We start from the raw sequence: 70,057 nt of genomic DNA on the forward strand, positions 1-70,057 counted from the left end.
AGCAATCAAAGCAACATAAAACATCATTTTCTCCTTCCTGAGTCATTTCAGGGTGAACAAAACCTTCACTTTGCTCTCTGCGTTCACTTTATGCTGTTTCTGTTTGCTTTTTATCAGGAGAAATAGACAACAGTTAATGACCAATCAATAGTGAGTGTGTAATTCACAGCCAATCAGGAGAGAGACAGAACCAGGCTGACAGAAAGAGCTTTGAGCCAAATTGAAATGTTCAGAGGAAATTGGTTGTTTCCTCGAGACAAGTGGAGAAAAGAAAACACAGGAAAATGACAGAACCTGCGTGTGTGTGTGTGTGTGTGTGGTGTGGGTGTGGATGTGTGTGTGTGGGTGTGGATGTGTGTGTGGGTGTGGATGTGTAGTAATTATCTCAGCAGTCAAGTTTGATAGATGATTGAGGTTCTATCTGCAGCCCGAAGCCCTGAACGCACCTCAGCACTATTAATCTGACATCAGTACACTGTGTTGTGTGTGCGTCAGAGTCTGCATGTAGCAGGTCATGTTGGAAGTGTGTGTGTGTGTGTGTGTGTGTGTGTGTAGGAGTACCACAGTTCAAAGAAAGTTTTAGTATCAAACTGACTTCACTTAGAGAGTGAGTCAGTATAGAATTCCATGATGGATTGACTGACTGACTGACTGACTGACTGACTGACAGACTGACTGACTGACAGACTGACTGACTGACGGACTGACAGACTGACTGACTGACGGACTGACGGACTGACAGACTGACGGGGGTTTAACAGCAGTGTGAAGAGTATTTTCCACACTCAAGTTAGGACCACACACTCTCCCAGTTGTGTTGAGGACAAACAGGAAGGACTGGATGCCAACAGGGCTCCAGTCTTGGTTGTTTGCTGTGAGGAAAACCTGCAGGGTGATCACTTGTGTGCGACTTGAGCGTGAATGTTTGTGTCTGAGCTGTGTGAATCACGACTGTCTGCAGAGAGGAAGAGCAGAAAACATCCGAACCGGAGTCTGAGCTGTTGCACGACTTCTCGATTTGAAACTCATGATAATTGCTCTAAAATTAATTTCTGCTTATTATGTCCATTTTTGTAAGGCTTCTCTCCAAAGTTAAGGCCTTTTTCTTCCAGGCCGTCCCCTTTAAAGCACATTCAAGTTCCGATCACACTGTGGGTCCGTGTTTCACAGAGTGAAGCCTGAACTGTTGAAAACTTTGCCGTATTGTAAAGAACAATGAGGTTCCTGTGGGAAGAAGCTCATTATACAGCAATCGGTCTCAGTGAATCAAAGTGCTCCTTTTGCAAGTCTTATTTGGTGTGAAAAGACTTTAAAGGCCCTAAATGTGTCAGATAATAATTATAATTAAATAGTCAGGCTTCGTCACCTACACCGAGTTTCATTTTGCTCGAATTTCCTTGAATGCAACACCTCTGCTCTCTTTGTCTCTAATGAGTAGTTTCAGTCTCTTGTTGTAATAAAAGGTTTGTGAGACAGAAAATGAAACCTTCTATTCTCCTGCTGTCACACTGTACTGCTGTGTGTGTGTGTGTGTGTGTGTGTGTGTGTGACAGACAGATATTACCATATCAATAGTTCTCTCCTCCTTCCACCCACGTCTTCACTGTCTTTCTGTTGGGACGTAATTGTGGCTGATTATCAGTCGAGTACTGTTATCAGCACACACACACACACACACACACACACACACACACACACAGACTGGGAACAAAACAGATCAGCTGCAGTGATGACGAACAGACTGAAATATGGAAATGAATTTCAGAAACAGGAAACTGAAGTTCATCTCCTCCTGCAGCTGAAGTCGACTTTGAAACTCTGAGTTTAAAATCTCTGATGTTCCAATGAGTTGAGTGTTAAAAATCAAACAAATGTTGATTATCTGCTTCCGTGCCAGGAGTTTATCACACCTGACATGTTTGCACTTTGTGGTGCCTTTTCTGCTGTCACTCTGTGTGGGATGTTGGCGTCGACCAATCAGAGTTAGTGAAAACAGGTCGTTATGTGCGAGGAGTAGGAGGAGAACTGCAGCGACACACTGAGCGAGCATGTGTTTCCAAAGGTGAGCCGAAAAGTCAGCAGCGACAGAGAAATCTCACGTCCACTGTTTGTTTGCCATTTAGTCGGAGTCTGATCTGCGTTGAGCTCAGCGTGCACCTGCCCAGGTGGACAGCCTTCCATTAGCACGTGTGTGTTTTTCTTCTGCTTCATCGTATGTTGAACTTTGTTGGATTTTCCAGTTTCAGTTCTTTTCATGTTCGGTCGTGTGTTTGTTGAGAAATGCTGACTTTTCTGCTCTCTGGCCTTCAGCCTCCACTTTGAAGTGTTCTGGTGCGAAGCTTCATCATCTGCTCACTGATGCTGACGTGGAGTCTGTGTTTGCTCCTGAGCTGGAGCTGCCACTGGACCCTGTTCCCTTAACGCCATCACGTGGTCCTTGGACATGAGCTGCCTCCACCACCAAGTCTTCGAGGTGGAGGCTGCGTCCATGTGTTAAAGAACCGTGTGACACGCTGTTCAAAGAGATGGACTGTGGTGGCGTCTCTGCACGTGAAACATGCAAAGATTTTCCCCTTGAACAACGTCATGACAACCGAGGTGGGACTTTAGTCAAGCGCGTGATGGCGAGACTCAAACAAATCGAGTCGCGTCTGAAATCCTGATGATCCGCATTTCAGTTAAAAGTCGGCAGGGACATTTACAAGAGCTGGTGCAGCCCCAGCAGGAGGTGCACAGGAGCTGCTGATGTTGACCTCGAACACTGTGGACAGGAAGTGGACGCTGCTGAAGTCACAAAGTGCCGAATAAAAAGAGAGATTTGTGACATAAAGAGAAGGAAGTACGACAGTCAAAGGTGTTTTGATTTATTTTTCACCCTCTGAGTGTTTCTTTGCTCTCGTCTAGTGTTAAAAACTTAATTAATCAGCTGCAAATTCGATTAATTAAAGACTTTTTATAGACGCTGATGTTTTTATTACTTCAGTTACTCTGCTGTTGAAACAGATTCTCTGTATGTAGTGTGAACATGTTCACAACGTGAGCCCTGGAGGGGACAATCAGCCAATCAGAGAGTTTTGTGTGAGCGGACAAACATGGCGGACGTGTGCAGCTGAAGAGATGAGGAGGAGGTTTCTTAAGTGTGGAGACGCATACGGAGTCTCACGCATTGAGCCAAAGTTAACTCAAACAGAGCGGCTCAACTTTTACCAATTTGCTGCTCTAGCGCCCCCTGGCTGTGATGCTCAGGCTGCAGTGAGCTTCAGATAACTTAACAGGTGAAATGGATCCCTGGAGGCTCCAACCTTCTGCGTTGTAATGAGGTCTGCACCCTCAGTCTGCACTCAGTCACATCCCCACTGGACGGCTGCATCAAACGTCAAACTCATTTACTTCTTCTGCGGTTTTGAAATAAAATCCTGTTAGCGAGTTAAACACAACCTTGTTTCTTAATTTGCTCTGTGAAAAGACATACGAGTGCTTAAAGCTCAGGATTGTTCCTGCTGCTGGAAGTTTGCTTTTGCATACAAATAAACTTGTTAAGTGGCAAACAAAAATGGGATTAAACAACACCCTGCTGGGATTCAACCAGACTGTGTGCCATCGCGGCTCTGACAGGAAGAAGAAGCTTTAAAGTGGATCAAGCAGCATTTTGCTGAGAAAAAACATAAATGCAAAAAGAAAGAATCCAACCTCTCAAAGCCAGAGCACACGGTGATAAAAAGATGTCGACGTCACCCACAGAGCTGCTCACCCCACAGACACACACCCACCGCTGGGCTCACACACATCACAATCCATCTGCCTGCGAATCCCAAGAAAATAAGAGCATCAAAGGGCTTTTATTTTGAAACAGATCAATATTTTCCTCATTGGGTTGGGCACGGAGCCTGAACCTCCTGAGCTTAATCTGCATTTTGTTGACATTGAAAACTCCTTCCACTCCGAGATCTCAAAGCGATGTGTTTATGGTAGCACAGCAAAAGGTGAAAACACAGCCGCTCTTCAATTATGAATGAAGAGTTAAATCAACAGGTTAACAACAAACTGTGAACAGGCTGCAGCTGCGTGGCTGCTGCGTTTCACCCCACCGTGACACAAAGAGCCGAAATATAAAGATGAATTAGACCAGACGAAGCCTGATGGCGGCCAACTGTGCCGAAGACGCTTCCTCAAGAGCCAGTCGGATACCTGCTGCATCTCCGGACCAGAAGGTTGTGGAGGATCAGAAAAGAGGCTGAACTTTATGTGATCTGTGTCACTGTGAAAATCTCCAACAGTTTCTTTCATTTCCACAATTCTGCTAAATGAATTCCGTGTCATCGTGCGTTAGAGCTGGTCGAAATCATCAGTTTGATACTGAGGTGTGACAGCAACGCGCCGATCTGAGTGTTAATTACCTGAACTGTGACGGCTGTGCTGCAGTCTGTTTGGACTCATTTCACTCCAGATTTTTGGCTAAATTAAATTTCAAGTGGTTTGATGTTGCAGTACCGACTGCTGGCACAGCAGTCAACCCAAACGTGCATCACGTCGCACTTCAAACGCGAGTTCGGCGTGTTGATGGCGTGCCTGACATCAGCTGCCTGTTTCATGGTGACGACCCTGAAAACCCTGATACAAAAGCACCATTGATCCTCTGCGTGCAAAGCACTCCTTTATGACCACACAGCATGGAACTATTTGATTTCTTTTCATACATTTTGCAAGAGACTTGAGGAGTAAGAATAAAACAGAGGGAAGAAAAGTAAGACCCTCCCTTCAGCAGGAATCACAATCACAAAAACCCTCCCCTTTAATCTGTTTGCGACTGATAGCAGAGTGTGTGTGTGTGTGTGTGTGTGTGTGTGTGTGTGTGTGTGTGTGTGTGTGTGTGCGAGTGTGTGTGTGTGAGTGTGTGTGTGGAGGTTGGAGCTGATAAGGACAGAAGATACTCTTTAATGGAACAAGATGACGCATAAGATAACATTGTGTCTGTGTGTGTCTGTGTGTGTGTGTATGTGTGTGTGTGTGTGTGTGTCAGACAGAGTGAAGCTGAGGACCCTTACTGACCCTGACTTGAACCTGCAGCTCAGCAGGGTTTGGTGGTGCTGCCGCCTCACAGTCAGAGGGTTCCAGGTTCAAATCCTGGTCTGAGTCCTTCTGTGTGTTTGCATGTTCTCCCTGTGCCTGCGTGGGTTCCCACCAGGTTCTCTGGCTTCCTCCCTCTTCTCACCTGTAGTCAGCTGGGATCAGCTCCAGCCCCCCATCCCGTGACCCTGATGGATAAGTGGGATGGAAAGTGGATGGATTGATGTCCCTGCCAAACGAGTTCACACAAAGCTAATAATTAAATTAATTGTGTTTCTCAGTTTACAGGAGTTTCCCGTGGACGTCCTGTCGCAGGCGGCTCTTAATACAAACTCAACGCTTCCCGTTTCCGTTTCAAAAGGCCTCCAGCATTTCAGTGGATCCAGACTCCTCCGGTCCCACGCTGTCCAGGTGTAGCCGCCGCCACCTTGTGGCACGTGTATGTTATTACAGTTTTGGTGAGACGTTCACACACATACACCCTCTGTGACTGAATTAGCACAGTAACACTTTAGATACGCAATCAATCAAATTGAAAACAACATTATTATTATTATTTAAAAATATATAATACACAATATTTTTGAACGCACTTATAATAATGCAGTGATGTCATGTAAATAGTGTTTAAAATTAAGCCATTTGATTGGCTATATGGAAACAAGCTCCCCGTGTACACAGAAAGCTAGCAGCGTTACAAAGCCAGGGGGCGCCATCATGAAACTAACAGGTATGAAACTATAAATTTTTGGATGTCGAATCCCAGAGCGTGTGAGAGGAGCAGGTTCTGTAGCGGCTGGACTCAGGTCTGGTCTCACTGTCTCAGAGAGCGTCATCTGTGTACGCTGACTGGTGCTGCCTCTTTCCTTTACACCCTTTACTTTCTTCTGTTTGTTAGTGACTTCTTCACATTAAATGTCTTTCATTTGCTTCGCTCTGTGGACGGTCTAATGAAGACCTGATGAAGCCCACCTCTGCATGCCTCTCTACACTTCCTTTAAGTAATGTTTTCACACCTCCTACTCTCGTCCTACGCTCGCTCCTTCCTTCAAAGAGAGAGCCGAGAGGGTAATGGAGGTCACCTCGGGAAGTGACTCGTCTTTTCACCACTATGCTCTTCGTCTTTTCTTATTTCTCTTCTCACTCTGTCGCCAGCCTCTCTCGACCCTCTTCAGCTTTCTCTCTCTCGTACTCCTCCTTCTTCTTCTTTTGTCTCTTAATTTGCTTCTGTGAATTTTTTTAACAGTAATGGATTTTATTTTATGTCTTCATCTTCTTCACTCTGTTCATCTTTTCTGTTTGTTCTTCTATTTATTCCCTCCCCTTTCGTCTATTTTCATACCAGCCTCCTCCTCCTCCTCCTCCTCCTCCTGAACAGGGTCGGTGCAGCACAGGGTTTTACAGAGACTATACATTATACATACGGAGAGGAGATCAAAGTGTTACTGTACATCGACACACTACAGTCAGAGAGGGAAGATGAAGGCAGCAGAGTCACAGAGTCAAATCCTGCCTGGAGTCTTTAGCTATGAACCTCATATTAAGACAAAACCATCATCGTGTTCTGATCACCTTCATCTGAACGAGGTCGCAACAAATCACTGAGCGACATGTCGACTGGCCCACGAGAGTATCGCCCGACAGGAGACCAGTTCATCTGCTCCACGGGGAAAATGTTTGTCTCCAGGGCTATCGAGACCTGATCCAGGACTGACAGATTGTCACCAGTTCCTGTAACTTGGAAGAACCAACAACTGCTTACTTCTGGGTTTAGGACAAGATCAGGGTTTAGATTAGATCAGGGTTTAGCTTAGATCAGGGTTTAGATTAGATCAGGGTTTAGGTTAGATCAGGGTTTAGATTAGAATAAGAAGATCAGTTACATTTGTGAAGCGAGCCTCATCACCAAAAGTAAAGGTTTAAGTGGGTGGTGCTCGTCCTCCCTGAGGGACATCTGCTGTCTCCCGTCTCCCAGTTCTCTGTCCCACCAACCGCACCAACATGAGGAGGAGCAGGAGGACCAAGAGAACCAGGAGGAAGGCTGCTGTGCATCCAGTCATTGCAGTCTGTGAGCCTCCTCATTTCCAGAGCTCACTGTTCTTAATTTATGCAAGAAAATGACCACACTGACTAATTTAATAAATGAACATCTGCGTGTCAGTGCAGCGTTTTGTTCATCAGTGAAACATTTCATGTTTGGGTCCTGTGAGGTAAACGCTTCATGTGTTTCCTCCTTCTCAGTCCTTCCTGTCTTTGTTTGTTTGATGGTGACACCTCGTTACTGTTGGAAAAGATGTGAAACATAAACTACTTATTTCTACCTAATAGCACATTTTCGTTTCATATTTTCTTTTGTGTTTCAGGTGTTTTCCTCCCTGCAGCGTTGCATCTCACTGCAGGTGCAAACTGCTATTTTAAATAAGGACCAGAAGAATAAAACGCTTTGTCATTGTGGTGTTTGTTATTAGAGAGCAGAAACTGTGAGTTCCTATTAGAGCGTCCAGCCGTGCAGAACCGCCGCAAAAAGAATTTAAAAATGTCACATCGCTCACAAAGAAACCACAAACGCAGAGTGTGTGTGTGTGTGTGTGTGTGTGTGTGTGTGTGTGTGTGTGTGTGTGTGTTCCAGACAAACCTCACAGCAGACTGTAATGACGACTTGAACATAACGAAATAAAGAGTAACATCAAAATAAATATTGTTTTGGCATTTTTAAACTCCCACAGATAAACTGCTGTCTTTTCAAAGGTCAGGAGTGTTTGTGTCTTCACTTTCTGTACGTTCAGTGTCACCATACACTATATGGACAAAAGTATTGGGACGTACCTCATTATTATCGCATTCAGGTGTAGCATGGACCTGTTCCTCAGGGTTTGGGCTCGGCCCCTGACTTCCAGTGAAGGGAAATCTTAATGCTTCAGCACACCAAGACATTTTGGACAATGCTATGCTTCCAACTTTGTGGCAACAGTTTGTTGAAGGCCCTTTTCTATTCCAGCATGACTGTGCCCCAGTGCACAAAGCAAAGCTCCATAAAGACATGGTTGGATGAGTTTGGTGTGGAAGAACTTGACTGGCCCACACAGAGCCCTGACCTCAACCCCATCCAACACCTTTGGGATGAACTGGAACGGAGATTGTGAGCCAGGCCTTTTGGTCCAACATCAGTGTGTGACCTCACAAATGCTCTACTGCATGAATGGGCACAAATTCCCACAGAAACACTCCAACATGTTGTGGAAAGCCTTCACAGAAGAGTGGAAGCTGTTAGAGCTGCAAAGCTGTCTGTGTGTTTACAATGAGACGTCATTAAAGTCCCTGTTGGTGTGATGGTGACGGGTGTCCCAACACTTTTGTCCATATGTTGTGTGTTTTATGTTTCTTTGAAAACTTCCATCATCTGTGCCTTTTTGAGGCTCCAGCTGTAAGAACATCCTCTGGCTTTCTGAATGACTGACGACTGCATGTGGCTGCTTTCCTCTAATTGTCACCATTTCTTCCAGGTCTTGTTGTCAGGGGGTCAGACAGTGATGCAAGAAGTCAGTCGTTGTGGTTTGGTTGCCGACTTGGTGGCTTATCAACCCTTTGAGCAGTTGGAGCTGCAGCAGATGTGATGAACAGCTCATGGAGGACATTAAGGTGCTTTAAAACTCTCAACACCCGACTGCTGCAGTTTTAACATCACTGCTGTGTCTGTGACTCATAACTCACTGACATAATGCACACATTTTTAGATACAGCATGACCTACAGCTCCAGAATCCAGAGAATAGTCAAGTTTTTAAGTTTTCTTTAGGATCAAAGTAATCCAGCATCACTCAAGTTGTAGCCAACAGCTGAGCTCAGAGCCTCCGCGGCAGCATTTCACATCCAGGTAGAAAATGAAAGAATAACTTAAACTGAAACCTGAAAGAGTAACTTACAGGTTAGAAGTGTTGTTTCACTGCCCTCCCTGGCTGAGAGTTTCAGCAACATATGGCTGAAATCAATGTCACATGTGCCATTATTATTATTATTATTAACTGACTTTTGAGAGAAAAATTACTGTTTTTGTCAAAGGAGTCTGGTGGATGTGGAGAGACTTTACATACCTCATACAAGCATACTTTAGAAATTCTGAAGTCTCTCTCTTCAAATGTTTTAATGTCATGTTTCACATCAGACAAACCTCACACGTGTGGCACAACAACAAACTTTGTTTCCTTTTCAAGGAAGACCGCCTTGAATCTGGGGTTACGATGCGTAACCAGCATTTTGCAAACAGTGACAGCTTGATGTGATAACACTGAACCTTCGTCCAGCTCTCGTGTGAGCTGCTCAGAGGTGGTGACTGTAAACTGTGAGCAGTTTGTGTGATTTGTAAGTATTTTCCTTTGTGTCGGTTTGTCTTGAAGATGGAGCCTCGTCAGTCGGGGATCAAACTGCGACGTCTCGGCTCGTGTCACCTTCACATGAAGAGAAATCCAGATTTATACACAAAGACGGCAAACAACAGACGGGCTGACAAATGCACACAAAGATAAGTAAATAAAAATAAATACACAGAAAAATAAACAGTGACAGCGAGACTGATGAGCGCAGACAGACAGCCTCTCTGCTTTCTGTCTCCATTCCCGTCTTCCTGTCAGTCGTCCTCCCAATCCTCACGTTCACAATGGGATGTTTAAATCGCTCCTTCCTCTCAGCACCACCGATCTGTCACAGGTGAGGTTTACCACAACAGACAACACAGTTTAGTGTGTGTGTGTGTGTGTGTGTGTGTGTGTGAGGGGGGTTCAGACGATCGATCAGTAAAATCGATCAGAAAACCTTTCCAGGCAGCTGTGACAGTAGAGATCATCACAGGAAAACAAAAAGATGGTGTCGCTCTGTCTCACATTCCTTCCTTCATGTGTGATTTTTGGTGCTTTGTGTTAAAGGTGTACTTTTATCTTTTGTCTCAGTGACTGACTGATGCACAAGTCAAAGGGACAAACCACAACACAATGCAAAATGTGAATACGGAGGTTTTTCGTTTTTACTTTTTACAGCAGTTTTCAAAATGAACCAGAACGCTGACCAAGTCTTAAATACCCCGCGACTGTCACAGGAAACAGAAACACAAATTGCGTTGTTTCTTGGGGATTTTTTTCTTTTGCATTCTAATGAGGTGGACTTGACCCGTAGCTCCTCTTAGCCTTGTTATTCAAAATGCATGAAATTCTAATCAATCAGCGGTAATCAAAATCCACCTACAAGATGTAACTAACAGAAGAGAAACCTGAGCACTTTGGACAGATTGTCTGTTACTGCCTGAAGATCATTGCAGTCATTCACAAAGAAAATGATGTTTTATGGGCACAGTTATGTGCTGTGAGTCGCACGTTTCTGCTGGGATTCATCACTTCACTGGCTGCTCCTGAAAAAAGAAAACCTGCCTGCTGGTAATGTGGAAAACTCTGGCTTTGTGAGTTAATGAATAGCACCTGAACGCACCATTAGTTTTGGTCGTTGTGAGGCTAGTTTCAGGAGCACATGATGTCTGTGTATAGGATCCAAAATGGCTCCCTTAGAGCCATTTTCCCCTCCAATCAGGCGACTTGGTTTTAAATAAGCTGAGTCGGTTTGATTCATGCTTTCACTCCGCCCCCCCACCCCCACAACCACCACCCACACCCACCCACCCCCACTATAAATTTCTGCCTTGAAAGGTAACGAATGAAGGAGAGGAGGAAGAGGAGAGAAATCGTTTTTTTTTCCTCCCTCCAGGAAAGAAACTAAAAAGTGGAGATGAAAGGAAGAGAAGGGAAGCAGGAAGAGGAGTTTTTCCTCAGGCCAAGAGAAATCAATCAAGCCAACACACCTGTCTGTCTCTCAGTCCCACCGAGGTGAGGAAATAAGGGAAACAACTGAACTGAATTATTTAAATGTAGCTGCTGATGAAAAGTAAGCTTGAATAACACACACACATGCACATGCACGTGCGCACACACACACACACGCGCACACACACATGCACACACATTAACAGCTGTGTGTGTTGCTCAAAGCATCTTTTCCTCTCTTTCTTCATCCCCTCCATCCTTCCTCTCTAATCACAGCCTGGCAGACTGTGTGTGTGTGTGTGTGTGTGTGTGTGTGTGTGTGTGTGCGTGTGTGTCTGTGCGTCTATGTGTGGAGGCGTGAAGCGTTGAGAAAAACCTTAGGAAATAAATTCAAACCAGAAAGGGAGGGGAAAAAAACAAATCTGGAGAGAATGAGGAGTGTGTGACGGGAGACAGGAAAGATGGAGGGGTGGAAAAGAGAGAGAGAGAGAGAGTGAGTTTTTAGTGGCCTGAAGGCAGGAAAAACAGCTGCTGCCAATAGTAAAAACACACACACATATATACACACACACACGCCGAAGGCCGGACGAGAACAATCAGCATGTGTGTTTATTTGAGCGCAGATGTTCATAATTTGATCTAATTATGTGTCTTCAGTCTATTCATCCTTCAGTGTGGAGAGGGGCTGCTTGGTGGTGCGTTCAGGAACAGTACAAATCAAACCAAACCAACACTATTTTTCTATTTCGCCTCCATGTGGAGTTGCAGTCATGGCTTTGGGTTTTAGGTCAGTTGTTTCCTGATTTATTTTGAAAGTTTCACCCTCGTGAGTCAATTTCTGCTTTACACTTCCTGTCTTTTTGCCCGTCCTTGTGATTGCATTGATTAGTTGTACCTGTTGGTTTTCCCTCCCAGGTGTGTTTGCTCATTAGTGCTCCCTCTTCACCTTGTGGTACGACATTCCTTGTGTCTCCAGCTTCTTCCCAGTGTTTGTTCCAGAAGTGTTTGGGACCTTTTGTTTTCCTGGACTTTTGCCTGCTCCCCGTTTGCCTGCCTCACCATCACGTAAGCCCCACTTTCATGATATTTTAGAGAATTATTGCACCGCAGCTCCTCCTGCTCAGCCCACCTGACTTTTCCTGAGGTGCCATCAGCAGGCTGACGTTTGTAGTTTCAGTGAAATGTCTCAACAGCTGTTGGACGGGTTGCTACAACAGAATGTTTGTGTTTTTATTGTGAGCACTTTAGCCCACTAAGGTTAGCATTTAGCTCCAAGCACAGCTGTATTTTGTTCAATGTGTTTTTTCCTAGGATGTCAACCAGTTAGCTAATATCGGCTAAAAAGAGCCAAGATTTCATTGATTGTTCAGCTTACTGTGGAATCAGATATTAGACCCTGGCACACGCAGCCAGCATCCAATCACATGCCAGACTTTTGCCCGCAGGCTGGATGTGATTGGCTGACAGCTCATTATGCACTTGACTGGGACTCAGTCAGCGGAACGGATTGGTTTGCTGAAGGGAAATGAAAATGTGATTGGCTCAAGTTAAGGGTGAAATACAAATGAGGCCGTTTGGTCTAAAAGAGTCACAGAAGGATTTCCTTTCGGGGCTGTTTAGATTTGCTTTGTGCTGCTTTGAGTTGAACAATGAAACACCAACAACAAACTTTTTTTTTTCGTTTATTGCATCTTTGTTGTCAGGTCAAACTCCACTTGTCTGCCAATTATGTTCAGGTCGCTCAGATAGCAGCTGCTCCACGTTCACAGGAAGAACGGAGGAGGAGGAGGAGGAGGAGGAAGAAGCTCTTTGAGTGTCACAGTTCAGCCAGAGGCAGAGTGAACCACATAAATGTCCAATAATCAGTGCTCACATCTGTTTACACCACAGCACATTCTGATTTAGGTGTTGTTTGAGCTAAATGAAAGTCAGCCACAGTGGAACAGAAGTGCTGCTTGAGTTTGGTTCAGAGAAACAAGTCATTAACAGGAAGAAAACCGCGGGGGAGCGTAATCATTTTAACAGGCTGATTAGAGGAAATTGAGTCAGCGTATTGTTTGATTTCATCAGCGGGTAACGAGCACTGGGGTTTTCAGTTTGTGTGTTTAGAAATGTGGAAATAGTATTTAGCCATCAAAACAGCTGAATTAATTGAAATGCATTTCATGTTGCTTATTTTTTAGGATTATTTCAACCTCACGGTACACTCACAACATGAGAAGGTTGACTCTGCTGTTTGATGTGAGGCTACAGCAGGTTAGCTTAGCATAAAGACCTGAAGGCAGGAGGACACGGCTAACCATCACCACCGGCCTGATCTGGTCTGGTGTCCTGGGTTTGTCTGACGCAGCCTGCACCCCCCGAATGTGAGACAGAGTCAAGGAGGTCTGACGTAACCTGCTCACCTTCGCTATCTCGGTCGTCCCAGCAGGAAATCAATCATTTCTTGTGTAAGTAAATGAGATTCCGCATGAAGACGGTCCACCAGCCTCACGGCTAAAATGAAAAGTCAATAAAGTGTCTTGTAGGAGCCCTGTTCACCTCCAGAGGAGTTTAATTCCTCTCCTCCAAACAAAATATTGAGCTCCTTCACACTCATACATTTACCGTCTTGTTTATCAGCAGCTCTCTTGGCAGCCCATTCGATAAAAGTCACTTCTGGCTTTTAGCGTCAGCCCAGAGAAATTTATAAAACCAGAAGAGACCTGGGAGACGATAAAAGTGACAGTTTTAGAGAAGCTCTGAGTGGAGGTAAATTCTGACGGATGAATGCGGACAGGAGGGAGGTGACAGACAGGAATCCGTCATCATGGAGATACGTGGCAGGATGAAGGTGTGAAACGACGACAGTTAGGGAAGGACATCATCCTTCATTCTTCTAGCTTCCCTTCCTTTGTGCATCCGTTTAGCTTCCTTGCCTCCTGCTTCCTTCTCCTCCTCCTCCTCCTCAACTCGACTGTTTAAGTTTTGTTTTTATGAGAGTGATTCTGCTGAGTTCACTTCCTGCCTGTACGGCAGCCTTCATTAAGAGGTGGATAAATTACTGGTGGACTTAATGACATGACATCAACCTGAGAAATAATTAGAGCCAATGAAGCCAGTGAGAGTCAGTTAAGTGTAGCGTGACTTCATTTCTGTGCTAATTAGCAACTGTTAGCATGCTGACTTTGTTCTTATTGCCTGCTCCTTTCCCTCCACTCGTTTTCATCCCTGCTTCCTCCTCCCTCTTACTGCCTACCTCCTCCTTCATTTCCTCCCCTGGCTCCTCCTTTCCTATCTCTTGTTTTTCTCCTTCTCTTCCTTGTTTTCTTCCTCACCTCCTTCTGATGTGACAGGAAAGCAGAGTTTAGTTTCTCCACTGAATGCACGACTCTTTTATCTTCTTTTTCTTCCTTTTTCTTGTCATTTTGTCCTTCTCTCTGCAGACTTGCTTTCATCCTCATCCATCCGCTTCTGTGTGTGTGTGTACGTGTGTGTGTGTGTGTGTGTGTGTGTGTGTGTGTGTGTGCGCGCGCGTGTGTGTGTGTGTGTGTGTGTGTGTGTATAACGACACAGTTTTCATGTTCACCTTGACTTCAGTCAAACTGAATTATTCTGTGTGTGACAGAAAGCTCACAGCTCCGTTTCTTGACTTTCTTTCTCTTCCTCCTCTTCCTCTCCTTTCTTCTCCCCTCTTCACTTGTCCTCCCCCCTTTTTTCTTCAGCTCTCCTGTTGCATCCTCACCTCCTTTACTCCTTCTCTCTTCCTTTCTCCTCCTCCTCTCTCTTCCTCTCTTCTCTTCTCGTTGTCAGATGCTGCAGTGATTAGACAGATGCTTTAACAAACGATAGAAGGCCAGCGAAGTGTCTCATTTGATTGGTCTGCAGGGTTGCAGGTTCGAATCCCACCAGGCGCAACACGTGTTGAATCTCTGGACTTTTGACTGCACGATGGAAACTAAAACGGCAGGTTAGAAAAAGCAACGTTTCATTTTAAGTCGAGATAAATGGACTGAAAAGACATGACGCGTGTGGTTTAAATATGATCTCATTCCGACATTCCGACAGATAACTTCCCACTGGTTGCCTTGACAACGTGTGCACACACACACACACACACAGAAACAGTGTGTGAAGCTGGTGATGGTTAAGAATGACCCAGATATGAATCATAATTAAAGGAGTATTTCCCCAAATTAACTTTCTGTAACAAGGAGGGTGTGTGTGTGTGTGTGTGTGTGTGTGTGTGTGTGTGTGTCCATTTGTCCATGCACGCACACGTGCGTGTGTGTCGTCCTTGGGTTGTGGCAGAAAAGATGAATGAGCTGTAATTAAGCTGATCCAGAGATAATCGCAGGAGGAAGAAGAAGGCGAGCCAAGGTCAGCCACAGGAGGAAGAGCAGGAGGAAGATGAAGATGAAGAGGAGAAGTTGTGAATTTAGCTTTCGTTGAGTCACCAGCCAAACGAGTCTTTGATGAGTTTAGTTTTATCCGACATAACACAGCAGACAGCTGATCAGCCCCGTCGGGAGGACGAATGTCGGCCATTTGACGTGTTTCTTCTTGACGCTCCGGTTAAGTTGTGACAACGCTGCGCTTAAGTCTCGTTAGGTTTCGGCACAAAACCCACACGGTTCAGGGTGGGAAAAGGTGGCGTTTTAAAAACATCACAAAATGAACCCTTCAGGCTTTCATCAAGGAATTCAGCTGCATGAAAAAGACCCGAACACAATGAATTAGTCTGTCAAATGAGTCCGTCACTTCGTATGTTCACTAAAGCTAATTTCACAACGTGTTAAGATATGCTGACACTCAGCAGCGAATCATTTTGTGTTGATGTCATTAACCCTCGAGGCTGCTGATGAATCCTGACTGAATAATGCAGAGGGAGAAACACCTGAGACAGAAGCCTTTCAGGTGGAAAATTCTGATCAAAAATGGCACCAACATAAATAAAACCAGTGAAACACACTCGGTGACAGTCACAACTTAAAAATCTAAGAGGAAAAGCTTAAAGCTACAGCGCGTAATTATGTGTGTGCGCCTTGAGTGTCGTGACAGCTGTTTGGTGAGAGCTCCTTCCTGTTTCAGCATTGCGGCGCCCACACACGCTTCCCCTGTTTGGTGTGCAGGAGCCTGACTGGGCTCCTCGCCACCCAGTCAGGCTCCTGGCTCCACTGATGGGCCCCTGCTGCCGGAACAGTTTCAGATACCGCAGACCTCCGTCGCCGTGACAGCACAGACGAGAGAGAAGATCGCAAACGCAAAACGTCCCCTTTTTAAATGTGTACGCTTATTAGTTTATGTTGCTCTCTCACGTGGCAGAATATATTTACTAAATTTAGTCACAAGGCTGTTAAAGTAAATTCACTCTCTCTCACCTTGTCTTTCCTGTGAGTCTGTGTGTGTGTGTGTGTGTGTGTGTGTGTGTGTGTGTGTCACTGAATATAATTGGCCCCTTCAGGAATTCACCATTTCTGCAAAATTCACAACTTTGCAGAAAGTTTTGCAGCAGCAACAGACACGACCAATCAAATATCTGCCCGAGCTTTTCACCAATCAGCACGTTTTGTTTTGCCGCTAACGAGACCCTTCACAAAGACAGACAGCTGAGGCGGAGACAGACGGACTGATGGACTCTCCTCATAAAGTCTCATAAACCACCTGAGAGCCAGAGCATAACATTTTCTGTTCTGTTAGCTGGTCATCCAGTTATTCAATATCAATTAGCCCCGCCCCTCTTGTTATCTGGGTCATGTGATTGGCCCTGCAAGAGGTCGTTAGCAGCGTTAACATCAGTCTAATTAGGGAGGTCTGGCTGAAACAAGTAAAATCAGAGAGAGACGGAAGGATTCCTCGTCTCATCCATCCATCGAGGGTTTCATTTCTGTTTCTCCCAGCCAATCAGGTCCTCCGGCTGACTCGCCACACATTAGAACGTCAGCACCAATCACAGAGCAGATCTGTCAATGTAATGAACGCTGCCCGGTGTATGTCATTTCATGGGTGTGATTGGTCGATTTTCTTTAATATTTCCTTCATCTGCAGCTTCAGGTCATGTGTCACAGTTACACAAGCAGGATAACACACTCATTCACACACATACGCACACGCACACACACATATTATGAGCAGTTTCATGTTCAACTGACTGAGCTTCTCTGCTGGGGGTTAAGGGAAACCAAAAAGAAGAAAACAAATTGCAGAGGAATCCTTTAACCCTGTGGCGCACACACACACACACACACACACACACACACACAGGTTGGAGGCTGAGGCCGTGGAGAGGAAACATCATTTATTCAATATTCCATTACCTTCTCATTTGAGGCGAGGGGCTCGTTTGTTCTCATCAGGCGAGCCACAGACAAACAGGATATTGTGTATTAACTCCGTCAGTGTGGTGATGTGGAGCTTTTATATCAGCTTTATGATGAAACGGCAGCCACTGGGGGGCGCTGCACAGGCTCACTCCCATACTCATCATCCAGTTTCCTTTAAAATCTGCTCTTTTCGTCCTCTCCTCACCTTCCTCCCCGTTTTCAACCTTTTTTGTTTCCTTTTGTGCTTTCGTTCCGCCTTCCATCAGTTTACCTTCTTGTTTCCTCGTTTCCTTCTCCACTTCCTCATGTCCTCCCATATCTCCTCATTTCCTCCTTTTCCTTCCAACTCTCTGATTTGGTTTTTTGTATCTTCCTCACTTCCCACTATTCCTCCTCCTGCCTTCCTCCTCTTTCTGTCCAGATTAAACATCTGACTTTTAGAAGATAAATGTCTGCCCTGAACAGTTGGGTGGCCTAGTTTCAGCCTCTCTCCTCCTCCTATCGATCCCCCCGTCCTCCTGTCAATAACCCATCATCCAGTCATCAGTCTGTGTGAAACACAATGAGCCGGAGGAGGAGGACAAAGAAAGTGAGCGAAGAGCTCTGAGGCTCCCCTGTGGGTTTTCTTCTCCGGGCGAGACAGAACTTTACGTGGAAAACAGGACGTTTGTCGATGTGATTCGAGCGCTGCTGGAGCAGGAAGCTCGCGCTCGCCAGCTTTTTGACGCCTCAGTGTGATGTCAGAGCTGGAAAAGCACAGGATATTCAGTGGCTAACTTTCTGGGTCTGAATCGGGTTTGTGTTCTGCCAAAGGTGGACTGTCAGAGGTCATCAACAGTAACAGAAGACGCCATTTAAACCTCATTGATGTTGTTTTGTTTTCTGAGATCCAGGACTTGTGCTGATGTCTTCCAGCTGTGACCATGTGACCAAGACCCTGACCATGTGGACGGATCTCCAAACAACTTGGACGAGACAGAAAAACACCTGCAGCTATCCCTTCGGTACTGACACACCATGTTTTTACCTGAAAATTGACGGACTGCGCCTTTATTTCCAGTGACATCCAAGTTATTATCAGTAAGTCACATCAGCAGCAGGATTACTGACAGAACAACAATCACAAATTCAGCCTGAATCAGAAAGTCAACAGGACAAACAAACCATTTTGTTTCTCTGCATTCTTTTCAAAGTATGTGTGTGTGTGTGTGTGTGTGTGTCTGTGTGTCTGTGTCTGTGTGTGTGTGTGTGTGTGTGTGTGTGTGTGTGTCTGTGTGTGTGTGTGTGTGTGTGTGTGTGTGTGTGTCAGCAGCAGGTAATCAGCTCAGCACAGAGCTCAGAGACCTGTCCTGCGGGATTGTGGGTATTTTCATGTGTCAATTCACATCAGATTCAACATGAGAAAGTTCAGCACACACACACACACACACACACACACACACACACACACACACACACACACAGAGCTAAGCTGCAGCTTCTCCCTGTCAGTCACCCACAGGACCCACACAGTCAGTGACGGAGGTTAATGACGATGTAATGACGATGTTAATGTAAACGCCGTGTTTTGGTTGGTGAAACTGGCTGTTCGACAGCCAGCAGTTCTGACTGAACTCAGACTGACACTGTGATGTTTACAGAGCAGGAAGGAAAAACTACCGACATGTTTGGCGAGCAGGATAAACCGGCTGCCGGACCGCCTCCTCGTTTCCTACCAAACGTTCTTATTTCAGTTTTAGTACAAAACAACCAAACAAATAACACAAAACAAGATGTAAGTGAAGAAAACAAGAAAGAAAACAAAGCAAACAAACACAAATAAATAAACAACGCAGACACAAACAACAAACTTTGTTTATGATTCCAAAACTTTAACAGAAAAATATTTGAAGAAAGTTTGTGTGTGTGTGTGTGTGTGTTTGCGTGTGTGTTTGCGTGTGTGTGTTTGTGTGTGTGTGTGTCAGACTAACAGCTGGGTTTCCTCCAGCAGCAGCAGGTGGTTTGACCAGAAAAGGTCAAAGCTTCACATCCACAACAGTGATTAACACACAGCTCATCGTGTGTGTGTGTGTGTGTGTGTGTGTGTGTGTGTGTGTGTGTGTAATGAGGCCTCACCTTTTGAATTTCCCATCACCCCCTGCTGCAGTGTGCTCCCACACACAGAGAGACAGCAGCAGTTCACAGGTGGAAGAGGCTTTAAGGAAACCTTGCAGCCAATCAGAATCAGCATTTTTCATGAACACCTCGCAGGAAAGTATGAATGTAAATACTGCAATACTCTGAAAGCAAAACGCAGTACCTGGATCTGTCTTTATGTACAACACGTTTTCATTTCTGTAGCTTTGGTCTGCGCCTGTTGCTGAATGGAAAATTACCTGAGAGGTTCCTGAAAATGCCAGGCTAGTTTTTCACAGGATTGACGATAATTCGCGACAGCTGATTGGTTATTTTAATCAGCGAAAGCTTCGGTTAGCACTGGCTAAAAATAAAAAGCTGCTACGAGCTGCGTGTTTTGCACTCGACTGTTAGCCAGTAAGAAAGAGAGAACAGACGACAGATTCGTTAGCGAGTCTTCAGCTCCCAGTGAACGAGGCCGATTAGTGGAGCAGCCAAACCTCCTTCACACCAAACCTCCTTCACACCAAACATCCTTTCCACCAAACATCCTTCACACCAAACATCCTTTCCACTGGATTCCACAGCCACAAACCGTCATTTTCACCCGCACATGCGGCGGAATTCACACGCCGTCTGAGGCGACGCATCACAGCAGAGCAATCGGCTCCGCGTTCAGTGTGCCGTCTCGCTGGTGGATTATTGGATTGATCACGTTAAGATGTGGTGGAGAACACAGTTCACGTCACTCTTCATGTGTCTGAGGCGGGAAAGTCATGTCAGCGTGTGTTTCATCACACCTGCACCTCACGCCTGCAGGCATGACGCCGTCCGGCAGGAGGCCAGCAGGCGCTCTGCAGGCTGCGTGTTGATTGGCCCCACATCAGTATGCTGCGTTCAGACGTCAGACTTTATCTCTGCTGAGTGTGAAACGTGTCTTAAACAACAAATGTTTTGTGTGTGAGCAGAAAGCCGCAGGATGTTTCTGCACATCGAGCATCAGACGTGTAATTTAGAATTAGAAACACGCAACTCGCACATAAAAAATAGATTTAATCCTGACATGGAAACATCAGGAGGAGACGTTTTCCTCTGAATATTAAGGTTTTGAAGGGGACAATTTGTCTTCTGTCGTCCCTGCAGTGTTCTGCTCTGCTTCTTTCTCTCGCTCTGTCAGTTTAGTGTTTTCCTCGTGTTCGAGGTCCCTCAGTGTGTGTTTGTGGATCTTGGATCTGGTTTTGACCCTCGTCCTCCTGCTCTGACTGCAGAGCCTGCGTTTGGGTCCGTCCTCTTGCCGTCTTTGTTGTCCTGCCTGAACAACACGAGACCTCTGAACCCTCTGAAAGGCTGGGTTCAGTCTCAGTTTAATTCTGACGCCTCAGCCTGCAGAATCCAACCTCATCACGCGGCTCTTTAGAAGGAAAAACATTACGAGAAAAATGTTGGGTTTTTCTCTCACTCGCTTCCAAAAACAAAAGCATCTTTACAAGACTTTTGTCGCAGCTCCTTGTAGCTGCTTCAAAACCGTCTGAATGCAGAACTTTTGCTTGTTTCGGAGTATTTTTACACTGTGGTATTTGGAGTAAAACTTCTCTGCGTGCCACACGTCATTTAGATTCCTCCTGTACGCTTCTTATAAAATATGCCGCCTTGATTTCCCCTGAACATGAAAACCAGCTCGTTGATGTGTCTGAGGCTCGTATATCAACCTCAGAGATCGATTTAAGATTATTAATAATCAGCCGTGCGATCTTGCAGATTTAAATCAAACCTGTTAAATTCTCCGCAGAGCTGCTAAAGGAGGATCAGCTAACTTGCCTGACTGAGTCTATTCCCTCACCGAGCAAAAAAAAACTCAATAATCCTTTAATACATTTCAAATATCACAGGGCTGCTTGGAATCCCCACAGCAACATCCCAGCCATGAGGGCCTGAAGACACATTAAATTAAAGAAAAGGGCTCCCGTGAAATCGTAGTGCAACCCGAGCCGCCGGCGATCCCCAGAGGAGCAGCAGAGAGATTCATTCATATCAGATGGTACAGAGTGAGTACAGATACTGTGAGACGTGGAGCCCACAAAACTGATGGGATGAAAACAGTATTGATAAAAGCAGAGTTGAGTTGATGAATATAAATGTGCTAGAGCTCCTGAAGTCCTGCTTTCAAATGTCAGGTCAGTTTGATTCATGTGGCCCAAAAGCACAGATCACAGTGGATCCCCAAAAACCCTTTCAGCAGGACAGGAACCGGAAGAGACCTCCCGAATCCCTCAGTGAAGACGGACAGAGGACGGACGGACATGCAACAGATGTGGCGTGTGCAGAACAGACCATCACAATCCCAGCATGAACAGATTACAAAGACAAAACACATGTAGATTATAAAACATGTGCAGGAGGACGGCGAGGCAGCCATACGACCTCCTCTCAGGTTAGGACGGACGTCCTCAGGAGTACAGACGTGTGTCAGCTGTAAAATGTTTACTGACCTCTAATGTCCAGGCACTTGAGCCCGCCCACTCCCTCCAGCCACACTGCTAACGTGGCTGAAAACGTCGAGTCATGGTTGGGATCGGCGCAAGTCAAAGTACAGAACAAACTTTTCTTTCTCTCGCTGTCTCTCGTGTCTTTCACTGAATGTGTTTTGCTGCTGCTGTGTTTGTCTGACTTCTACCAAGGCCAAGAAAGGAATATTAAAAGTAAGAACAACAATATCTTCTCTGCTCGACTGAAAGCGAGACTGATGGGACGAGTTGCCCCATCACCTCTGGATGCTGTCTGGAACCTGAGGACGCTTCTGCTGTGGCAGAATAACATCTGACTGCAATCGTCCTGGTAACAAACGATCCAAAACCTCATCAGCGCCTGCGTCATGCGTATCTGCTCCCAAGAGCAGGACGAGTCTGCAAAATGATAAAAAAAAATTCACAGATGAATAAACAGAAGTTTCTGATGCACACAAACTTTCAAACGTTCTTTATATCAATTTGTGAAGCTGCATCTTTTTGGACATAACGTCCTGAACAGTGCTGGAAAGACGACCGTGCGTGTGCGTGCAGCAGTTTAATATGTCCTCTGTCAGGCCCGGCTGAGGGTCAGTTCCCTCCGGCCCCTCATTCTTCTTCTCTTCCTCCCAGCAGGAGGCGTATTGTGGAGCTCAGAGGGGCAGCAGCTCCTCTGAGTGTTTCTTGTTGTTGCAGTCCGACTCAGCATCAGTCCTGCTGAGGCCAGTGATGAACACACTCAAAGGGCCGCACAGCGCTGCAACATCCTCCATCAATGACGATTAGGCCGCAGAGAGCCGACCAATCAGAGCAGCCTCAGCTCAGCCACCGTGTGTTTCTTGCTGAAGAAGTCCAGATGTAATATTGTATGGAGAAAGATTTTTCTCTTTGTGCCTAAAAATTACAGAACAGTGGAGCCTGAATCAAATCACTGAAGGCAGACGTTTGTCCTGACAAGCCAACAGAGGATTATCATCTGCTCGTTGTTTTTCACTTTGCCGTTTCGTTTCCCTCTCACAGTCGTCTCCGGCCACAGCAGGCAGCTCTTTGAGACAGGAAAAGCCCTGAAAGCCTTCGTCGCCGACCTGCTCGGCAGCAGACGGACACGGCCAGAGTCCAGCTGGTGGACTCGGTGGAGCGTTCAGAGCCGACTTTCCCCTCAGGAGTCAGAGGAGACCAAAGCCGGAGCTAAAACACAGCGAGTGCCGGACTTCGATTCATCAGGTGACACAAACACGTGACTGAGGGTGTTGTCCTCTAACTGCTGCATGTGGGATTAAAAAGCTGTTTGCTGACACATCAAACAAACAAACTTAGAAGGTGTCTGTCTGTCTGACTGTCTGTCTGTTTGACTGTCTGTCTGTCTGACTGTCTGTCTGTTTGACTGTCTTTCTGCCATTTTGCAGCTTCTTTCTCTGTTTTGTCACATTTCTCTGTTCAGTGAACTGATTTATTTTGTTCTCAACGGTTTTCCTGCTGCTACTTACCTGTTCTGATTCACATCCCCTCTGTGTGTGTGTGTGTGTGTGCGTGTGTGTGCGTGTGTCTGTGTGTGTGTGTGTGTCTGTGTGTGTGTGTGTGTGTGTATGTGTCTGTGTGTGTGTGTCTGTGTGTGTGTGTGTGTGTATGTGTCTGTGTCTGTGTGTGTGTGTGTGTGTGTGTGTGTGTGTATGTGTCTGTGTGTGTCTGTGCGTGTGTGTGTGTGTGTGTATGTGTCTGTGTGTGTGTGTTGATAACAGTGCCCTTCTGATAATCAGACACAAACAATTACGTCCCAGCAGAAAGGGAGAGAAGAAGTGGGAGGAAGCTATCAGAAGGAAACCATTGATATGGTAATATCTGTGTACACACACACACACACACACACACACTCCGTGGCCTGCTGCAGCGTGACAGCAGAAGCTTGCATATTTTGTCTCTCAAACGTTTTGTAGCATCACACGGCTGAAACTTCTCATTCGAGGAAAGAATTTTCAAACTTGTTGTTGTTGGTTTTGTGTTGTTGTTTATTCTCTTCACTTCTGATTAAATTTTCTTTTTTCTTAAATCTTTTCACTTCGTTTCTCTCAGCTTTATTGTTCCTGCGCTGGTGTTTCTGTCAGTTTTACACTTTTTAGTTTGATATTTCTATCCGCCTGCTTTCACGTCGCTGCAGCTTGAAAGTCTTTTGTTATTTTGTCTGTTTTAGATCCTTTTGTTTTTGTCTTTACATTGTTGTGACTTTCGGTCTTTAGTTTGATATTCCTCTTGATTTTATAGTCTTGGGATTGATTTTTGTGTCAGTTTTGGAAGCTTTAAGCTGACATTTCTGTGAGTTTTAAGTTAATTGTCCTGCTTTGGTTTGACGTTTCTCCGACGTGTTTGGCCTTTAGATGGATTTCTGTGTCTGTTTCAGTCTTTAGATTCACATTTCTGTCTGATTTATAATCTTTAGGCTGATGTTTCTGCCTGTTTTAAAGTTTTGGCTTTGATATTTTTGGCAGTTTTGGAGTTTTGAGTTTGAAATTTTGGTAGGTTTCAGCCTTTGCTTTGATGTGTTTGCAGTTTTGGAGCAGTTTTGGATGTATGAAAGACTCCTCTCTTGCCCTTTGAGACTGTTTTTGCTCAGGGGCACAGAGGCAGCCGGCTTCTAACCTGCAGCCGTGGCGACGGAGACAGGCCTGTTGCCATGGTTACTGCAGAGACAGACACACAGTCATTCACTCTCTTTCTCTTGCTCATGTCAGTTCAGGTTTCTGAGCCTGACAGGATTATAACCTGACATGACACACACACACACACACACAGTCTGACTTTGAGAGAAAACAGATTTGAAGGCTGCAGAGTCACAGTACAAATCAGACACTATTTACCCTGGAGCTCACACACACACACACACACACACACACACACACACACACTGTAGTCTGGATTAGTAGCACAGGCTGAATGTGTGTGTGAATCCGAGGGTTCAGCAGCAAAGTAAACGTGTGCGAGGCTTTCACACACCTAATAAAGCCTTTTTAAACGCGGTTAAAGGTTTACACAGCCAAGTAATCAGGTTTCTCCAGCTGAATTTGAGCTGCGTTAAGCAGATCTCCAGGACCAGGACTACAGATGCCCCCCTCGTCCCCCTCATGGCTTGAAGCGGGGCTCAAAACCCTGAGGATTCTGTCCACACGTCGGTCCACGATGCACTGAACACATTTAAACATAAAACCCACACTGAGCTGTAAAGATGAATTTATTATAGATCGTATTATATTTGAAAATTTGTAATTTTACAGAGCGATCTTGAAATGAATATTATTATTTGTTTGTTTTAATAACCTGCCGTGAGAGCAGCTAACACACTTTTAAGTTTGAGAATCCTAAAATAAGATGAAGGAGCCCATAACTCACACACTTAATATGGCGTCAAAATTATGAGTTTATTCTGAAAACATTAATCTCACATTATTAAGTCTTTGTCTCCGTATTTCAGAATATATTTTTATATTTACTGTCCCTTTTGTTGCTCATGTGTGGTGTTGATCGCATCCTGCTGCTCTGCTGCAGTGCAGCAGGTTTCCTGTCTGCACACACACACACACACACACACACACACACAAGGACAGTCATGATACTACAATAATTACTGCATACAGACTCAAACTGACACACACACACACACACACACACACTCACAGTGTTTATGTCAGATTAATGGGCGCCTCAGGCTGCAGATAGAAACCTTAATCATCCATCAGCTCTGACGGCTGATATAATTATTACACACACACACACACACACACACAGAGTATCCATCATCTTCTCCCATTTTCTACTTCTCTTCAGGAAACAACCAATTTGCTCTGAACGCTTCACTCACTCGTGTCTCGCTCTCTTCAGCTGATAGGCTGTGAAATACTGCAAAGCACAACAAAACACCAAAAAGCACTACAGAGCACTTAAAACTACCACAAAGAACCGGAGTACTCGAGGAGACGGTGGAATGCAGATCCTCAGGTCCTATCAGGAATAACAGGCCGCAGCATGACTGCCCTCTGGTGGAGACCTCCAGCTCTTTTTCCCATTTGTTTGAATAACAAAATGAACGAATGAATTTCATCATTTCGCTTCAGATGAGGCTCGTCTTTGTGAGAGGGCGGGATGTTAACATTAATGGTGACCTCGTCTGTTGAACTGCTAGGTTAGCTCATTTAGTTGGCTCAGTTGGCTCAGTTGGCTCAGTGAGCTCAGATAGCTGAGTTAGCTCATCTTAGTTAGCTCATATAGCTGAGTTAGCTGAGTTAGCTCAGTTAGCTGGCCTCTTGCTCACTTGGGAGAAGACACACTCATTATTCTGCGAGATAATACAAAAAGGAAAAAGTAAATCGCCACTAGTTGTTGAATTATTGTGATCTGAAGCAAAGTTCAGGGAGACAAAAGGCCTTCAACACCCGCACTTTAGTCATTTCCAGTAGAAATGTTCATGAATATGAACTTGTGTCACTTTTTTAAGTAGTTTATACTGCACAGCATGTTGAAGAGTTGGGAAAAGCAAATGATTACTGACATCTCCTTCCAAAACAAACTTGGATTCGTTTTTGGAGTCCATTGTGGAGCTCATTTGAACTGAGTGCTGATAACACTGAAGGGAGAGGAGAGTTTATGCAGATACCAGTCAGGCTGGACTGGGTTCAGTACAAACCAGACTACACAGAGCACACAGCAGGAAAAGATCCGAGCCGAAAAGACAGACGGAAGCTGCTGGCAGCTGCAGAAACGTCGCTCACCATCAGAGGAGGAAGACTGTGCAAATCTGCTTAAACAGACTTTGGCTTCATGCAACATTAATTTGAAGAGTTGCAGTGGAAACTGTGCTGACAGTGCAGAGTGCCGTCGAGCTGTCTGTCCGACTGACGGGCTGCACGTGTGGTGGAGCCACTCGTGTAGCGTTAGCTGTGGTATCTGCACACGCGGGTTTACTGCCAGAACCTCTGGAGTTAATGTTGGTGAAAGTTACCGGCAAACGAGGCCCCATGCTGACAAATTAAACTCGTGTTCAGTTTTGGTGGACCAGTCAGGCCGAATCAGCTCATTTAATTCTGTTGTCATTTCCTCTGCAACATTTAAACATGTTGGTCCGGCCAATCTGATGTTTCTGCTGCACCTATTTTATGTGCCGTGCTAATTTGTTAGCGCCTTTGATAAACAAAAACTGACTGACTGCTATGAAAGCATCAAACATGTATTTTAGGTGAATGACATAAAATAACATGGAAAAAGAAAATATTATATGTAAGTTACACTATATAGACAAAAGTATTGGGACATGGGCCGACATTTTTAAACTCCCACAGATAAACTGCTGTCAGGAGTGTTTCTGTTTCGTGTTCACTTCCTCCACGTTCAGTGTCACCATGCACTATATGGACAAAAGTACTGGGACACACCCCAATAAGGGAAATCTTAATGCTTCAGCATACCAAGACATTTTGGACAATGCTATGCTTCCAACTTTGTGGCAACAGTTTGTTGAAGGCCCTTTTCTATTCCAGCATGACTGTGCCCCAGTGCACAAAGCAAAGCTCCATAAAGACATGGTTGGATGAGTTTGGTGTGGAAGAACTTGACTGGCCCACACAGAGCCCTGACCTCAACCCCATCCAACACCTTTGGGATGAACTGGAACGGAGATTGTGAGCCAGGCCTTTTGGTCCAACATCAGTGTGTGAGCTCCCACAGAAACGCTGCACAGGTTAAAGTTTGTCATACTGTGAACAAAACAGTTTGGGCAGTTTTGCAGTTTTCTGGGACAGTTTGAAAGGCTGATATGTTGAGCCACTTGTGACAGTCAGTCACTGAACTGGCGACACTAATCTCCACCTTGTCCACATCAAATTGGTGCTGATTGAACAAATCTTCTGTGCTGACAGATTGAATGTGTGTGTGTGTGTGTGTGTGTGAAGGCCTGCTGCACATAGATACGGTCGCCAAGCTGCGATTGGACAATCGCTGTTTGAGTCTGAACGCTTTGCTTCAGGTGAGAAGCAGGTGAGATTCAGGTGATGCTTCACCTGTCTGGTGATGGTGAGCTGTTAAAGGTGAAGTTTTGTTGTGTTTTGTTTCTCTGCACCTCACTGATGAGATTCTCAGCTGCTTCAAATTCATGAAAAATATCAGCACAGCAGCAGCTGCACTTCCTGACAAAACTACAGCTGAAAGTCTGCACCAGCCGCATGGATTATGGTAATGTGTCAGAGGCCAGGTGCATGATGGGAATGGAGATGAGTGTGACGGGGCTGGTTTGTTAGGATATGAGGCAGATTATGGAAATATGGTCTGGATTTTAGATCCTCCAAAGCTGCGAGACTTAGAGAGTCTTATCTCAAACAGATTAACTTTCTGTGGAGGTCTGTCTCTCTGTCACCCTGTCTGTCTGTCTGACACCCTGTCTGTCTGTCTCTCTGTCACCCTGTCTGTCTGTCTGACACCCTGTCTGTCTGTCTGCCTGTCTGTCCATCCGTCTCTGTTCTCGTCTTCTTTCTGTCTGTCTTCACAGATGTGCACAGACATTCATAGAGGATGAAGGTGGCCTTTAAACCTCTGCAGTGACTCCTGAGACCTCGTCCTGGACCACCGGACCCTCCTGAAGTGCAGCTGAAATGCAGACTGTCCGTCTGTGTCAGTCTCTGATTTTCAGGTAAATCGAGGCTTTTTTCTGCCGTCTGTGGTTTCAGAGAAAAGAGTGAATCAGCATCGCCGCCTTTTTACTAAATGAGGTTTCAATTACCGGCGGACAGATGAGCGTTTCAGAGACGTTGTACCTGTCGCTCATCCCTCCAGCTTCATTAGCTTCCTGTTTCTGAACTTCGCCTCTCATCTCCTTCGCCGTGTCGGTTTAAATGAGCTGTCGATCAGCCGGCCGGTCGCTCCCCCCCAGCCACAATTACTCCGACATTATTACCTCAGCGTACGAGACGGAGGATTAAAAACACTTTCGCTGCTGTCGGTTCACTTTAACGCGAGCACAAGCTGAAAAAGCTGAGAACAACACCTGATGCTGAGTGGAGGAGATGTCAGAATATTCATTGTGACTTTGATTCAGCTGAAACAGAAGAATGAGATGCTGAACTATCACAGCTGGACACAACATAAGCGAGGGACAAAAAACAAAACCTTTCATTGTCCTCAAGGACACCCACAATCTTCTCAAGGACCCGTACAGCCTCTTAAAGAACCCCCGAATGGAACAAGAGCCTCTGAAATGCGGCCTCCTCAAGGTTCACTGCAGACTCCTCAAAGACCCCTTGAATCTGCTCAAGGTTGTCTATAATGGTGTCAAACACATATCAACCTTTCAAATGATGCCTACAACCTCCTCAGGGACCTGTATAACCTCCTTAAAGAATCCTTAAATCTCCCCAAGGATTCCCGCAAACTTTCAAGGACTCCAACTTTCTTAATAATTTGTTCTCTGCAAATACCCCAACAGCTTCTTTTGTGCTCCTACAGCTTCCCTCAAGCAACCAATACAGCCTCCTTAAGGACCTCTGCAACTGTTTTTAAGGACCAATACGACCTCCGCACAGATCCCAACAACCTTTTTAATGACCCCTGCAGGGTCCAGAAAGACCACTATGATCACTACAGCTTCCCCGGGAACCCAAAAGGCCTTTGACAACCTTCTTAATTACTCCGACAACCCCTTCAGAGAGTCCTGCCATCTCAGCATAGACCCGTCAGTGAGTCCAATAACCCCTACAGCCTCCCCAAGGACCCCTAAAACCCATTCAATGATCCATGCAACCTTCAGATGTCTACACCCTCTTCTAAAAAGGCCACCCAGAAATATTCAGAAATTGTACTCAAAGACCATCAAAACATCCTTAAAGGCTCCTACTTATTTGCTCATCTATCTAGTACGTAGAGTGAAGTAGAAGAGATACACAGTAGTAGTAGTAATATTTGGAAACCTCCCCCACAAGATGAAATGAAACGGCAGAGGAAGACTGAATCCAGCAGATGGCGCCAGATCACCATAAAACCATCCAGGTGTCACTGAGTGACTTTGGTGAGTGATTTTGCTGTCAGAGTGAGACCTCTTCACTCCATCACAGACTCTTCGTTCCTGGTTTAAGTCTTAACATCTTAGGCATATTTATTTCACATTGTTTTATTTGAAGTGAAAACATTGGTTCAATAAAGTCCCCTCAAAAAGGGAATCAAACGTTAGCGTCCATCTTGTTTTTGCAAAACATTTTCTAATCTGTAACAAAACAACACACATTTACTTCAGATTAGGTTTTGTTTGTTTGTTTGTTTGTGTAACTTTACATGAAGATTGTTAAACACTGATTCGAAACACAGTAACCTTAATGAACCTGAACATGAATGAGGTTAAACGAGACGAGCCTGAATGAATCCCCACTCTGTTTCATTCATAAACCTGTTGAAAAAGTGCGAGCTAAGCTCCGCCCCTCCGGACGGGAGACCCGCTGATGAATAAGTAACATTCATCCCATGAAGCGACAGACAGACTCGTCTGTGAAGTGTCTCACCTCGACAGCAGCGGGAGACTCGTGGCTGCGCCGCCGCAGTCAGACAGCGGACAGGTAAGTTCAGGTGCTTGTCCTCTCAGCTCTGCGCTCGCTTTGCTTGACGTGCGTGTGGCACATCTGTACTGTGTGATGTTGTACAGCCTTCCTGTTGGCTGCCTGACAGGACTCTGTGCGCCTGCAGCTCGCTTGTATAAAACATCCCCACAGATCTCGTTCTGACGCGAACTGTGGCCTGAGTTCACCTCTCAGGACTTGCAGGACTTTTCTGTGAGCTGCACCCGCTCACTCACTTCGTTTCTGTTGCATTTAGAACATTTTTCTATGGATCTTTTAAGTTTTCCATAAACTTAACTGAGGGTCCACTTGCTGTCCTCTTCTGAGCGTTCACCTGCAGCTTGTGGTCCTTGAAGTCCTTGTCAAGTGGACCTTGAGGGAAGAGTTTTTTCTGGCACCAGTTTTCGAGACAGAACTTTAAATGTGAAGATTAAACTAAATGCACCTCAACTAAATTTACAAGAAATTAAGTAGCTTAAAGAAAACTAAAGTAAAATCATATTTAAAAAACGAGGTTAAATCAGACCCAGTGAATCAACAGACAGACGGGTGTCCCGCAGAGTTTGACACCGACTGTACCGACCGTCCACCCGGATGTTCTGGCTTCGTTTTTGGACAGCTCACAGGTCGTCCATCTTTTACACATTGTCACTGATAAGGACACGATTACTGAAGGTCCTGCAGAGTCTGTTCTGCTTCTGGAAAGTCTCGGTTTTCTTGTCGACCTTGACCCAGTACTGATCGTGTATGGAGTCTATTTGACCTTGTCTTGAATGTGCAGGTTCGGCCCGCAAGGCGTGAAAACAAGCAGGGAGATCTGAGCAGTTCAGCTGATCTCGGACCTGTTTAACAGACAGGTGGAGGTTAACGACGTGCTACCTGACAGCACCCGTCCCTCATAATCCACATTCCAGATTCTTGCCCTGTGGCTGTCCGGTCACGTTCGCCGTCACTCCGCGTTAGGACCCACAGGTACGCGCACTGCGTGATCCCCGCAGCTGCTCTCAAGGTGATGAGTCACGAGGCCTCTGCTGACTCACACGGCCTGAGTGTGCGGGGCAGCTGTGATTGTGTGGTTGGTGATGTTGATCCCGCTGAAGATGATCGGATGTGATACCGTACTGGGTCTTAAAGTCACAGAGTCGACCTTTAACCAACAGTTTACATGCAAAGATTTGTGAAAGTGAAAACTGTATGAACATCAGCTGAACTAATTAGTGAATAAGACCCTCTGGTTTTTCAACTAAGATTAAAAAAGTTACAAATCAGGAGCTTTTAAAAAGAAATTCTTAAAAATGAGAAAGTTTAAAGTAAAATTAAATAGTTTGTCTCAGCTAAAACAACATCACGGGACACAAATCAACTGAAGCAAACCAAGTGGGGCCCAGTGAAGACTTCCTGTTTGTTAACTCGTCTGACTGACAGCCTGCTGAAGGGGTCTGCTCACAGCCAATCACATTAACTCATTAGTTTGAATTCCTTAACAGCAGCGGCAACACCTGCAGTGATGTCATCCCTCCTCCTCGCCCTCTTCCCCTTCCTCGTCCTCGCCCCCGCCTCGGCGTTGGAGTTCCGTTACCATAGCAACCGTGAGATCGAGCAGTACCTCCTCCAGGTCAACGCCTCCAACCCTGACATCACACACCTGTACAGCATCGGCCAGTCAGTCAGAGGTAACGGCACACCTGCCTGTCATCCTGACATCCTGAGCTGTCTGTTTGTCTGCCTGTCTGTCAGCCTGCCTGCCTGCCTGTCTGCCTGTCTTTCTGTCTGCCTGTCTGTCTGTCTGGTTGCCTGTCTGTCTGCCTGCTGGCCTGTCTTTCTGTCTGTCTACCTGTCAGTTTGCCTGCCTATCTGTCTGCCTGCCTGTCTATCTGACTGTCTGTCTGCCTGTCTGTCTGCCTGCCTGTCTATCTGACTGTCTGTCTGCCTGTCTGTTTGCCTGCCTGTCTGTTTGCCTGCCTACCTGTCAGCCTGTCTGCCTGCCTGCCCATCTGTTTGCCTGCCTACCTGTCTGCCTGTCTGCCTGCCTGCCTGTCTGCCTGTCTGTCTGTCTGTCTGCCTGCCTGCCTGCCAGCCTGTCTGCCTGCCTGTCTGCCTGTCTTTGGTGACCTGATTGGGAAACTTCATCAGCAGGCGTTTTGGTTTTGTTGTTGCAAATGAAGGTCCTGCCTCTGCAGTTTATGCATTTGGATTAGTTTGCATTGAGAGGGAGAAAGAGACTTTCCACACACGCACACACGTGATGATGTTTGACTGGTTAAGTTTCGGATGTCAGTCGCTATGGTAACCACGACACTGACTGAGCCGCGGTTGCCTCTTGGTGTTTGTGTGATCATCTAACGGGACTGCAAACTGCTGGTTAATTTTATCAGGGACGCCTTAATCTGGCTAATCGCTCACACACACACGCACACACAGACACACACACAGACACACACAGCTAATCTGTGCTAATCTGGGACACCAGCTGGCCTGAGTCCAGCCTGTGTTTCTGTGTGTGTGTGTGTGTGTGTGCATCATCTCGTCCATCTGCAGCTCACCAGTTTTTCCCTCATGTTGCTGTGATGACTTGTTCACACTTTATGACTTGTTTACTGCAGAGTGTGTGTGTGTTTCTGTGTGTGTGTGCGCGCGTGTGTTTATGTGTGTGTGTGTGTGTGAGAGAGAGACTTGCTGAAATGTGCAGAGCTTCATTCACTAATCTTCTGTCTCCAACGTTCAAAACTCTTTCAGCAGTCGTGTTTACGCGGAAACACGAACTCGTCCCAGGCTGCATGTGAACGTTCACCATCTGAAACTTCCTGTCAGGTCATCTTTTTACCTGGTTACCTTACGAACCCTCGCATCCAGCCCCACACACACACACACACACACACACACACACACACACTCAGCCTGCCTCTGAATCTGATGAAGGTGCTGATGACCAACACATTAAACATTAAACCAGTCGGACTGACTGGTTTAATGTTTACTGTGTTGGTACTGATTTCAGGTTTGGTTTGCTCGCCGGTCGGACTCTTCTTGGTAGACTTTGGCTCCACGGAGCTCAGCTTCCAGAACAAAATAAAACACTCAGTGTTCTGCTTTTGTTTACAGATGCAGCAGTTGGTGACTCCTTCAAACCAACAGCGTTTTTGTTTGAATCTTTTCAGCTTTGTAAAGTCAGACCCAAAACCCTCCCTGTGAGAGAAGTGGACTCCTTGTCTTTGGAGAAGGAGGTGCAGGGTGCAGGACTCGGGCAGGATGAGGTGGACTTTGACTGTTCCAACGCAGTCAGAGTTGATGGATCATCTTTGGTCTTGTTGTTTCTGTTTCCTGGGTTTAGGTGTTTGTGTGTTCATGAATAACTCTACATATAAATTGCTCCATTTCCGTTCTAAGTTTAACACAAGGACAAGTTGATTATCTTGGTTTCTGAGACTCCTTCACTTGCAGTCGTTCATCCCAACACCGACTGGTGCAGCTTCACAGTCTGCTTCCTCCTGAGCGTTCAGCGTTCACTGAGAGGTGAACTGAGTGGAACGCGTCACATCGGAGCCAAACTTGACATTAACTCAGACTAACGCAGACTGACTGTACGCTTTCCGTTGTACGTTTTTCCCTCTCAGGTCAGCAGCTGTGGGTGTTGGCTCTGGGTCGCAGTCCTCGCCGTCACACCGTCGGCATCCCGGAGTTCAAATATGTGGCTAATATGCATGGAAACGAGGTGAACACACACACACACACACACACACAAAGCAGGACCCCTCCCTGTTGACAGGAAGTGAGACTAAAAGGAGACTAAAGAGATCAACAAAAGCCATTCAGAGTCAACCACTCCACACACACTGTTGTATTCAGGCTGCAGACTGTGTGTGTGTGTGTGTGTGTTAGTCTGAGTTGAAACTGGGCAGTACGCTGAGTCAACATTAAGTTGTTAGACAGCATTAGAAAACAGGCTTCATGCTGTGGTCTCCAGTCTGACAGCAGAGGAGGACGTTCATGTTTGGTGTCAAAGCTCTGAACTTGTCACTTCCTGTCACGCTTCAGAGGACGGAAAATATATCCTCTCTTCCATGAGCCGCAGCTTTGCATTCAGCAAGATTTAATCGGCGAGCAAAACTCTCGCTGAGTTCAATCGAATCAGAACAATCGCTTTATGTTCTTTGCCTCATGTGAAAATGTATTTACTCAAACTTCAAAAGACGTGAGGCAAATAAATAGGAGGAAGGAAGTGAAAAAATCTCAATTAAAAAAATCCTGTGTAAGCGACCTCTGACCAGCATCTGGTTGCTGTGGCAACGGTCACACAGCGTGTGTGTGTGTGTGTTTGTGTGTGTGTGTGTGAAGTCAATGGAAATGTCCTTAAATAGACAAGTCACGCCTGGACACACACTCGCACACACAGTCAACAAACAGTCAGTGGAGTGTGTCGGCCCAGAGGAAGCTTCCAGCAAAAGGCCTTTTCACTGCACACACACACACACACACACACACATTATAACAGCAGGAATGTAAGCTCAGTGGAAACGTTGAAAAGGGTGCAGAGATCATCTGCTGTGTGTGTTTCTGTGAGCAGCTCACAGAAAAAACCTCTTCGTTTGTCCCGTTTGAGTTTCAGTTACTGTAAGTTATTTTGCGTGACAGACTGACGTCGATTCTTTGCTGACTCGGTGTTTCCTGCCTTGTTTGCATTAGAAGTGAAGTGTTCAGTTCATTTTGGTCCCATCCAAGACTTGAGACTTGATTTGAAATGAAGAGACTCGAGCAGCTCTGCGAACAGCCGGAGCAGATGTCAGCAGCGTTTGTCTGCTGATCTCACTGATCCTGAGTCAGCTCAGTTATGTGACATCACACAGAAACCTGCTGACGTCACACTCGGATGAAGAATCTGTACCCGAGTTTCTCAGCCTTCACTGCTTAGCTTCAGCTTCATGGACGATCGTGTCCGGCAGACGTTCATGGTCCCCAGAAGACGAATCCCAGGCACGTCTCCTGGAACGCCACGAGCAGGTTCTCTTTTGTGCTTCGGACTGAGTTGGCTGTCATGAAATCTGTTGCAGACTCTCGACTGATGGCACGAGAGGAAAAGTCGGGGGATCAGCGTCTATCAGAAAGTCACCAGGTGTTTAAACAGCGTGTGCGACTGTGGTTCGCTGTGATTGGCTGAAAGGCAGGAGAAAATCAGCAGTGCAGCATCGGCACCATTTTCCACTGCAGCTCCTCCAGCTGTGGACGACGCTCTGGAACAAATAATCAACTTTACAAGAACCAATTTTGAAACCTTGAGATGGAAGACATTTTTGGAAGAAAGTTAAACCCTGAACCTGCCTGTGACTCTCAGCTCCAAGCCCACTGATGACTTCAATGGCTCACAGATATGAAGTTTCACATTTGTATAATTGGGTCTCAGAGGAAGAGAAAAGAAAAGAGGGAGGCAGTTTAGGTGAGTGTTGGAGGGAAATAAAATGGTGGCTGGAGGCAGAGCCAGTCCAGACAAGAGTGTGTGTGTGTGTGTGTGTGTGTAGCGGTTTAGTACACACACACACACACACACACCTTTCCCACCCTTCTCTCTTTCTCCCCCCTGAGGCTCTCATTCATTCACAAAATACCATCCGATCAGCCTGTGACTCGTCTCTGGATCGCGTTTCGATTCCCTGCTGACTCACGACATCACTTCCTCCCCCGCTGTTTTCCATCAGGAGACAGCATGCGGCCTGGCTGACTCACGTCCCGTTAAAAGACAGAGACTGGGTGCGGACGAATGCATGCTGGTGTCAAACTGAGCGGGATGAGGGAGTCTGCTAATGACTGTGACTCCAGACTTCATTCAACTTTTAGTCAAATTAACATCCAGAAGTGACTCAGTATTTCTACAGGACTTCCTGGGACTTAATCACATAAATTTATGTCGATGTAGGTTCTCAGTCATGCGGGTCATGCTATTTGAGTGTAAGTAAGTGCTAGAAGCGAAGGCGACCGGATATCTTTAGGGGGTTGAAGACATTTCGGATGAGAGGTTAAACGTCTTCAACCACCCGAAGGTCAGTTTGCCTTCGCTTTCACCTAACACAAAAATGTTGTGTGTGTGCAGGTTCTCGGGCGGGTGCTGATGCTCCAGCTAATCGATGACCTGGTGCGCGGTTACCGTGGAAACGAAACATGGTCGCTGCGGTTACTGAACAGCACCCGAATCCACATCCTGCCGACGATGAACCCCGACGGCTTTGAAGCATCAAACACAGACTGCCAGTACAGCACGGGCAGGTACACACTCACTCACACACACACGCACACACAGTCGAGTGTGTGAGGGTCCGTCTCCACCCGCAGACTTACGCTGATCACAGCAGCTTTAAGGCACCTTCTCGAAGTTACAAACTGAAACAGAGTGGCTGCTGGTCACAAACATGTCAACCGTCTGCGTCATGCAGGGTTAATGTGTGTGTGTGAGTGTGTGTGTGTGTGTGAGTGTGTGTGTGACTGAATCAGAGTTGTCAAAACAAACTATAAAGATACAGGCTTGTATAGACTAAACTGTGCAATGCTCCAACGCCCAAAACACTCTGATACGCAGGAAACCAGACACACACTGTGAAGATCTGTATCTCACCCACACACACACACACACACACACACACAGGTTGCAGTCACAGTAAAAGCCTTTAAGTGTCTAATTATGAGTGTTTTGTCCTCTTCTAATGTGCTGTGTGTGTGTGAGTGTGTGTTTCCATGTTTTTGTGTTAATCACAGTGTGGGCACGTAAATCAACGGTCTCGTTTCAGGGTCTCACAAAGAGCTTTTAAACCATTGAACACAGGGTTTGGATTCAGTGTGTGTGTGTGTGTGTGTGTGTGTGTCAGGTCATCTCCTTCCAAACCATATAAGGAATCGTTTTACTGAAGCAAATGAGCCAGTGAGCTGAGATTATCTGAGCAGTTTGAAGCGAACATAATCAGTTTGAGTTAAATGTGAGATGTAAACGCTGATGTATTGTTGTTTACTGATTTTTACAAAAACAAAACTCGATGCTGTGGTTCAGCGTTCAGGTGAATGAAGAGATAGAAAACTTGCGGTTGTTAATTGTTGTTTTCAGGTTTAATCGCAGGCTTAAATTTCAATCTTGTTGTCGCTGAGTTTTTTTTAAACCGTAAACAACCAGAGTCAAAATGCAAACAAAGAAGAATCCAACCATTAAAAATATCAGTCCCAGCATTTACTTTTTTGATTTTCTAAAATGAAAATCATTGGGCGGCACGGTGGTGCAGTGGTGGTTAGTGCTGTGGCCTCACAGTCAGAGGGTTCCAGGTTCGAATCCCGGTCTGGGCCCTTCTGTCTGGCTCCAGCCTCCCCTCCCATGACCCTGACAGATTGGTGGTATAGAAAATGGATGGATGAAAAACGATGACACCTTTAACAGGTTGAAGTTGGGATTAAAATGTTTCACATGACAACTAAAGTCAGACCCAAAGTTGTCTTTAGGCGTGTTTCTGAAGTCGTGTCGTGACGACACAAACACAAACAGCCTGTTTACTTCGTGTTCTCTGTGGAGCTGAGAGCTTTTCTGCTGCTCTGCTGAGTAAATAAAGACGCTTGCCTCACACGAGTGCCTTGCACATGGGAGCCTCGGCAGCAGCGGCTGTTGCTCTTGGACTGACTGCGTTATTTCTTCAATTAATCGTCTGTTAAGTTTCCCAAAAATGCTGCAAGTGCTGTTGGTCCACCATTTCGGTCCAGACTGAAGTATCTGAGCACCTGCTTGGCGTCTGGCAGTGAAACTCGGACAGCCGCGACTCTGCTGCTGAACCCTCACTCTGAAAGCTTCCGGTGCATGGTTCATGGATGGAGTCCCAGGAGATGTTCGGTTTGTCTCTGTCTGTTTCAGGTTCAACTATAATGGCGTTGATCTGAACAGGAACTTCCCCGACGCTTTCGCTGGTCTCCAAAGGCAACAGCAGCTCAGCGAGGAGAAGCGGGAGCCAGAGGTCGGACAGCAACTCGCCTGCTTTGTTTTTCCTGTTGTGTGTGTTACGTACTGTCACATCTTTGCTGCTCACGTGATATTACATGAATAAAAAGCAGAGTAAGTAAACGTGATGTGTTTGAGGTCCCCTGTGTGACTGTCATGTGTTTCAGGTCAGGGCTGTGATGGGCTGGTTGAGGACTGAGAGTTTCGTTCTCTCTGCCAACCTCCATGGAGGAGCTCTGGTGGCCAGTTATCCTTACGACAACAGCAACGGAGGTAGTTTGACGGCGGCACAGCGTGACCGATTTGTTGGTTTAGTCCACGGCTGAAGGGAGCCAACATGAAGGTTTCTCTGAACAAGAAGGAAGCTCAAAGTTAAACAACAATAACACAACAATTTGAGGAGAGTAAGACAAAACTAGGTGGTCCACAACAAGCCAGCGACGATGTTTTGGTAAATATTTAGAGCAGTTCTTCCTTTATCTGAATGTGCAGAGCAGAGCGATGAGACAGGAAACAGGCTCTCGGGCTCCCATGAATGTTGTCAAACAGCGACGGATAAATACACAAGCGGAGAACAAAACAAAACAACAGCGAATCCTGCGCTTTTCTGGGTAAACGCACTGCTGAGGAACCAGACAGGCTCTTTTGCTGAAGTGGATTTGGAGATTCTGCACTCCACAGATGAGAGTGACTGAGCTAAATGCTAACATGAGAGCAAGATGACAAAGCTAACGTGACGTTTAGCAGGTGTTGGTGTTCTGTGTCCATGGTAAGAATATACGACTCACACCTCTTCCTGCCCGTTTCTCCAGGCAGCGAGCAGGTGGGCGGGGCCAGCATCACCCCCGATGACGACGTGTTCGTTCACCTGGCCAAGGTGTACTCCCACAGCCACGCCTCCATGCACCAGGGTGGCCGCTGTGACGACAGCAGGCCGTTCCTGGAGGGCATCATCAACGGGTACCAGTGGTATCCTCTGTCAGGTCAGCACGACTCAGCACGAGTCAGCACGAGTCAGCACAGCAGCACACAGAGGTCTGTTTGATATACAGATTAGAGAATTTCTTAAAATCCCTGAACCTGAACCTCAGCAGCCAGCTGTGACTTCATAGCCCAGACCAGACTTTAAAGAGCAGCGTTATGAAAGGCTGCAGGGGTTCAAATGAAGCTACCTGAGGCGAGATGGAGCTTCTGCGTGCGAAGCTTCATGAAGGAGGCCCAGTGTGTTCAAGGTGAAGGTCTGGGTGGACTTCAGTGCAGATAATGACACAGATACTGAAGACAGAAATGTCGCCCATCTGCCTCCTCTGGTTTCCTGCGGCAGAAACTTGATCTTTGCAACCCGATCAGCTGACTAACAGCAGCTTTGCCTCCGAGGAGCCGAACGCAAAGACGTTTCTGCTCGTTTGGTGCAACAACCAGAGTTTTAAATTCAGAAAACTTTATGACAATAATATTTAATGACATCTTCAGCCAATATGCACATTTGTGTCTGTGTACACTTGCTCTATACATGTTTTCCTCTGTGTGTGTGTGTGTGTGTGTGTGTGTGTGTGTGCGCAGGTGGGATGCAGGACTATAACTATGTGTGGGCTCAGTGTTTTGAGTTGACTCTGGAGATTTCCTGCTGCAAGTTTCCTCCAGCTAACCAACTTCCTGCTATGTGGATGGACAACAGGAAGGCTCTGCTAGCCTTCATCCAGCAGGTCCACCTGGGTCAGTACCTGTCGGTCCGGCCGTCCGTCTGTCTGTCTGTCTGTGTGTTTACCCGTATGTCTCTCACCTGGTTTTAAACTGAAACTGATCAGGATCAGTACTTAATATTCACCTTTGTGTGTATGTGTGTGTGTATGTCAGGGGTGAAAGGTCGTGTGTTCGATGGCTCTGGCGTGCCGGTACAGAACGCGGTGGTGGAGGTCAAAGGTCGCAGGAACATGTGTCCATTCAGAACTGACCGACATGGAGAATACTACAGACTGCTGCTGCCTGGAAACTACAGCTTCACAGTAAAAGCACACAGATGCACTTTGATAAACCGGCAGCTTCCTGTTCCAGCTTGTTATCACATCACTGGTGTACCTGAAGCTAAGGCTAAAGGCTAATGCAGCCGTCATGTTCCTGCTGACGTAGCTGCCACGTCAGCTTTGGACTCTGCCGGAATTCACACGATTTAGTGGAACTAAACTGAAGATTCATTTCTTATTGTTTTCAGAGCAGTAAAGCAAATATCCTCCAGCTCATTTCAGAGAAACTGTGTATAGCTGAACTACGGTTGAATGAGTGCTTGGTGTTTGTAAATTTGTACGTTTCAAAGATACTTTGCAGCCATGAACACAGCGACGTGTCATGTGACGTTACCTTTCCGTGTCTGTGATTGACAGGTGACCTACCCTGGTCACGAGGTTTTGACGGAGACGCTTACCATCCCATACGGTCCTGATCACTACTCCGCCATGAAACACGACTTCCTGTTACGACACATCACCACGACGACCGGCCACACCTCCACTAACATCACCCAGGCCAACCCCACCCCTCCCTGTAACCACACGTCGCACCTGGAGGCGGGCGGAGTCGTCACCACGCCAACGTGGACAGCGATAGGTGCGGGGCTCGGCCTGGTGGCGGCGCTACGATTGTTGATTGACTGAAACGGCCCCTGCTTGGTGTCATCGCCGCGGGCTTGAAGCATCAGCCTGTAAGAAATCAAAGAAAGGACAAAAACATGCGATCCACCGGAGGTTTCTGAAGCCTGGCGTTCGGGTTTACGTCTTGTCACCAGCTTTGCCTCCGCAGAACAAGTCTAATTTGAGGTCAAAGGGGTGAGCTAAAGTGGAATGTAAATCTCTGGTTACTGCAGAAAGTTCATATGCATGTCCTCGGAAACAGGAGGACAAACAGGTGCAGGAAGCTTAGGGACGCAGTGACCGAGCTTCCTGCAGGGCTAACAGTCCTTTTGACAGCGCTGTGGTTTACTGGAGCACTTGAACAGAATGAAGCCAGTGTAAAGTTAAATAACGCCAACTATGAAGTCAAAGCATCTGCTGTGTAAAAGGCCTTTGGTGAATCAGTGTGTGGCTGGCTAAGTGGCTTGCTAACTAGCCATCTTGTGTATCACTATGTGTTTAACATTTGCTCTGTGTGACAATCAAGCATCCTTCAGGGAAATTCACTGTTTTTTAATCCAAAATCCAAAAGCCACCATCTGCCAGTCAAAATGGAGTCAGTTTGCTGTTCACGGAGCAGCAAAAACCCCATCAGTAATGACCTGCTGCTGTGCTGGAGAAGACATGTTAGATACAAGCTAATTTTACAACACAGTGACGTCTGTTGTATTTAAATTTGTGTTCATAAAGGATCTCAGGAGTAAAAAGCTCTTGTGCCTGAGGACTTTGTCTTCCTGCTGAGATGTTGCAGCATGTGAAGGAGCGCTGGCAGCGATCAGGTTCATGACGTGTGGTGGAGCTGCACCATGTAATTTTAGAAGCGAGGAGGAGCACTTTAAAAGTAGCACTTGCAGGGACAGGATGCTGTCTTTGGAAAGGGTCGTAATTAAGAACGTGACGGCAGCATCGACGTGAGCTGTGAAGCTAAGTGATCCCAATGACGCCACACATTAATCATCAATCTGAACTCTCTGAGGTGCGTTTGATTTACGACATGTTAATGCAGAAAGGATTCTGCTTATTTTAGTCCCCGACCGGGGAGCTGCTGGACTCAATTCAAAATGTAAACAAATACAGGTTAAATATAATGTAGCTCAATCTGTAGGACGCGCCTAACTGACTCCAGGGTTGTACTACCTGTTTACGTCACTATTCCAGTTCCAAACTTTAGAGCATGATTAATCGCTAAATAAGACAAACAATAACAGGAGCTACAACATCCAAATTTAAACTTGTTTCATATAACATACTCGGAAAGTCTAGTGTCATTCAGTACCCGTAGGTTACACGGTTCATATACTTCTACACAGTATACACACACACACACACTCACACAGGTGTACTGAGTTCAGAGCAGCTCCAATAACAACACAAACCTGTTGTGTGAGGCTTCTTTTAGCACAAGGTCAGAGGTCAGCAAACATCCTCACTCCTCCTGAAACCCATCGGCCTTCTGCACACACCCCCCCCCCCCCCAGACTTTTGCCAAATATTGTGTTTTTCTACTTTTGTACTGTTGAATATTAAATGTTGCTTTGACAAAATAATCCTTTGTGCCTTGTTGTGGCTGTGGTGACTGCAGGCTTCAGTCACACCCAAAACACCAGATGTTTCATAAGTTGTTGTTGCACCTCTTCTGGTTCGCACTGCAAAGCAACACGCTGAATCCCAGCTGACCTGAAGTGTCAGTTAGTCCGCTTGTCGAAGGAAAATCTCACATTTAATGTACAAACAAAAAGGAATTGAAGGAGTTAATTGTGTCTTGCTTTCATTTTTCATTTATTAAGTAACAAACTGCTGTCAAAAAGCAGCAATGGATCAACTAAATTTTTTTTAATTTATATATGTAGCCTAATCTTTCCCTCTTAAATGTTATGGAAGTATAAAGTAAGTTTAAAGTACCTCAAAAGTACTTGAGTCAATGCCGTTACCTTCTTCCGCTGCTAAACAAACAGCTGGATGAACCTGACCTGCTGATGTTCCGTCTGACGGTCAGCAGGGGGCGCTGTTCGGCCTTCTTCATTGCAGCGCCGGCGTTTAAGAGGTGCAGAAGAAAATCATGTCGCTATGTTTTTCTTATCACGATAACTTTAGTTTTAATAAAGCACAAATAAGTTTTTCTTTTTCACACAGAACTTCCACTCAACATGAACAAACACGAAGATGCTTCACCAAAACTCCCTCCTGCCGTTTGGTGAGTATTTTTACTTTCACACGTGTTTTTGTTTGCTGATACTTTCACTTTGAAATGTGTGTATTATTAAAGAAAACTGCTACTTACAGTTAAATAGTTTTACTCCAGTAAATCTTGACTCTAACAATACTTTTAAAATCTGATTACCAGCCGGTCAATAATACGTTATGTGGTGGTAAATGAGACGACACTGCCCCCTTGTGTTCTTAACGAAGAACTACACAGATTTAACAGACTATCAGACTGTCCGTTTTTCCCTTTATATTTTGGGCAGAAACGAGCTCCCATCATTTAAAAGAAAGTCACAAACAGCTGGAAATAGTTTATTTTTATAATTACAAGAGGCATGACAAAAGATCCATGACATGTTGACATAAATACATACATGTGTAAGAAGAGACGGTGGGTTCACATCCGTCGCAGCCTTTAGAGTCTCTTTGGCACTGCAGAGGCTGTGAGGACGTGCTGATGGCAGTGCTGCGTTCACATTTCATCCAGGGGTTCAGTGTGAAGGTCTGAACACATTCAGCTTCACACAGCTTTCAAACGTTCTGTTTCAATAACAATCACACGGAGTCCGAGCAGGCTGGTGCTGCAGCAGCTTCATCTTCCCAAGGGTGATGGCCACAGAAGACGAGAGAGAGACAGGAAGTGGCCTACACCTGTAGTCCATCCTGCCACTATGGAGGTCCAGCTCAGTCGGAGCCTTCCTGGTTCTCTAAGATGGGATCTGAGGTCACAGAGTAAATGTGACGTGAATGAACCCCAGTTTGGTTAGGTTTAAGAAGATTCTGCTTTGGGTTCAAATTAGCATAAAGTCCATGTAGGGTCAAACACAGGACTTACTTACTTTAACCAAAATCACGATTCTTTACTTTTTGTCATTATTCTGAAATATCCCACGATGGTGGCAGGAATCCAAATGCACCGTGTGTACAAACATATTGTGATCTCTTGCGTAATGATTAGGTAAAGTTTGCATGTGTGCTATTGTATGTAAATTCACGTGTTTACCTGTCAGTGTGCTGCTGATGTTGGGAGGAGACACAATGAGCACGGCGCTGCCAGGCGTTATCCCAGAATGCACCACTGGACCATCAACAGAGGGGGAACTCAGCTCCTGAAACACACACACACACGATTAAACAACTTTATGTTTAGAAAGGACCAGGCGCTTTTCAAATTAAAGGCATGCGTTTTGTGCAGCCGTGTTAAGGAGGGACATAAGTAACGGATTGGGACAAGTCAGTAATTATAATTTGTATAAAAAAACATATTGAAAGCCCATGTTCATACCTTGTCTGTGAAACCATCTGTGATTGGCTCCTGAGTTTCCGTGACAACACTCTCTGAGCTCTCCAGGAGACTCGTGGCTTCGAGGCCGTCGTCCTCGCCCTGTCCCTCCACGACCAGCTGTGACTGGCCGAGAGGGTCTGAGGAGGCGGGATCAGAGGTGACCGTCTGGATGATGACACCATCTCCGGAGCAGAGGCCGTCCGCCTGTGGAGGTGAAACACACACACACACACACACACACACACGCACACACAGAAGTGTTAGCTGCTGCTCAAACTAACAAACAGCAGGACTGAAAACAAACTGAGCATCAGAACTGACCGACAGGCTGTGGAGGATGATGTGTTCGTGCGATGAGGGGGAGGAGCCTGTCGTCAGGGTAACCGTGCTGTTACTGGCTAAACTAAGCGGAAGGCCCTGACTGGCGGAGAGGCCGAGCGGCAGGCCCTGACTGGACGTGGTCTGGAGGTAGTAGGTTCCCGGGGTGCCGGTGGGCTGCAGGTGGAAGGACTGGAACAGAAAAAGGAGACGAGGAAACTTCTCTGTTAAAATGACTTCCTCTGAGCATCCCTGATTCAGACCTCAGAGATTTGGATTTTCAAGTCACAGTGACTTTCCTTCTACTTTAAAATACTTGGACATAAATCTGCCTAACTAAAAATGTCCACTGAGGAGCGCTGAAGTTTAGTAATTAGTACTCGGAGACCACGCAAATTTCAAATCACGTTTCCTGTAGTGTAACCGCGTTGTGCTTACAGGCAGGATCTCGAAGGTCTGCAGGGCTCCGGCGTTCAGGGTGATGGTTTCACTGTCGCTGGCTGCTGCTGAAGCATCTGAGGCTTACAGAGAAACGCAGTCAGGAATCAACGATACGAAGCTTACGAGATTTAACCGGAAATCTTCGGTGGTACACAGAGATGCTCACCCAGGTGTGTGATCTGCAACGGGATCTGCACGGGAATCTGCAGCGCAGCCACAGAGCTGGGGGCGGGGCTACTGCCGCCACCGCCGCCGCCCTCCTCCAGTCGGGTGAGTCGAATCTGGAGCGAGGAGGATGAGGAGGACGAGGGACTTCCTGGTCCAGAGGAAGTCTGTGAGGATGTCATGAGCTCCTGGAGACCCTTCAGGAGGACTGAGGACACACACACAAAGTTTAATATGAATAATAATAATAATGATGATAATTGCAAGACAAATATCAGACAAAATTTAAACACTAATATCTGTGTGTGTGAGTGTGTGTGTGTGTGTGTGTACCACTAAAGGGGATCTCCTTGTGATTGGCGACTTGTCTCTTGATGCTCCACCACTTGGATCGCAGCCACTGAGGTGATCTGACGCTGCTCCACCCGCCTGCCAGATCCTCCCACTTGATTTCATTCTCATCCTCCACTTCCAGCTCTGATATCCTGAAACACATCGCGACAGATTCATGTCGTTTGTTATGAGGATTAACTCATGCAAGCGCGTGCACACACACACGCACACACACACACCTGCGTATGAGGTTGAGATCGTCCTCCTTCATCCACTCTGTTCCTCCGCTGTGCTTCCAGTTCAGGTAGTTCAACCATTTCGACCGACACTGTTTCTCCGAGCGCGTGCGAACCTGATCGGCGACCGTCGCCCAGGAAACGCCTCCTGTGACCGCCGACCCCGGCGTCACGCCCGCCATCTCGTACACGACCTCAGCGAGGCGCCTCTCCTCCTCCTCACTCCATTTACCTGAGACAGGAATTCATATGAAAAGGACGAACCCTAAGAACACGATTTTAACCCGTTTGATTTCGCCGTTTCCCGCTGGTGCGTCACTGTTGTCAGAGATCCACAGTCAGACAACAGAATCCCTGCGAGATGAAGACCAACAGACGGAAAGCTCTGCGCACCTGTGTTGCACGTGTCCTTCATGAGACGGCAGCGGTCTTTGACAGAAGACGCACTGCGACCCAGAGCTGCTCCGATGGTCGCCCAGTCGTTCCCGTGCTTCTCCCTCAGCCTGAGCGCAACATGGAAACAATAAGTTCATGTGTGTTTTCAGGCGAAAAGTAAAAAAGAAGACCCAGAAACCACTCACTCACGTTTTTAGCTTCTCTATCTCCTCAGCAGTGTACCTGCAGGAACAAACACACAACAAATGACTGTTTACACTGTGAAAACAACAGAGCGCTGATGTGTTTCCGTCTGCTTTTCCCTGCAGACTCACTTGCCGACGTGGTTTCGGTTGTCGTACATTCGCAGGACTCGTCTGTAGACGGCGAACAGCGGCCTGTTTAAGCCCAAAGCCACTGAGCGGTAGAAATCCTTCCTCTCCTCTTTGGACATCTCAAAAATGATCTCTGCTGGGTCGTCGATGCCTCGGCCCTGAAACACACACACACACACACACACACAAAGTCAGGCAACAGGTGTGCGCAGACGAGATGTTCAGGTGCAGTTCAGAGCAGAAACAAAAGCAGCTGCGGCGACAGGAAGTTAACAAACCTTCACGTATCGATCGATGTTGCTGATCAGAATGTCGATCTCCTCTTTAGACCACATGCCCTGCTTCCACTTGTGACCTAAACAGGCAGAAATGGTGAATAAAACACCCGTTTACTGCTTTTACAAAGCAAGAAGAGAGAAGTTGTGCCTCCACAGTTAACAGAACCTGCCAACAGTCAGGTGAGCTTGCTGTAAATTCTGTATTTACATCAGGCTAAAAAAATACGAAATCGTGATGTGAAAACATCTGGATTTTTAACATGCTGACCCAAGTTAAAATCTGATTAAGTTTTCCTGACAGAGATACACATAATATTTGCATCTTTACTACAGAGACTGCTTTTTGAGGAGAACATTAACAATGCAACACAAAAATAACTCAAACGCACATTAAATCAAGTGTTTTCAGACCCCAGAAACTCGCAGGTGGTGAAGCAGGTTTTTCAGCCCTGAGTACCGTCTGCGAGGCTTCCCTCTCATGTACCTTTGTTAGCCAGTGTGTCTTTGTCTTCTTTGGTAGTGAACCAGGCCTGACTGACAGGAGACACCTCAGTCTTCTGGCTGGACGAGGAAGAGTCCTCATCCTCCTGCAGAATCTACACACACAAAAGCATTTTCAGACCACAGCCACAAAGGCATCTGCACACTGGTTAACATCTGGATTTGCAGCCCTGTGATAGTGAATGAGACCAGCTCTTACAAAAGGTCTTGTTTTTTTAGGATGCAGACAAAGAAGAACAAAGAAACAGAATGAGAGAAAAGGAACCTGAATCTGAGCGACTCCCTCCTCAGAGAGCTCAGCATCTGCCGTGGCCGTCATCGTCACCTCGAAGCCTTCGTCGCTCTCCGACACTGACGAGAAGAAAGAGAGGAAGAAGACGCCGTCAGAGCTGCAGCGCAGAGTATCTCAGGTTTATTTACACACAACAAAATCTTTATTAGTTTGCAGATTCTGCAGGAGGTCTGAGGGTTGAACTGGGGTCAGGGTGGACTTTGGGGTTAGACATTAAGACGGTGATACAAACACAAAACGTCTTACTCGGTAAGGTGACCACGGAGAACTGAGGCGTGACCGAGTCTTCCTGTTCATCTGCAGAGAGACGCAGTTTCTTCTGAAGGGGCTCCGAGTCCTCGTCTACACACACACAAATTTACATCTTTTATTTACCATCAGAGAACTTTTGGGATTTTTGCCTGGTTTAGAAAATTTCACCAGTACTGAAAAACCACAAGTTCTCACAATGACATTCCTCTACGCCCCAACGCAACAGTTAACAGTCCAAAACAGAGAGATTCAGTTTACTATCACATAGGATATGTAAATTAACAGGTTAACTGGATAAACTGAAAACATGCTGGGAATCTAAATGGTTGCTTTGTTGGCTAAATAAGACTATTTAAACTCAATTAAGTGACATGTGACAGTCCCAAAGTGGAGATTATACCAGCGTTAATTTCACATGCTTTAACTTGTACCCACACACAATCACCTGTCAGTGGTGTTATGTATTTGTAATGCACACTGTTAGTGAGGCATTGGTGTGTGTGTGTGTGTTAACCCACCATTGGTAGGACAGTGCAGGATGATGCTTCCATCGTTGTCCTGAGTGAGTGTGACGGACTTGACGGCTTCTAACGCTGCAGCCTCGTCATCCTCCGCCGCTGAGCTCATCGTTCACCTGGTGATCAATACGCCACAGTTGCTGCTGGTTTGTGCCGTAAATACCAGTAAGGGAAGCAATTTTACCGCTCGGCACACATTCAAATGATGCTGTGACAGAAAAAGCAGAACTGGCATCAGACACACCTGACCTTCAGCATTTCATCGTACTGTTTGTGTTGTGGGAGAATCAGGTTTACATGGTCTCAGCTAATGATTATTTTTCTGTATGACTGATACAAATTAATTTCTGAAAACAAAAAAACTTAAAAAAAAATATCTATAAGAGTATTAATACAAATACTATTTAGATTCTGTATGTGTTGAATTTGCAAAGTATTAAAGTAAATAAGTAGTAACTGAAAGTATGCCTATTTAAACCCATATTGCATACCAGCAGAGATATTCAACTCCCACCTCAATACTTGTGATATTTTTACTGATTAGAAGTTGGGGTCGGTAAACTCCGGTGAGAAATGACAGATCAATAAGTAGGTTATAGGAGTAAAAATCTAAAATTATATTCTGAGTTTCGGCAGACAGACCGACGTACTGCCTTCCACTGTTTTTCAGTGTAAACAGAGCAATGTTCACACAGGCAGGTCAGCTCGGTAAATTAGCCATAATATGTCAAAATGCAATGCGTGCGTTTGTCTGTATCTTTGCCGAACTGCAGGCAGCGTCACTTGTCAACTTCCACTTCAATTTAAAATCAGTGGTTTATTTACTGCTCGACTTTCGGCAAGAATATGCAGAACTGGCATGTTTTCAAACAGAGTTTGGCGTGAGGTCCCAAGTATAGCAATTGGAAACACTGCCGAAAACCCAAGGGATTCATCCTAGGGACAGATACGTGACTTCATGTGATATAAACTAAAAAACGCTAGGGGTACACTGGCGTTATAATTCACAAAACCAGTAATGTAGCTATGCTAAATTGTGTTTCCAGAGGGCAGACAGTATTCCGCTAATGATGAAGCTTTGGTGCTAACCACTAGCATCCAGCAAGCGTCTCGGCTAAATGAAAGACGAAAAATCTCCGGCGCCATGTTAGTCGACAAGGTGAAGCGTCTATGCGGTTTAACGGTGTTCAGGGACTTTATTTTTTTATTTTTTTCCCACTTTCAGGCTCCTCTGCGCTCCCCCTGACTCTGACCACCAAACAGAAAGTGAATTTTACTTTTGATTTGGCTACTTACTTCCTGTTTTTGGTCCGGGGACTTGTGAGTTACCAGGATGAAGGTAAGTGCCAGGATGGAGGCTCGGTCGTTCGAAGGCCGGTGGGTTGCCAGATAAGAAGCTTTTCCGTAAGATGTATTGTTGCACTTGTGCCCTAAAACTAACAAAAAGAAAATTATTTATATTTATTTTCTGCTCTAGTCACTACTTTTACTTCAAGTGTGTTTCATTTTGAAATTTTGGGCTAAAAATTTAGTAAGCTTAACATTTCATTAACATTTCAGTTCATTCTTCACCTTGGAAATAATTTTGAATTGAATTTTGCGTAAGAGATGTGTGATGTGGTTGAGAAAAAACAGTAAGTGCACCTTGGGGTGGGATTGTATCGTTAAACAGTATAATCATTTGTCTCGAATTTAAAACCATTTAATTTGGGTATAGGAATCAAACCTGGCAACCGCCCTTTCCGCTTTAAAATCGGTCCGGGTAACAGCCTGGATTATTTGTTTTTGGAGTAACGCAAATGTATATAATATAATGTGAAAAATAAATATTGACACCGGCAGTAATTTAATTTGATTTTTATGTATATACTGCAGTTACATTTTGAGGTAAACAACTCGCGATTTTCCGAGAAGGAAATAGTTCCACTGTTATTTCGACCGGACCAGTATTGGCGAAGAACGTAACTCGCAAGCTGCAAAAATAAAAAAATCCGTACACGATATTGCCATAGTTTAGCCAAGGCATGGGAGAACAACCAGTCAGAGTGTAAGTTAACTTTTAAAAAATATTCACATTTTGTCTTTGACATTGTTCCATTTCGTTAAATGCCACGGTCGAAGCTGTAATAGTTTTTGTTTTATGACATCTATGGAGTGACAAGGGGTCTGTTAGCTTTAGTAAAATATATTCACAAAAGCCTTTGCGGATTTGCTGGACAACAGGGGGCATATTTAAAAGTTTAAAAGCAGGTGAAGTTGTTTTGTTTGTGACCAGGGTCCGCATAAATTCAAAACGAAACGCGTTCCTCGCCGAACCTCGTTAGAAATTTCGATAATTCTAGGGTGCATTACCCATCGGCACGCCTGTACATATCGTAAGAGGGTGCTGTAGAACAGAAAGTGACATCTGCGGTGGGGTCTGACAAATTCGGCATAGATGAATCCTTTGGAAATATAACAGAATATAAGTCAACATCAACTAACATGGTACACATTTTAATCTAACAGCCGCAACATAATCCGTTACGACTGTGTATGAGAGTGGATTGGTCATACGTTGTTTACCGAATTGAAATGGTGTCTTTAATATTTTTGTTGTCATGTTAACCAATAAATACGTCACGTTTGGGAGAGAAGATTGAGTTTTGAGACGGTGGTTGATCCAACTGTACAACAGGTGCTTTGTTTCAAAGTTACGGTCTACAGATGCTATCCATGAGTCCTAACTGCTACATTAAATTAATGTAATACTTTCATAAAGACAGATTAAAGCATTAAAGTTTGTCCATTCACAGCTTGGCCTGTGGGGATGTTGAAGGAAGACTGACAGCTCTGTTCAGTCGAGTCCAGACCATCCAGAAGAAGGCCGGACAGTTTGATGTGAGTTCCTTAAACTGATTCCAAAGTGTCTCTGTTAGTATGTTTACAGACATAAAATATATCAGCCCGTAGTTGGTAAGTGAAGCTGCGGATCATCCATGTGTTTGTGTTTGGTGCTGTCTTCCTGCAGCTACTGCTGTGTGTTGGGGAGTTTTTTGGGACGACACCAGAGGCCGAAGCAGAGTGGCAGCAGTACAAAACTGGAGCTAAGAAAGGTACAAGCATCTGAAAAACCAAGGGTTGTAAAACACACACATGTAACTCTCAAATCGTTCACCAACTGAAGAGAAGGTCAACTTTAAAGCACATGATAGAATGTGGGTTATTATGAGGCATCGTGGTGGCTGATTGGGCTGAGGCTCGAGCCGCGTGACTGCCGTGTTTTTGTGGTGAACCGTTGCTGTAGGCCATGACCTTTGCTGCGTTTCCTCCCTTATCTTAAATTCAATATCAAAAAATTCAATAAGTTTTGCTCCTGAAGACAGTTTTGTTCTTTAATTATCATTTCTTTTGTGCCTCCTCAGCTCCCATCCACACCTACATCCTCGGCGCAGCGAGTCAGGAGACGGTGAAGTATTTCCCCAGCGCTGATGGCTGTGAGCTGGCTGAAAACATCACGTATTTGGGTAAAACTCCTCATTTCCTTGAAGGGAAAGTAGCGGAGGGACTGAGATGTAAGAATGATGTGATATAAAAGCAATCCAGTCAGTCAGAAATAAGAGCATTGGAATGTCGTTCATCACGGCGCCAGGAATGATTTCTATGTCGACCGAGGATTAATGAGAGAGGAACAATCTTATGAGGGAACTGAAATGTTTCCAGAGCTTTTGTTTGTCCATTAAAGTTTCCATTATCAAACAGGTCGACGAGGTGTGTTCAGCGGCGCGTCAGGATTACAGATCGCCTACGTCAGCGGTCAGGAGGCCCTGCAGGAACCAGCCCCAGCTCACTGCTTCACGTTCAAAGATCTGTCGGCCCTCGTGGCTCCGCTGACCAGCAGCTCCAAGTTCAGAGGAGTCGACATCCTGCTGACGTCACAGTGGCCCCGAGGAGTTTGGCGCTATGGAAACAACCCGGTAAAGAGGAAGTTCACAGTCTGTGAATGTTACTATTAGTGACAAGTTTAAGGTCCATTTTTAAGCCAACATGAAATGGATCATGTAGTGAGATAATTTTGTTGTAACTGATGTTTCCAAAGTTATGAATGAACATTAAAGCCCTGCTGTTGTTTTCGTGCGTCCATGTTGCAGGAAGTAAACACAAAATCCTGTGGAAGCAGCTCCATTGCAGACCTCGCTGAGAAGCTGAAACCACGATACCACTTTGCTGCACTCGAGGGCGCTCACTATGAGAGACTCCCATACAGGTAGAGTGCACAGGTGTGGAGGGCTCTCTGTTGTCTTTCCAGCAACAAGAAAACACTCTGACTGGGAATGGAAATGTGTTATGTTGTATAGATCTATAGTTTTGTTCTCTAACATGGAGTATTTTTACATTGTTTGGTACTTTTAATCCAGTTATGTATTTTAAACCTGCTTCACTGCTGACTGATGTCACAGTGATTTACTCTTCTTGATTCCCTGTTTTCTTCCTCAGGAATCATGTTGTTCTCCAGGAGAATGCTCAGCATGTCAGCCGCTTCATCGCCCTGGCAACCGTCAACAACCCTGCCAAGAAGAAGGTAAGTGTTTCCTCTCTGAGTCAAAACTCTGTTGAATCCTCAAGATATTATTTCCTCTGATGTCCGCTGTGGATAAATATTAACACATCTACCGGTAATTAGAAATCTTTAAAAAAGATGGTTCAGAACTTCCCTAAAATTATCACATTTTTAAGTTATCTTCAGCATCAAAGTAATCCAGTGACAATTATCTGTACATCTGTGGGTACACTGCAAACTGGAGCTGCTAACAGCTAATTCAGCAGACTTTTCATGATGCTAATTTGCTTAAATGCGAAGAAACAAAGACTGAGTTTTTTTTAATAAAGGTTTTCACAATTTTTTTTTCTGAGAAGGGCCCTCACTGTCAGACTTTGAAAACTTCTGTTATACAGTAACACAATCACATCCTGAGCTGTCTGTCTGCTTGCCTGCCTGTCTGCCTGCCTGTCTGTCTGCCTGCCTGCCTGTCTGCCTGTCTGCCTGATCGCTGCAGTATTTGTACGCCTTCAACATAATCCCCATGAAGACCATGGATCCATCAGAGTTGGTGAAGCAGCCGCAGGATGTGACAGAAAACCCATATAGAAATTCTGCTAAAGACAAGAAAGACAAGCAAAAGACGGGGTTCAGCACTACAGAGGAGCAGGTATTTTGTGTGTCTGTGTGTGTGTGTCATTCCCACTACCGTGACATACATCTGTTTACTCAGTCGCCGCATCTAATTTGAACATTTTGAAACGTTGACCCCTCTGTCCCTCCTGGCGTCTATTCAGGAGCCGTCCACTCAGTTCTTCTTTGACCTGGGCAGGAAGCAGGACCGGGGTCCTTGGGGCCGTGGCAGGAAGAGACATGTCGAGGGAGAAGGACGAGGACGAGACCAGCAGCATGACGGAGACAGGCATCATCAAGGGCAGCCTAAACAGCCCCGCAGACCCCGTGAGTCCAACCAGGAAAACATTAACATCTGTTTTTGTACAAGGAGAAACTGCAGTATTATGTATTAATTACTGCTACCTGCTGTCCTCAGCCAGTTTGGTCCACATAAAGAGCTGCTTGTCCTTCTACCATTTTTAATCTGCTCAACGTGAAAATAAGAGGAAGTCTAAAATGTTTCTGTTAATCTGATATGAGGAAAACAAGACCCCATGAATGGTTTTGCAGGATAACCATAACTGGATTACAGTTACACTGAAGAACACCTAAAAATATGATATGTTGCAAATATGTTGCCAGTATTGTCATTTCCTGTTAGTATAAAATGGTTGCATGTCTGTGCAAACAGCCAAAAGGGCGTTCTGAAAAGTATTGTCATATTTTTGTTGTCTTGCCATTTGTTTTAAATACCACCAAGAGGCCTTTGGTGGTAACATCTTCCAATTGTGAATGAACAGAATTTAATCTTTTGATTGTGTTCAGCTCAGCCTTCTGGTCCCTGCTGGTTCTGTCTGGCCAGTCCTCAGGTGGAGAAACACCTCGTCATCAGCATAGGAGCACACGTGAGTTCATAGCACAGATAAATAACCTCAGCCTTCATATAAGTAAATTTCCCCACTACGGGATCAATAAAGTTCCTCTTATCTTATCTTATCTTATCTTAATACTGCAGAAACTGAACGCCACACCGAAACCCATTCAAAACATTGAAACTGCTTTTGTTTGCAGTGTTACCTGGCTATGGCTAAAGGTGGTCTGACTCCTCACCACATGCTGATCCTCCCCATCGGTCACTACCAGTCTGTGGTGGACCTGAGCTCAGAGGTGGTGCAGGAGATGGAGAAGTACAAGTCAGCCCTGAGGAGCTTCTACAAGACCAAAGGAGAGCGCTGTGTGCTGTTTGAGAGGAATTACAGAAGCCAGCACCTGCAGCTACAGGTAGCAACACGCCGTCCGCCTTCCTGTCGTCGGGTCGTTGCTGGTGTCAACATATCAAATCCAAAATAACTCGGACAAAGCTGATTTAAAAAGAGCAGCAAAGTTTCCCTTTAAATCCCTTTTATCTGTTAATATAGAAAATACGCGCAGTTTCCAGATTCTTCGGGGTTACAGCTAATATTTCGTGTTTTCGTTTAATTTTAAACTACTTTGATGATCAGTGTTGCCCCCAGAGATGTTTCAGAGGGGCAGGCAGATGAAAATCTTTTAGCAACTGAAAACCGTTTCCATTATTTTGTTATTTTGATGGGTTGGAACGTATTTTCACTGTGTGTCGCGGTCGTTCAGGTCGTCCCGGTGCCTCTGGACCGCTGCACCACGGAGGACATCAAGGAGGCGTTCATGGTTCAGGCTCAGGAACAACAGATGGAGCTGATGGAGATTCCTCAACACACCGACCTCAAACAGGTACATGTGTGATGTAAATATACAGCACACACACCTGGATCCAAAACATGCACACGTACTGCAGGAATATACGCGCATGTGCTGATCTGATGCTGTTCAGCTGAACATGACATCAAATCTAAAAGCTGCGTTAGGCTGGAGTTTTAAAAGCGGGCGGTATTTCTGCATGCATGTGTTCAGATTGCCCCTCCAGGGACTCCGTACTTCTACGTGGAGTTGGACTCGGGAGAGAAACTCTTCTACCGCATCCAGAAACATTTCCCTCTGCAGTTTGGAAGGTAAGCAGCACAAAACATTCTGCAGTTAACATCCTAGTGATGATTTAGATGTAAATAAAATGATGTGATTCACTCCACAAGAAGAAAAACACAACCTTAAATAGAAAGATAAAGATTTAAGAAAGCATTTTTCCCACAACTATCAAAATACTCGTCCTCATGACTGGGCGGACGTAAACATTAATGGCGTCCTGTAACGTTAGCCAGCTTACTTAGCCAGACTCTCCTCCGGGAGTAGATGCACGTTTCCTTTTGCGCTGTGATTCGGAAAGAAAATAGTTCCTACCTGAAACTGCTCACAACAAGGTCTGTGGATTTTCTTGAGTAAGCGGGTCATGATTTCCGGAAAGAGACTTTTAGTTTTTGGCACTTTGAGCACCACAAGTGAAGCGTCATCTCGTTCCATTATATTGAAGAGAAGGCAGACGTCTGTACAGCAGATATCTCCAAAACTCTGCAGCTCACACCAAACACTATCTGGACGGACAAACAGCAGCACAGGTGAGAGGAAGCAGATGCGTTTATGATTTGGGGGTGAAATGTCCCTTTAAGGTCCTTAGTTTGGAACACATGTTCTCTACCCACTTAAATGTGTAAAGTTCAGATGTCCACATACTTATGGCCTTGCAGTCTAGTAATCATATATACACACCTGCAGTGTTTTTTTAAATCTGCTTTCTTATGAACATGTCATAAATGTGGCGTGTGTGTGTGTGTGTGTGTGTGTGTGTGTAGGGAGGTTCTGGCCAGCGAAGCAATTCTTAATATCCCAACTCGAGCAGACTGGAAGGAGTGTAAACAGAGCAGAGAGGAGGAGGAGGAGAACTGTAAACAGCTGAGAGACGACTTCCAGCCATACGACTTTGCCTGGGAAGACTAACACACACACACACACACACACACACAATATGGTTACCACCACAGCTGTGATTTTTGTTGGCGTTCCTGTTTTGTGTTTCTACAGAGGTTTTTTTCTGCAAAATTTATTCTCCTAAACTGTTAAAAAGAATAGTTTGACATTTTGGGGAATAAACTTAATCATTTTCTTTCCAGGCTTAGAAGAGTAGATTGACACTGCTCTCGTGTCTGTACAGTGAATATGATGCTACAGCCAGCAGCTTGTTAGCTTAGCTTAGCATAAAGACTGCAAGAAATCCCCCCAAATACGTTCAAATGGTTCACACCAGCATTTTCTTCTTCATGATATTTGACAGTTTTAACCAGTTGAAAATGGTGGAGACAACAGAGATGTTAGCAGCAAAGTGTGAGCTTTGCAACATGAACACACAAGCCTCAAAAATGTATTGATGTGTCTGTGTTTTTTCCTTCAAAACATGTTTGTTTTTTTAGGCTTGTTTCTCAAAGTGTTTCACAAAAACGTTAGGGAAAAGTTTGACAAGACCACACGTGTTGCTTAAAGGTGATGCTGCCTGCTGCTTTCATCTTTCACAGTTTATGTCATTTAGTTCCAGCTCATACAGCTGTGGATTAACTCCTTCACAATAAAAGTTGAACTTCATTCAGACTAAACGGGAACACTGTGAAAACCTGAACAGCAGCTCAGCAACTTTTACTGTGACTTCTGTGGAGGTTCTTTTGTCTTAAGTTCAGCTCGCGAAAGCAGTTTTTAAATGTATTTTTTGTATTTTGTAAGTGATCTACAATTAAATTCTCATTTTTGGATTCTGGTGCCAAGTTGTTCATTGTTCATAAGTTTAGGTAAGAATGGGAATTTAAATAAATCTATTTTTATGTCAAATTCTGCATTTAAACCATGGGATTACCCAATTTAATGAAGTTGTTGTTCCCAAGTCCACACTCCTATGAGACATTTGTTAATTTTATATTTCTTAACTGCATCCAAAATTTAAGTTCATTGTGGTTCAGTGTTCATTTGCATCACTTAACCTCTAGGGAGTGCTGTTATCCACATCATTCTTCACAGCGTTATGGGTGTATTTTCAGCAATTTAAGTGAAACATTTTCCCCTGTGGTGGGCAGAGGCTTGAAAAAATAATAAACCACAGACCTCAGTGTCAACTTTTCTAACCTTCCCAATGAAAAGCACCAGAGATGAAGTGTCTCCACTTCACTGGGATGGAGGCAGAGGTCATATCATTGTGTAGTTAATGCAGGGAATGTGATTGACAAGTCACAAAAGTAACTCTTTATATGTGACAGCACTGTAGACAGGCCAAACATGTAACTGCAGTTACCTCAACTCCCAAGACACCGAGAGTTTGAGCTGCTTCCAAGTGGCCGTCGATTCAGGTACAAGAAGTTTTTATTTCCAGTGCTGTAACAGACATTGAACACATCCTTCTCCCTTGTGATAATAGCTGTGTAGTCCTTGCATGTTATATTCTCTGTCGTGTTGCCTTTGTGGTTTAATGGTACGATGTTTAATATCCTCTTTATATATTTTTTAATCTCACTCCTCGCTGTACCTCTATTGCTTTTTTTTATTAGTTTTTATGCTCCTGCTTTAAAGGTGATCCATCAACATCCTGTATTTTATATGTGCTCCTTGCTTATGAATCTAGGTGTTATTTGTCCTTTAAACAGCTAACCATTTTCTAATTTAACACTTACATCTGATAGGTCGTTGAGGGTCTTTGACTGATGATTGCAGATGTTAAAACACCATCTGTGTGCTTGTGTTCAGCATAAGGGAGAGCAGCCCCACTCTGTTTCATTGCACGCTGAACACTGATTATATCTCCTCTGGAAAACCCAGGCCATTATGATGATTAAGTATCGCGCCATTAGCCACAGAGCATCTGCACATTTTTTGTGTAGTCATTTTTCGGTGTGTATGAAAACTTAGAGTACATCCCGTGTTGTCTGCATGAAGGGACTACGTGAAGTCATCTGATATTTCAGAGTCCTTTCTGATGCATTAATATATATTCATATATTCGAGAGGGAATGCAAAGGTAGCAATTTAAATTAAGCCAAATATTTGAGTTTTTGGACATCTGCTTAGTGTTTAATGTTCATGCTTGAGGTTATGTAAGAAGCTTAAACTCTGGCTATTCTCTGGGTTTTAAAAGAAAGAAATGATAAATGATGTTTATAGGACATCTACACCATGCACATGTTTTTCTTCTTCTTCTCTGATCCTCACATGTCACTCAGTGTTCCCATCATGTTCCACATGTGTTCATTTGAGTTGATTTTAGACTTGATTTTTTAAAATGGATTAATTGGATTGGACTAGCGTAGGCCCTTTTAGCTAGTTTAGCTCTTTGTCCTTTACTCTTAGCTAGCTAAACTGTTTATCCACTTTTATAGTTTAACTAACTTTTATTTAACTGTTCCTCACGTACTACTACTTAATTTAGTTTATCCAACTATTTCAGCTGTGTATCCATCATTTTTAACTGACTAAAATTATTTATCCCTCACACATGTTTTAGCTAACTCTTTATCTATTACTTATGTTACTTTTAGCTAATTTGGGATAATTTATCCATAATTTTTAGCTAGCTGTAGAAAGAGTTTATGCATCACTGTCAGCCTACTTTAGTTTACTATGTTATTCATCTATTATTTCCAGCTGTTTTCAACCATTTATGCCTGTTTTTAACCATTTCAACTGTGTATCTATCACTTTATGTCTGTTATTTACTATTTATCTCTTACTTTTAGCTATTCCAACTGTAGCGTTGTGCACTTTGAGCTGCTATCCATAGCACTGACCATCTATTTTAACTGCTTATCTGTAAGGCTCTGTTTTACCTCCTTCAATTGTTTACTTAAAACAAATAGCTGTTTATTTCACTTTTAGCTCTTTATTTTACCACTTCATCCTATTACTTTTAGCTAACTAGACTCAGCTCCAACACAGGTAGTGTTTGTGAATACTTTGCTTATCAAACTTCTACTTTTTCAAGCTGTACATTGTGTCTGGTGACTGTAGAAGAATTCCCAGGCCCACAGATTTGGGATCATTAATCTGTACCTTAAACATTGAGTAAATTGCTCAAGCTGATGATGGAAATCCTAAATGAAGGCGCTGAATGGCCCTTTTAGCGCCCACACAGGATAGAGCCAACTAGATCACTTTGGTCCTGATCAGATTATGTGGGCATCTTTCCACTGGACTGTTTATAGTTACTGTCAGATAAGGTTCAAGCTGCGGGTTGTTATAAATGAGATCTGGTTGTTGGCTTATCTGGATTTCCAACCAGCTCATACATAAACAATAAATGAGGCTGACATTTGGACTGTCATTAAAAATTGCATACGGTTCTGTCTTTTATTCTGATAAGCAAACAGAACCTCCATGTCAAATTTACAACCTCCTCCATTTCATACATGCACTTGATGTATTGATGTCTGAACTTCAACATAAACAAGTTCTTGTTTTAGTATCTTAGTTATTGTTTTCTACTGTTCAATGATAAAACCATGACCAGTAAGGTTTTGTGTAATTATAACAAGAGATAAAGTTAACTGTGACCCTGCTACGCAAGCTCTCTAATTATTTTTATTTTGGTGAACTTTCGTGTTTTTATTCAGTAATGCTTTGATGAACCAATTTAAAGTATGAATCTGCAAAGTAAATGTAATGGAGCGTAAAAACGCAGATAACCTCGTAATATGACAATATGACATACTCAACAGGGCACTTAAATTCTATGAGTAAAAGTGAATTTCCAACTCTCTGCAGTTACAAGCGGAACAAGTGAAAACGAAAACAAATGAAAATAGATTAAATCTGACTTGATTTTTTTTTTATTTTGTTAAAACAAAGATGATTTTATTACAGACTTGTAAAGCTGATGAGCTGCCAAGATTCAACCTCAGTGTGCATGTTTTTATTATTGCTGTATCCAGGTTACAGTGCCGATGTGTTTCATGTTAAGCTGCGTGCTCCTTCAGAGGCTTTGCCTGCCTGACAACAAAAACAGTTTTATGGAAATGCTTTCAATGTGCTGGAATGTTTTCACTTCAAATGAAAGAATCCTAACAGAGCCTCAGGAGTATCCACTGAAGGCATCTTTATCACAAACCCTCCTGCAATCAGTCAGAAAAACATCTGTGGAGCACTGATCTTAAATCTTTCGTGTTATTCATGGTTTCTGGCTCTGATTATCCTCCTGCCAGTCATGCTTTATGAGAGTCGTGTCATGTAAACTCATAGTGACGTGCAAATCTATACCACCACTGACTAAAAAGCACATTTCATTTGGGTTGTCTCCCACATGTGAGAGTCATAACAACATCAGATATGCGTTAGAATTTTACATTTTACAATCTCCTCGTTATCTGCACTGACTTAAATTGGTCTTGCATTTTAATTTCCTCAATAAATAAATTTAAGTGCTTTGAAAGGAGCAAAGCATACTTGAATACATGGATACTTGAACATACAGTCATGGCCAAAAGTTTTGAGAATGACACAACTATTAATTTTTACAAAGTCTGCAGTTTCAGTTTTTATAATGGAAATTTGTATATACTCCAGAATGTTATGAGGAGTGATCCACTCAACTGCAATTATTTGCATAGTCCCTATTTGCCTTGAAAATGAACTTTATCACTAAAACCACATTTCCACTGCATTTCAGCCCTGCCACAAAAGGGCCAGCTAACATAATTTCAATGACACACAGGTGTCACACACATTAACACAGGTGTGGGTGTTGATGAGGACAAGGCTGGAGATCAATCTCTCAGGATTGAGTGACTGGACACTTGGAACTGGAAGAAGGTGCCATTGTTCCTCATCTGTTAGTCATGGTTACCAGCAAGGAAACACGTGCAGCCATCATTGCATTGCACAAAAAGGGCCTAACGGGGAAGTTTATTGCAGCGAGTAAGATTGCACCTCAGTCAACCGTCTATAGGATTATCAAGAACTTCAAGGAGAGAGGTTCAATTGATGCCAAACAGGCTCCAGGGCACCCAAGAAAGTCCAGCAAGCGGCAGGACCGTCTCCTGAAGTTGTTTCAGCTACGGGATCGGGCCACCACCAGTACAGAGCTTGCTCAGAAATGGCAGCAGGCAGGTGTGAGTGCATCTGCACGCACAGTAAGGCGAAGACTTTTGGAGGAAGGCCTGGTGTCAAGGAGGGCAGCAAAGAAGCCACTTCTCTCCAGCAAAAACATCAGGGACAGACTGATATTCTGCAGAAGTTACAAGGACTGGACTGCTGAGGACTGGGGTAAAGTCATTTTCTCTGATGAATCCCCTTTCCGATTGTTTGGGGCATCTGGAAGAAGGCTTGTTCGGAGAAGACGAGGTGAGCGCTACCATCAGTCTTGTCTCATGCCAACAGTGAAGCATCCTGAGACCATTCATGTGTGGGGTTGCTTTTCGGTCAAGGGAGTGGGATCTCTCACAATCTTGCCTAAAAACACAGCGATGAACAAAGAATGGTACCAGAACGTCCTCCGAGAGCAACTTCTCCCAACCATCCAGGGGCAATTTGGTGATGAAGAATGCCTTTTCCAGCATGATGGAGCACCTTGCCATAAAGCAAAGGTCATAACAAAATGGCTTAGGGAACAAAACATTAAGATTTTGGGCCCTTGGCCAGGAAACTCTCCAGATCTTAATCCCATTGAGAACTTGTGGTCAATCCTCAAGAGGCGGGTGGACAATCAAAAACCCACAAATTCTGACAAACTCCAAGCATTGATTATGCAAGAATGGACGGCCATCAGACAGGATTTGGTTCAGAAGTTAATCGACAGCATGCCAGGGAGAATTGCAGAGGTCTTGAAAAAGAAGGGTCAACACTGCAAATATTGACCTATTGCATGTATTTCTCAATAAAGGTTTTGATACTTGTAAAATGCTTCTAATTGTATGTCATTATACCATAGAAACATCTGACAAACACCTAAAAACCCTGAAGGAACAGACTTTGTGAAAATGTAATATTTGTGTCATTCTCAAAACTTTTGGCCATGACTGTACATCAGTGTGTTAAGAACTACTTAAAATGGCATAAAAATTGGAAACTTCTCTTTTGCGGACTATATTTGTTATACTATTAGTGCATTAGCATGTAAAATTAGTCATATTTTCTAAGTTGATCGTGTTTTGGCTATAAAATATTAAACTGAAGAATTAAGATGCACAGATTTACAGTGAACATTGAGTCATTTTGGCTGCATGTTGTCAGCCTTGAAGAGCCTTAAGCGTCTGTTTGTCCCAGAGGCCTCAGGCCTGTGATAGGAAAACCACTTCCTGAATATACAAACATATGGCACATAAACAGTGGAAGCACTTTGCACATACGTGACATTTGGGGAACATTTGTCTTTTTTGTTTTGTGACTTGAAAATGAGTTCTACCCGCAGTGTTGATGGAGCTGAGGAGGTTTTCTGCTCCATCTGTTTGCTTCTCTGTCTGTTAGAGAAGAGGATATCTGAGTAGACCAAAGACCACAAGCCAAGTACGAGACTGGGTTCTGGTTCTGATCCAGGAACTGTTTGACAGGAATTTTGGTAACATTTTCTATGAAGATCACATGTTTAGTGTCATATGGGAGCATTCATACAGAAACACACACGATGCTTTCTGATGTCAACAGTCATAACAGAAACACGAACAAAGATCCATCTTTGGACCATTCCCACTGTGTGTCTTTTCAAGCAAATTTGCATCCAGATGCAGATTAAAAGTTTAATATGAAACACTTAATTCACATGTCTGCAGTGTCATTGCTGACTCCTGTGAAGTTTGCTGGAAAAACACAGTGTAATCTGGCAGTAATCAATGATCCACGTAGCGAAACAAAGCTTTGTAGTCTCCTTCACATGAACAAATTCACAAGTAAAAAACTATGGAAAACAGCTTCAGATGGTAGTTTTAGTTAAAAAGTGAACAGCTGTGAGGACTGCTAATTTCACTAGATTCAAAATAAATGGAAAATTATTGAAGGTTGAGTCCTTGTGCTCTCTGGAACTTGACAAATGCCTTGGATGTGAAGAACTTTTTGGTGAAACCTGATCTGATTCTGTTCTCATGTGAACAGGTGTGAACAGAAATCCTAAAACCCTCCTCAATCTCAACTGAAACAAGAGGTTAAAAAAGAAGAGGAATGTGTTATGTTATGTGTTCACAGAGGTGGAGAGGCAGACTGAATGTAAGGAGAGGAAAAGGAGTCGCAGTGATATATGGAAAGATAGAGGCCACTTAAATCCTCAGCGCAGGATGGGACTCCACCCGAGGTCATTAATGATGAAAGCTGCTCCATTTTAAAGCCACATTCATCTACACTTCCTGTCTTTAACAGCACGCTTCCTTTTCCCAGTTTCCTGCATTAAGCTCTCTGATAAAAATGTGTTCCTGTGGACAATGTGATTGATTCTAAATTGAAATTCTCTCAGAGCAGATGGGAGACTAGACTTTGTCAAGGCCTGAGGAGAGTCTTGGTTAAAAAAGGTAACTATGGTAACCATGTGGATAAACCCTTTACTCTATCATGGTAGCTAGGATGGTGCGTTTGTAGGTTAGACCTATTACTATAGACTGTATGTAAATTGCTGTGCTGACCCTACAGCATGTCTCCCAGCAGCTTTTACATTGATGTATTCTCTCTGTAACCACTGATTCAGTTCATTTCACATCACGTTTTGGAGGCTGTCACTGCAGAAAGTGGGACAAGATAATTCATTTGCATGTGCTTGAATTGTGAGTATTCATCTGTCATTTAAACTTGTAGAAAGGAGAGGAGGAATGGCAGAGAGAACAGTTACTTTTGGGAAATGTACTGACCTGTCTGTGAGGATACTGACAGCACACTCAGCTCTGCTACGTTTTATTGTTTTCACTTTGAACCTGGACATTTAATTACACAGACAGATTATTCTTCTGAGCTTTGGTAACTCTGGAACTTGGTTCAAGTTTGGGGAGGATCAAGCACAGCAGTGGTCTCTGGGTTGAATTATATTAGTGTGTTCGTGGTGTGTAAAGGACAAGTATTTTTGCATTTCTCTGTGCCCTCAGCTGCTTCACGTCAGCTCCTGACTTACCTCAGTCAGTCTGGATTTCCCCCGAGGTCCACGTCCTGCTCGGTCTGCTGTGTGTCAATGTGAGCCATGTGTTTTTCTGTTTACATTCACACTAAAGGAATCAGACAAAACACATGGTCCTGGAGTGAGAGGGTTAAACAGGGCCACGAGGAACCTGCTGGGAGGCTGCAGATCCTTACTGGGATGTAGCGGAGTACACAAGCACAAGTATGGAGAAATAAGGTTTTACTTCATTTCATCCTTATTAAACAACTTCCTTGCACTAACGGGTGATGTGGTTTGAGCTCTCGATGATAAAATAGGTCAGGCACCTTACACTCACTGCCCATTTGTTCTTCTCATACATCACAGTACATGTAAGTATACTGATAAGCACTATACAGATAAACTTTCTTATTATTATATATATTATCACTTTCTTTGAAATCGGGAGGTTTGGCGGGTTATCATGTCATAACGTTTAAACGTACAGAACTCCCCCTGAGTCTCCCAGCTCGTTTCCTGTGTGGACCAGTGTCAGTAGATCCCTTCCTGTGTGAAATGTCTGCATTGTCACTGCGTTTTGTAAACTATGATAACCTGCTGTTGGCTCACGTGTCTCCCGCCTCCCTCTTCCTCTCCTCACTCTTCCAGTTCCTTTCATCCCCACCAATCAATTCAGCCTCCAGGCTCTGAGTTTTCCTCTGAACAACTCAATTAAAGATGACGATGTAAAATATGAACCTGCAACACGAGCAATTATCTCTTTTCATTTCAGACAGTCAAAGCCATCAGCTCCTGCGGCAGCGAGACCTGCGCTTCACCTTGCATTCGACGCTACCGTTCTGCATCCACTCTCTGTTTTCCAGTGCAAAGGGGAAAGGCTAGAGGCGTTTTTCTGGAATTCACCACAAGAATTTACAAATGGCGACGTGGAAACCATGTCTTCAGCAGTGGAGGAAGAAGTATTTACATGTTTTACTCATATAAAAGTAGAATAATCACAGCCTAATGCCAGCACATACTCACACTGCCACACCGCTAGCATGGCTAAATCTGAAATGAGATTCTTCCTCACCTGAACTCTTCATCACTCTGTGGCTGAGCTGTTTGTTTAACTCTCCACTGTCTGAGGTTGAAAGCAGTCAAGCCTCCTGGAAACCTGCTGTTACATAAGCTGTGGAGCTGTGCACAAACAGTCCGGAGCAGAAAACAGTCACACGTCATGTGAGTATGCAACACAGCATCATTTATCTTTCTTCACAATGTGTGCAATATATATTCAAACAGTATACAGACATTACATCGATCGAGCCAAACAACATCATTTCTATTAAACAAAGTGCATTTTATTCATCATACATCCAACATTATATTTGTCACTCTTGTCTGTTTACTATCCAAAGGGACTGAGGGTAATGTACACTTGAATAAGCTCACACTGGCTTTCACATGACTTTAATATGAATGTAGAAATCGTTACACTTCAGAAGCTTCAAATTACAAACTCATTTTTAACAATTACAACAAGGTGCAGCAGGTACAGAAGAATCTGAGCTAAATTAAGGAGTAAACCTTTTAGAGCTGAAACAGTCTGGTTATCAGCAGCTAACAGAAAGGAAATAAATCAGCAGCAGTTCTGATGGAAGTTTAATAAATCCAGACTTTGGTTCCTGCTCCTCAAATGTAAATATTTACTGGTTTTCTTTGTCTTCTGTGGAGCAGTTGTACTGATAGATGGACGAAACCAATTATTTAAATATGTAAACTTACATACTTGTGCACATTTTTAACTATTTGCTTGAAATTTTTACGATAGTCCAAATGACTAATCGGTGTGATAATTAATAATAAAAGTAGTCAGTGTGAAGTACCTTTACAAAGAGTTGTGACTGTGCTGTTACTGCAGCCCAGTCGCCAAACGTTGTCAAACGGTGACGCTGTACATTTCTACTGCATGTTTCTGGAACCACAGATGTGACGCCAGGCTCTTTTTATCTGATTTTATCTGCCGACCGTAAACACCAACTGACCCAGACTGGCACAGACTCGGTCCAGTTTGGACCCCTCTGTCATCAAGCCCAAATCAGATTCCACAACGACTCAGTAACTTTAATCACCTGAGGTTAGTTCACTCAGTGATGTGCAGGAAATCCAAGGGGATCACAAAACATGTCACAAAATGAACCTCACTGTAGACAGATGCTCATTATCAGCCATTTTTCACGTTTGACACTAAAGCAGTTAAGTTACACCAAAGAGCGAAATCAAGACCGTCATGCTAATAGATAAAGTTTACATGAATGGATCTGTTTTGACCCTCAAAAATCCAATCTGTCAGGCTGACATTAGACATTAAAACTCTTTGTCTAAACCTAATCAGACCAACACTATAAGCCGCCTCGGGGTAAACTTTTCCACTCTGGTTTGGACCAAAGAAAGCAAACTGTAGGTGTGACCCTCAGCTGAGCTGGGACCTTCCTTCACCGCCACAGACCAGCAGATTCAGATCACTTCAGGCAGGGTTTCCACCGGTCAGGATGTAGATGGGCACTGCGGACAGGTTTTGGGGGTGGGGTTCAGGTCTCTGAACGGCTCTGAGAGGCGTGGGCCGTGCAGGCGGGACAGCAGCGTGGTCCGGCGGATGCTGCTGTCCGAATCCCGGTGGACAAACTTGTTCCTCAGCGAGCGGCAACACGGCAGGCTGCTGGCAAAGTCGGAGAGGAGGTGTCCGCTGAAGATCATGTAGATCCAGGGGTTGCAGCAGCTGTTGAGACTGGCCAGCAGGGCGGACAACGTGACGGTGGTGTTCTCAGAGTCTACGGGGGAAACAGAAAGAGATTTATGAAATGTCAGCAGCTAATCTGACGTGTTTACTTCTTCTCTGGAGGGAGTCGAACTGTAGCTGTGAGTCACGGATCCGCCTGTTAAATGTTTATTGTCACGTCCAGCCCCAGTCTGAGCCTCTCCTCTCCTTCCTGTACACTGTGCAGGCCTTCGGCTGGCACTTACTCTCATCACAGATAAATCTGACAGTTATTATCTCAACTGAAGGGTTTGTAAAGAAGTGGGGCTGGGCGTCATCACTCTTCAAAATGAGTCATCCCAAATATTTTACAGGAAGAGAAAAGAGCCCGGATTAGCATCTAACAAGAGGTGAATGGACACAAGGACACAAGCTTAGAACTTCACTTTTTTATTCGCTGTGTCTTTTAAGAGTCACTCAATCTAACGGGTGAAGTTGTTAAATTGGCTGCACTGACAGGCATAGCAACAGTAACTATGGGAGGCGGGGCTTAGCGAACAGTTAAATTACGCGCCAATTATTTGGTCTATAAAATGTCCAAAATGGTGTCCATCACAAGTAAGCAGAGCCTGGCTGGTGCTGGGTTTGTGCTTACTGTGCTGATATCAGGAGAGAAGAACGACGATTTGACAGATTTATAAAATCATAAATGGAACAAAATATATTTGTGTTGCCTATTTCATAACACTATTTCTGAATTACCACAAGCATCTTATTCTGCATTATAATCTGTAAAACAAAAAGAACGAGACTGAGTTACAGAAGCTACTGGAGCTGAGGGCAGCTCACCCGGAGTCGATATCCACCACAATTTTTGTCAGTTTTGCTGAAAAATCAGGTTCATTTGATGGGTCAAACTGGCTAAACTTAGATTTCCTGCACGCAGGACAGAATGTTTTTGTGCCTTGGAGACTTGGATTTAAACTGCTGGTGTTGCTATTCAGCATGTTCAGTTTTGTCTGTTTTTATGCCCAAGAAGGACAAGAACTGAGAAATGTATTCCTGTCAGTTTCAGAGAGCCTCTGAAAGCAGCACCTGGACGACCATGAGTCAGTGAAAGCAGCACCTGGACGACCATGAGCCAGTGAAAGCAGCACCTGGACGACCATGAGCCAGTGAACCTCTCTTTGGACGTCTTGATGAATTCTTCTGGTGGGTGAGCAGATTCATTTCCTCACCTCCATCATACACACTGACTGCACATGTCTGAGTTTTATTAAAATGCCAAATAGCTGCCTTAAGTTATTCTGTGAAGCGGTTTGGACACAGGCAAAGTTTCCAGCTGAAATATTTTCACATCACACTTATACATTGTGATAGTTTGAAAAACTGTTCCAACGAAACTGAGATAGAAACGCCGGAGCGCGGCGGCTGCGAGCTCTTTAACCAGCAAACGTTTTCCGTCGGTGCTCGTGGTGAAAACAAATGGATATTTTAAGGCAACACATGATCATTTTTTCCACAAACATACAATATCTACTTTTCTTTCTGGTGATTTGCGTCGCTTACACGCCTGCTGTGATGAATCCCACTGAGTCATTGTGAGTGTTTCTGCAGGCTGATGGTAGCATTCAGCTGAAAGTGATGAGGGTGTTTGAAAAGTGAGGATCACCAAACACAGTTTATCCTCTGGGAGACACAGAACTGCAGCCTCTTCGGGTTTTCATCGTGGTGTACACCCTGTAGGCCCGTGCTTTTACTTTGAAAATCTCAGATTTTACAGACGGTTTTAAGATACTTTGCACTGGATGACATTTTGTGGATTGTTTCTGCGTTTTCATTAAAGTCAGAGGGAACATGTTTACACTGAATGGTTTAATTTTCTCATTTTCTCGTTTTCCCAAAATAATCAGGTTCATAATACAGGATTAGAGATGGCATTAAAGACTTACTAAATGCTGCCTTTACGTTCCTCTAAAACTCTGGCTTCTAAAAAGATCTGTTATTCATGTCTTGTTCTCATGGCCGAATCTGAAGGCACATAAAAGTGATCATCGTCACATCCTTGAAACAGTCCAGTCCACACGGCTGGCCGCTTAGGTTTTCTTTCTTTGCTCTTTTCTTCTGCACTACAGGCTGGTCATCCCTCCCCAGTTCTCTAGAAATGAGTCGAATTCAACAAGAAGACAAACTAAAATCTCTCGTTGCTTAAACTGCCGACAGCTCAGGCGCTTGACATATCTGAGAAAGACGTTTTGTTTGTATGCGATCGCTCACAGCGGACAGCAGGTGACTCACCGTCCCAGGAGAAGGTCTCGTCCCACACGGACCACATCTGCACGGTGAAGAAAGGCGCCCAGCACACCACGTACGCCAGCACGATCACGAAAGTCATCTTCACCGTGCGTAATTTGGCACGGGAGATGGTGCTGACGCTGCTCACCGAGTTCCTGCCCAGGATCCCGTTCTTAGTGGCCTCGGCCACGGCGCCGACGCTCTTCCGGTGGGTCTTGTACTTGAGGTTCCTCCAGATTGTGCGGCAGATGAATCCGTAGCAGAAGATGAGCACGGCCACGGGCACGAGGAAGATCCCGGCCGTGATCCAGGTGATGTAGGCGCGCACCCCCCACGGCTCCACGAAGTGTCCCCAG

At 44.7% G+C, this 70,057-nt stretch overlaps 4 protein-coding genes and 1 long non-coding RNA gene across 9 annotated transcripts in view; 3 read left to right on the forward strand and 2 right to left on the reverse strand.

Moving 5' to 3' along the window:
* The first annotated feature begins 11,762 nt into the window (after nt 1–11,762).
* Nucleotides 11,763–18,360, forward strand: LOC124053827. Of its 2 annotated transcripts, none has more exons than XR_006842238.1 (3): nt 11,763–11,935; nt 13,054–13,320; nt 18,066–18,360. It is a non-coding gene; the product is annotated as an uncharacterized LOC124053827 (long non-coding RNA). The 2 variants fall into 2 exon arrangements; XR_006842237.1 differs by having other exon boundaries at nt 11,766–11,935; nt 18,088–18,360.
* Nucleotides 18,361–30,147: 11,787 nt separating this feature from the next.
* cpm (carboxypeptidase M) lies at nt 30,148–42,826 on the forward strand. Of its 2 annotated transcripts, none has more exons than XM_046379399.1 (10): nt 30,148–30,370; nt 31,861–32,043; nt 33,985–34,082; nt 36,453–36,625; nt 38,244–38,343; nt 38,495–38,600; nt 39,140–39,310; nt 39,891–40,043; nt 40,185–40,333; nt 40,709–42,826. In XM_046379399.1, the coding sequence occupies exons 2-10, from the start codon at nt 31,878–31,880 to the stop codon at nt 40,976–40,978; spliced, it is 1,386 nt and encodes a 461-aa protein (XP_046235355.1). In that variant the 5' UTR covers nt 30,148–30,370; nt 31,861–31,877; the 3' UTR covers nt 40,979–42,826. The 2 variants fall into 2 exon arrangements, with proteins under 2 accessions (XP_046235355.1, XP_046235354.1); XM_046379398.1 differs by having other exon boundaries at nt 30,150–30,370; nt 31,858–32,043; nt 40,709–42,823.
* A 668-nt stretch (nt 42,827–43,494) lies between these two features.
* On the reverse strand, nt 43,495–49,947 carry dmtf1 (cyclin D binding myb-like transcription factor 1). Of its 3 annotated transcripts, none has more exons than XM_046379223.1 (17): nt 49,824–49,947; nt 48,528–48,735; nt 48,004–48,099; nt 47,731–47,816; nt 47,449–47,560; nt 46,965–47,041; nt 46,687–46,844; nt 46,562–46,594; nt 46,370–46,479; nt 45,980–46,208; nt 45,741–45,892; nt 45,409–45,615; nt 45,240–45,316; nt 44,805–44,993; nt 44,484–44,687; nt 44,202–44,307; nt 43,495–43,917 (listed from the first exon to the last, which is right to left on the reverse strand). In XM_046379223.1, the coding sequence occupies exons 2-17, from the start codon at nt 48,634–48,636 to the stop codon at nt 43,883–43,885; spliced, it is 1,980 nt and encodes a 659-aa protein (XP_046235179.1). In that variant the 5' UTR covers nt 48,637–48,735; nt 49,824–49,947; the 3' UTR covers nt 43,495–43,882. The 3 variants fall into 3 exon arrangements, with proteins under 3 accessions (XP_046235179.1, XP_046235177.1, XP_046235178.1); XM_046379221.1 differs by having other exon boundaries at nt 45,240–45,322; XM_046379222.1 differs by having other exon boundaries at nt 45,240–45,322; nt 48,528–48,643; nt 49,824–49,896.
* A 264-nt stretch (nt 49,948–50,211) lies between these two features.
* Nucleotides 50,212–57,371, forward strand: cwf19l1 (CWF19 like cell cycle control factor 1). Its single transcript, XM_046379224.1, has 14 exons — nt 50,212–50,574; nt 51,323–51,407; nt 51,538–51,622; nt 51,932–52,033; nt 52,269–52,483; nt 52,658–52,773; nt 53,004–53,088; nt 53,564–53,716; nt 53,844–54,006; nt 54,487–54,566; nt 54,733–54,942; nt 55,291–55,410; nt 55,591–55,688; nt 56,424–57,371. Exons 1-14 carry the CDS (start codon nt 50,552–50,554, stop codon nt 56,566–56,568), a joined length of 1,680 nt encoding a protein of 559 aa, XP_046235180.1. The 5' UTR covers nt 50,212–50,551; the 3' UTR covers nt 56,569–57,371.
* An 8,606-nt stretch (nt 57,372–65,977) lies between these two features.
* LOC124053952 (arg8-vasotocin receptor-like) overlaps nt 65,978–70,057 on the reverse strand; it is a 4,943-nt gene continuing 863 nt past the window's right edge. Inside the window, exons 1-2 of the mRNA XM_046379564.1 lie at nt 69,705–70,057; nt 65,978–67,479 (exon numbers count right to left, since the gene is read on the reverse strand). The exon at nt 69,705–70,057 is cut by the window's right edge and continues 863 nt beyond it. Coding sequence (XP_046235520.1) covers nt 67,196–67,479; nt 69,705–70,057 — 637 coding nt within the window. The 3' untranslated portion in view covers nt 65,978–67,195. The remainder of the gene's footprint in view (nt 67,480–69,704) is intronic.

This window comes from Scatophagus argus, chromosome 22, assembly GCF_020382885.2.
Source record: "Scatophagus argus isolate fScaArg1 chromosome 22, fScaArg1.pri, whole genome shotgun sequence".
NCBI classification, from domain to species: Eukaryota; Metazoa; Chordata; class Actinopteri; family Scatophagidae; genus Scatophagus; species Scatophagus argus.

What these genes read in the sequence shown, in the direction of transcription:
- cwf19l1 (XM_046379224.1), top strand. Translation starts at nt 50,552, where the DNA reads ATGGGAGAACAACCAGTCAGAGT. An exon ending in CAAAACTGGAGCTAAGAAAG is followed by an intron (nt 51,623 to 51,931) that starts GTACAAGCATCT and finishes GTGCCTCCTCAG; the next exon opens with CTCCCATCCACACCTACATC. An exon ending in TCAGCACTACAGAGGAGCAG is followed by an intron (nt 53,717 to 53,843) that starts GTATTTTGTGTG and finishes GCGTCTATTCAG; the next exon opens with GAGCCGTCCACTCAGTTCTT.
- cpm (XM_046379399.1), top strand. Translation starts at nt 31,878, where the DNA reads ATGTCATCCCTCCTCCTCGCCCTCTTCCCCTTCCTCGTCCTCGCCCCC. An exon ending in CTAATATGCATGGAAACGAG is followed by an intron (nt 34,083 to 36,452) that starts GTGAACACACAC and finishes GTGTGTGTGCAG; the next exon opens with GTTCTCGGGCGGGTGCTGAT. An exon ending in TTACGACAACAGCAACGGAG is followed by an intron (nt 38,601 to 39,139) that starts GTAGTTTGACGG and finishes CCGTTTCTCCAG; the next exon opens with GCAGCGAGCAGGTGGGCGGG.
- dmtf1 (XM_046379221.1), bottom strand. Translation starts at nt 48,636, where the DNA reads ATGAGCTCAGCGGCGGAGGATGACGAGGCTGCAGCGTTAGAAGCCGTC. An exon ending in GTTGCAGATCACACACCTGG is followed by an intron (nt 45,323 to 45,408) that starts GTGAGCATCTCT and finishes TTTCTCTGTAAG; the next exon opens with CCTCAGATGCTTCAGCAGCA. An exon ending in CATCAGCAGCACACTGACAG is followed by an intron (nt 43,918 to 44,201) that starts GTAAACACGTGA and finishes CTGTGACCTCAG; the next exon opens with ATCCCATCTTAGAGAACCAG.